The sequence below is a fragment of the Tachypleus tridentatus genome, chromosome 5 (genome assembly GCF_004210375.1).
Source record: "Tachypleus tridentatus isolate NWPU-2018 chromosome 5, ASM421037v1, whole genome shotgun sequence".
Classification (NCBI taxonomy): Eukaryota; Metazoa; Arthropoda; class Merostomata; order Xiphosura; family Limulidae; genus Tachypleus; species Tachypleus tridentatus.
This window is the reverse complement of record NC_134829.1, coordinates 11909837-11981925: the sequence shown is the minus strand read 5'-3', so window position 1 is coordinate 11981925 and position 72089 is coordinate 11909837. Positions and strand designations below refer to the sequence as shown.

Here is a 72089-nt window from a genome sequence, read left to right as displayed (position 1 = left end):
CAAGAAGTACATAGTTTGACATCATTATCAATGTATGATATATCCCAAGAAGCACACAATTTGACATCATTATCTGTGTATGATATATTCCAAGAAGCACACAGTTTGACATCATTATCTGTGTATGATATATCCCAAGAAGCACACAGTTTGACATCATTATCTGTGTATGATATGTCCCAAGAAGTACACAGCTTGACATCATTATCAGTGTATGATATATCCCAAGAAGCACACAGTTTGATATTATTACCTGTGTATGATATATTCCAAGAAGCACACAGAATAACATCATTATCTGAGTATGATATATCCCAAGAAACACACAGTTTGACATCATTATCAGTGTATGATATATCCCAAGAAGCACACAGTTTGATATTATTACCTGTGTATGATATATTCCAAGAAGCACACAGAATGACATCATTATCTGTGTATGATATATTCCAAGAAGCACACAGTTTGATATTATTATCCTGTGTATGATATATTCCAAAAAGCACACAGTTTGATATTATTACCTGTGTATGATATATTCCAAGAAGCACACAGTTTGACATCATTATCTGTGTATGATATATCCCAAGAAGTACACAGTTTAACATCATTATCAGTGTATGATATATTCCAAGAAGCACACAGTTTGATATTATTACCTGTGTATGATATATTCCAAGAAGTACACAGTTTGACATCATTATCAGTGTATGATATATCCCAAGAAGCACACAGTTTGATATTATTACCTGTGTATGATATATTCCAAGAAGCACACAGTTTGACATCATTATCAATGTATGATATATCCCAAGAAGCACACAATTTGACATCATTATCTGTGTATGATATATTCCAAGAAGCACACAGTTTGACATCATTATCTGTGTATGATATATTCCAAGAAGCACACAGATTGACATCATTATCTATGTATGATATATTCCAAGAAGCACACAGATTGACATCATTACCTGTGTATGATATATTCCAAGAAGCACACAATTTGACATCATTATCTGTGTATGATATATCCCAAGAAGCACACAGTTTAACATCATTATCTGTGTATGATATATCCCAAGAAGTACACAGTTTGATATTATTACCTGTGTATGATATATTCCAAGAAGCACATAGATTGACATCATTATCTGTGTATGATATATTCCAAGAAGCACACAATTTGACATCATTATCTGTGTATGATATATCCCAAGAAGCACACAGTTTGACATCATTATCTGTGTATGATATATCCCAAGAAGTACACAGTTTGATATTATTACCTGTGTATGATATATTCCAAGAAGCACACAGTTTGACATCATTATCTGTGTATGATATATCCCAAGAAGCACACAATTTGACATCATTATCTGTGTATGATATATTCCAAGAAGCACACAGTTTGACATCATTATTTGTGTATGATATATTCCAAGAAGCACACAGATTGACATCATTATCTGTGTATGATATATTCCAAGAAGCACACAGATTGACATCATTATCTGTGTATGATATATTCCAAGAAGCACACAATTTGACATCATTATCTGTGTATGATATATCCCAAGAAGCACATAGTTTGACATCGTTATCTGTGTATAATATATCCCAAGAAGTACACAGTTTGACATCATTAGCAGTGTATGATATATCCCAAGAAGCACACAGTTTGATATTATTACCTGTGTATGATATATTCCAAGAAGCACACAGTTTGACATCATTATCTGTGTATGATATATCCCAAGAAACACACAGTTTGACATCATTATCAGTGTATGATATATTCCAAGAAGCACACAGTTTGATATTATTACCTGTGTATGATGTATTCCAAGAAGCACACAGTTTGATATTATTACCTGTGTATGATATATTCCAAGAAGCACACAGTTTGACATCATTATCTGTGTATGATATATCCCAAGAAGTGCACAGTTTGACATCATTATCAGTGTATGATATATTCCAAGAAGCACACAGTTTGATATTATTACCTGTGTATGATATATCCCAAGAAGCACACAGTTTGATATTATTACCTGTGTATGATATATTCCAAGAAGCACACAGAATGACATCATTATCTGTGTATGATATATCCCAAGAAACACACAGTTTGACATCATTATCAGTGTATGATATATCCCAAGAAGCACACAGTTTGATATTATTACCTGTGTATGATATATTCCAAGAAGCACACAGTTTGATATATTACCTGTGTATGATATATTCCAAGAAGCACACAGTTTGACATCATTATCTGTGTATGATATATCCCAAGAAGTGCACAGTTTGACATCATTATCAGTGTATGATATATTCCAAGAAGTACACAGTTTGACATCATTATCAGTGTATGATATATCCCAAGAAGCACACAGTTTGATATTATTACCTGTGTATGATATATTCCAAGAAGCACACAGTTTGATATTATTACCTGTGTATGATATATTCCAAGAAGCACACAGTTTGACATCATTATCTGTGTATGATATATCCCAAGAAGTGCACAGTTTGACATCATTATCAGTGTATGATATATTCCAAGAAGTACACAGTTTGACATCATTATCAGTGTATGATATATCCCAAGAAGCACACAGTTTGATATTATTACCTGTGTATGATATATTCCAAGAAGCACACAGATTGACATCATTATCTGTATGTAGTGACGATGATGAGACCAAATATGTAGGATAATAGGTTTTTTTAATCTACTAGTGACAAAGTATTATTTTCAGTTGTAATCAAGGTGCCTTGTTTGGAAATCAATATGAGTGAATGTCACTTAATAAAAGGAATAGCGTTACTCAGGAGAGTTTTTTGTTTTGTTTGTTTTTGAATTTCGCGCAAAGCTACTCGAGGGCTGTCTGCGCTAGCCGTCCCTAATTTAGCAGTGCAAGACTAGAGGAATTCCAACTTGTCCTCACCACCCACCGCCAAGTCTTTAGCTACTCTTTTACCAACGAATAGTGAAATTGACCGTAACTTTATAACGTCCCCACGGCTGAAAGGGCGAGCATGTTTGGCGCGATGGGGATGCGAACCCGCGACTCTCAGATTACGAGTCGAACGCCTTAACACACCTGGCCATGCCGGGCCCCACTACTCAGGAGAGAAACAAAGTCAAAAAGTAATGTGAAATTATTCCGATATACCAAAGATATCATCCGTGAAACGATACCAAAATGTGGCTATATCGTAGGTTCCAAATTTCCTTTAAGAGCGTATTCTCCTATACTCTACCAAGTGCATGAAAAATATCAGTTAAAACATGCGGCTACGTTATTGCTTTAGCAAGTTCAGAATTTTTACACAGAGTTCCACAAGGGCTAGCTGTGCTTAGCCGTGCCTAATTTTGAACTGATAGACTGGAAAGAAAACAGCTGGTAAAAAACACCCACCGTCAATAATGATCTAATTGGATAGCCCGATCTGGCAATCAATCTACAACGCATACGACCCAAAACTACAGAGCTTGTTTTTGCCCCTGTCCGATTCAACGTCTGAACCCACTACATCCTAAGTCACACGTAACCTTGTCCATATAAACATCGGGAGCTATTTTAGTTCTCCTTCGAGCTGCAATCGGTTGTCAAGGGTAATACAAAGTTTTTTCAATGGAAGAAAGATATACATTGAGAGACGAAAACATCGAATATTTTTTATTTCTCTAATACGTTCCTTATAACTTGTCTACTCTTATTGAAAAGAATGGAAAGATGTATACAAACTACATCCATGGTCAAACAAGGGAGCGTTGGAGTACTTAATGAGCGTTTTTTTTCAAATCTTCAAATAAGTTCATTAATGCTATGAGGATGTACTAAAACTTCATTAAAAACTAGAAGGTGTATCACTATCTTTTTTTTCCAATTAATCAGGATAAAGAAGTTAGAAAAAAGTTTCTTTTTCAAACAGTTTAGTTTTTTCTTTAGGTATTCACCTAATTTAGAAACTTTTGAGAGTGACGGTTTTAAGTAGCTACGGGATGGTTTTAATATATTATTCTTTAATTTTTTGTGTGTGTTGAACTCAGGTTTTCTAGAAAGGGTCGCTGTTATGACTTTCACAAGAAATATTGTGGAGCACTAGCTGAAGTACCCGTGCCATAGAGAAAAGTTATGAAAATTCATCATTAATGAAAGGTTATCTTAGGACATGAAAAGTTGTTTCCTTTATATATACAAGTTAAAAAATGCTCATAAAAACAGCAAAACAAAATGTGAAACCATAAATATACGTGTATCTCCTTATGTACCCAACAAACCTTCACGGCAAATTTGGTGAAGATCCAACAACAGGGGCAAAATAGTGGTAAAAGGAAAACACGAAAAAAAAACACTTATAAAAACCGCAAAATACAAAATTAAAAATTTGTGTGTATGGACCAAATGAACCTCCATACCAATTTTGGTGAAGATCCATCCACACACTGCGAAGTATTTACATGGACATACAAAAGATAGTACTATTATATTTATATAGATAGCGCTAGTAAATTAGATCCGCTGTGATGTATTCATGATGTCATATCTACACCTTGAGAAAGGAGAAAAATAAAGTTTTTCGTGACGGCAAACGGAGGCGAAACGGGAAAATAATGACATTTATTGCAAATCTCCTTGCACACTGGATAACAAAATAACGAAGTTAAAGGTTGCACATTGCGTAATAAAGAGGTTTTTGCAGTATCATATATGGAAGACTTCCATTATAGTATGATGGTATCACTTCTTTATATATATGTCAGAATTGTCATTACAACAAAATCTTTACTTTTTGTGGCTTTTAAAATATCACTACCTTAGAGGTCTTTTATAATAAACCACTAACTTTTTATTGTACGGCTTTAACATAGTAATCCATAGTTATAAATTTCTTTTTAAATTTCTCTTCCGTGGGTTCTACGAATTTATTTATTTGTTTTTGCTGAATTTTGCGCAAAGCTATCTGCGCTAGCCGTCTCTAATTTTAAAGTGTTAGACTAAAAGGAAAGCACTTAATCAACACCACCAGCCGCCAACATTTGAGCTACTCTAATCGAATAGTGAGACTGGTTTAATCATTATAATAGCCCGACAGGTGAAATGGTATGTTTGTGACAGGTTTCGATTCCATGAATCTCATATTGTGAGTCCAGCTTTTCATCAGGTGACTCAAATAATACAGAGTAGGATCAAATACACAGTTGGAGTACATTATGTTCAAACTATTGTGGAGACTCACTTCAATGTTATAGTCCCTGAATGATATCCACATTTCATCTGGTTTTCCAACGTCCATTTCAACAGTCCAATCGCACAGCAGTACATAAGCTTGCATCCGGCAATTTCGATTTAACAGGAACGGAATGCCTTTCTATAGAATCGCTTCTTTCATTCATTACCTGCTTGAATCATACGACAGTTAATGTGGAAGCAACTTTTATACATGACTTGTATAGCTATTCCACACCAAGCTGTTTTTATTTTAATGTGTTCCGTTGAATAGGAAACATAGACGACTTTTGCTGCAAAGCTTTGTGTTTGTGGTTTCTAATCCACCACAAGATGACACACATTTTTAACAATGTCTGAGGCACTACTTGTTGCAGTTATCTTTCTGATTGATCATCATGTCTCACGCTAGCCCATTGTTTCAATATCAAGGGACATCCCTATCTCGAAAATTCTAAATCACCGAACTAAATACACCTTTATGATTTGAGTGTGCAAACAGTTATCGTCGGAAAAGGGGCTTCTCTACCTACCAAATCCCAAACAATGTGAAAATTAATTTAAACAAATGCCTTTTTGCTGCGACTTTATAACGGATGTAGTTGTCACGTGACTTACTGCTTACATATTCAAAATCGTTTTACCATAACTAATTCAACCCTCAATAACTAGGGTTATCTTCAGTATTTACAGCAATAGTATTAATATTCTCATGCTCTTTATATTTCGATAAGTCTTGGAAAAATATGTTTCTGATGAAGATAACTTTATGAGCATGAAGCACCCACAGTGATGAGTTAACACATCTAACACTACCATTTTTGAAAATTAGTACTTATAATAGCAAAATTCTTACCCCTAATTAATTACATTTGTAGAGCCATATGGCAAAGTAACACTTTGGTAGAAGTTCCCAAGTTTTCTCAGAACAAGACCCCTCCAGAACATTCCAATCACAACCTCAGACCCCACCCAATGGATCGATAGATATTATATTAAACTTTCTTGTAATTTCCAATTTTGGTTGCTTAATTTCGACCACTTATATGTTCTTAGCATGCTTATTGTAGTGCAGGTATCTGCTATTTTTTTATTTTTCATTTCAACTAATTTATTAATAATGAGGCTAGTGTGTTAATATGAATTTTATTTATTCCACATGTTATTTAGTATGAACAATTCGTTTTAACTTTATCTCACCGATTTATTTCTCATTATAGTTTATACGTAGAGTCTTTCATTTTAATTTTTGTAACGCTTTTTCCCTCCTGGTATGTTGTATGATATTACGTCATACCACACAACTATATGTTACAGTTGTTTTGTTTCCATGTGGGTGTTTTTGTTGTTGCTGCCTAATATTTGAGTAAAACAATTCGAGGGTTATCTGTATTAGCTGTCCCTAGAAGGAAGGCAGCTAGTAACCACCAACAACTCTTTATCTACGAACACCGGGAATAAGAGTACTTTCTAATGCCTTAACGGCTAAAAAGCGAAGATGTTTGGTTATGGATTTCAATCCTGTGACCCGAAGACTAAGTTGAGCACCCTCATCACCAGGTTATCTCTGATATTGATATATCTTATTGTAGGTTCTCTTCTCATGTAGATATAGTTTTGTTCTAGAATGCAAGTTTATATCATGCCATTCGAATTGTATATACTCCATTTATATACATTGAACCATACAGTTTAGTTTGTTTTGAATTTCACCCAAAGGTACACGAGGTCTATGTGCGATATCTGTCTCCAATTTAAAAATGTAAGACTAGGTGGAAGGCTGCTAAACATCACCACCCATAGCAACTCTTCTGCGAACGGTTTTTATGATAATTTTGAATTACCAGTTTGCAATAAAACATCTGGCGTCTGAATCATGATAAACAGATACATCGTATAATACAGGGTGTTCGTAAGTCACTGTGCACTTACATATATATTAACAGACAAAACTGCAGTGACTTTCCGAACACCCTGTATCACTACGAAATGACTGCTGACATTGTTACGCAAAGAAAAAAAATTCCAATACTCTATGTAACAGTCAAATTCATATGTTTTGGACGTATTTAACTGAAAGTGGTGATGTATGAATACTGAAAAGAAACTTTGATTTGAATTTCGCGCAAAGCTACACTAGGGATATCTGCGCTAATCACACCTAATTTATCAGTAAAATACAAGAGGGAATGCAGTTTGTCATCACCGTCCACCGCTAACTCTTGAGCTACTCTTTACCCAAAGAATAGTGGGATCCACCGCACTTATGACGTCCCGACAGCAGAAAAGGCAAGCATATTTGATGGGCAGGGGATTCGAACCTGCAACTCTCAGATTGCAACTCAATCGCCCTGAACAAACTGACTATGTCCGGGCCCGGTGGAAAGTGGAATCGCGGTGAGAAAATTGTGCGCTCTGAATACACAAGCTTTAACAACAAACCCAAAATATTTTATTATACAATAACATTACTGAAGTAAACTGTACTAAACCATTTAGTGTTATCTTTCCTTACTTCCCAAAGTTGTGTCTTATCATTAAGCGTTTCAAATGTTACGCTGAGAAAGACAATCTACTTGTCATTTTCTTTATTAAAATTAAGATTATGCAATGGGAATATTTATTATAGGACTTCTAGAGGTACACACTAAATGTTACTTACTAATCAGTTTCACTTTGACTACTACCAATATTTACAGAGGCACATTCTGATAGTTTCTTCTTAAAATGAAGTGAAAATTAAGTCTAAAATTATGAATAGATTTAACTAGTACATTTAATTTGTTATGTCTTATCTTAAAATATAAAATAAATAGTTCATACCAACTTTTATATTTCACTGGTTATAATTTTACATATTACAGATTTATACAAAGTTATTGTTTGTTAATATAGTTTTTAAAATATACGTCACATTTTAGTTTACCTATAATTTATAAAACGTATTATACCGGAAATAAAATGACTTTAAACGCTTCTATACGAGATATCGTCAGGGGCCTACAACTAGTTTTCCATTTCACGAGTTAGACAGACAAGGCCTTGAATAACTGAGGGAGTCATTAATGCCAAAAACAGTGATTTTCAAATTAAGCATATCAGGTAAAACTATCTGAGACACGTGTCCTCGTTATTTTTGGCTAAAACATATTCTCTTTAACTGAAATATATAACTATTTTAGCCAAAAAAAAAAACAACTAAAGCTTTTTTAGTTTACTTCCAAATTGAAACACTGAAATGTTTGTTGGTATACCACATCAAACTAAGCCAAACATAATATACGCGGAAATCATGGTCTGTGACGTAACGTTATATCCATGTCCATATGTTGTTAATTGTCAATCTACAAGGTTGAATTTTGTATTTCTAAACAACTCCAATTTACGACTTAATACAGAAACTTAGTCGAGACCTTTTTATAGTGTACGTTTTTAAACGGAATTTATATATGTAAGAGTAATGGAAACCTTAAATTTATCGTAACAAAAAACGAGTAACTCATTAATTTTATCATACGGCGCATATTTTAGTTCATTCAAATTACTACCCAGTTTATACGATGTGTGCAGATAAAAAGGAAATCCAAATTCGTAAAATATATTCGGATTTATTTAGTTAGATTACAACGTGGTGACGTGAATAGTCGTAGTTCTGAGTTACTTCCAATTTCTTTAGTGAGTGGAATCTAAAATGTTTTAATAAAGATGTAAATTAGTCAGTTTTGTTGTTGCTACAAGTTATTTTTGAAATACAAAAACTGAATTCAAATTTTAATTCCTGTATAAATGAAAGAGTAAGCACCCTAACTGTTACTCTACTTCAAGCAAATTTTTATGAAACGCAACACAGTATTAAAATAAAAAGTAGAATTACACTACAACATATTACAAACTGTCACTTTAACTAAAAATCTATATTTGCTGCAAAATCTTCTTGAGAAGCGAAAGGTTTGTCAAACAACAAAGAAATTAATTACACGAATAATCATTAAGTTTATAATTTGTAGTTTCTAACCACATTTATGACGTCTTCCACTCAGGGTTCATTGTATTTGTTATTTTTGGCACATCGCAAAAATTTTAATATGAAACACAGCTGGATCAGTAAGACTTATGCAAAATGAGAAGTTAAAAGCCTCAATTTGTAGTTTTGTTAGGCGAATTCTATGAACATTATCAACTGTTTAAAGATTAAATGGAGCGTATAACCTCATTACGCACAACTATGGTTATGTTCCTTTCTTCACCGCCAGTTAGGAACCCTATGGTAACATACGATATACTGACAAGTTAGCCAGTTTTGCTGTAAATGTTATATATCTTTTGCTAACCTGTTTTTGAGTTAAAGTCGAGTAAGTATGGTTAAAAAACTAATTATGCATTACAAAGGATAGTTTTTAGTTTCATTCGTACGTGCCTTCTTTAATGTTTAAAAGAAGCAAAACAGAATCTTTATTCCATACTTAAACACATTGGACCTTGACGTTTCCGAGTATAAATAACAATAAATAGAAGTTTACGGATGCTTGTAAGTTAATGAACCAAAAATAGAAAGCTTCTGTATTTGTAATATCAGCCTATATGTTCCGTTACAGTTATGTATATTTACACACGCTCTATGAACGTGACTTTTCAGGGTTTTAACATCCATTATTCAATTTCAGTAACTAATTATACACGACTCATCCTGAAAACTGTGCGCTGAACAAATCTTGTTTATACCAATACAGAAAAGAAACAAATATTAGTGGAAAAACAAAATATACTGATTCAATACAAAGCGCCATCTCGTGAGCATATTTGTAAAGTAATGACATTAAGATAACTGATTGTTTTAATTTTTGTGTACACTTCCTTAAAAGAAATGCAATTACAAAAATACTGTAATACTTATTAAATAAAACCAAAACACTCTTTATGAAAAAAATCTTAAGCTACACTGATACAAGAGTTTTTGTCGTTTAAAATTTATCAATGTTGTCTAGTTGAACTACACCCGTCTTACCGATAGGTGCCGTAGTGATCAGTGTTAAGTGTTTTGTTTTTTTTATTTACTTCACAGTTATCGATTGGAACACAATACATAATTGTGTAAAGGTTATCGATAACACAAAACATTTCCACTTGTATTAAGAACAGTGGTATAATAGAATAACTGGATCAACCAGCAGTTTGACAAATTCCATTAATCATAATAACTACATTTTAATGCTGTGGGTTCTCATGAGGTAAATCTCAAATATCTAATATACGTGGGACCCACTCAAAAGCGTGGCTGAGGAAAAGGATATTCACATAGTATTTGATAAATGACTTGATAAATTATAATAAAGCTCAGAATTATAAGGTGTATCTATGAGCACTGTCAAAAGATGTGTTTATCTACAAACAAACCAATAGTTAAAAGCCTTAGGTGTAGTCTTGGTATCCTTATTCTAACGTATTGATTTATAACAAAAATTTGATAGGATACTACCATGAAAAACATACATTATATAGAAGGTTAAGATTTTTTATTTAGTTGAAAAAATAGGGGTATGAGGTGAATCTACTGACCAAATTATCTGAGCTGTAACTAAAAGGCAATGGTACACGATGACCCAAGATTAAAATTTGGAAAAGACAAGCTAGGTTACAGGCAGGGTATTTTTTTTTTTTTTAATAACCGATAAGTGGCTTATAGAATGAGATGTCTGTGGCAGTTTAGGTTGATGTTCTATATCGAAATTATGAGAACCAGCGACTTCCTAAATACATAAAGAATGGCAATTAATATTATTGCTATTGTTTGGGCTAACAAAATACTGGAATTAAATTATGCACGATTTCATTACATGTTGAGATTGAAACTTTCAATATGATTGACACCTTATACATACATTTGAACTAAACTGCCAAATAAGAACCCTCTAGGAAAAAGGGAAAGATCCAGTCCTAATTTTAGACAACTGACAAAAGAGAAAGCAGCTAGCAACATACACTGCTACACCAGGGGTTTAACTCTGAACAGAATAACGTAGCTGTCATTTTCATAACTCATGCAGAGTTGAAAGCCAGAAGCAATTTCAATAGCATTATTTCTTAAAACATCAATCTAACATGCTGACAACTAGAAGTCTAACAAGCACTAGGCATTCTAGAAGTTAACAAAGTTCCTTGATTTATACACAATTCACATTTTAATGGAGTTATCTATATTCCTTAGCCCATACTTAATTCACATTGTAATGGTGTTAGCTTTATTCCTTACAATAGTACACACATTCACTTTGTACTATCCACTGTGTGTGTTAATTGTATGAATTTAGTTTTCTTTTGGATGACAGACCCCCTATCAGAGTCTAACTTTTTTGTGCATTTCTAAACAAGTTTTTAAGCTTAGGATGTCAGGATTTTTAAATTAAACCTTCTAAAACTTATTAACTTTTATCAAAAATACAAACATTCAAAAAGTAAAGAAAAATTTTTCATTCTACAAACTAATTCAATAAAATTTTAAAACACAATACTTCTTTTTCAGCTAACTCTTAGCAAAGAAATCTTTTGTTATTAAGCCATATGATTTGTTTATCACCAATGTAAGTGTAATACTTGTTATGGCATGTAGTAGAAAATATACTTCCCACAGAACAAAAAATATCTTCTACATTAAAATCCTCAAAATAATTATAAATTGGACCTAATAGATTTTACTGAATTTCAATTAAGTTTTTATGGGAAGTTTAATTCATATCACACACAATTTCAGAATTTTTCAAATTTATTTATAAAACATTTCCCGCTACAGATTATTTACTCTTGCACAACTCATAAGAAACCACCATTTTATCAAATTCTATTAAACCATCAGACTGAAACAGTTACAAAACAGAAGTGGAATAAAGCAAATACACTATCCGAGCCTAACTTTAGCAAGGATAATACATAGCTGGGAAAATAAGTTTTGAATGAGTTATTTTTTATTTCACACAGTGCAAGTTGAAAGTTGGCTAAAGTGAGACAAAAATGCTATATGAAATTACAAATAGAATAAGATACCTTAATGAGTGAATAATGAAACAATATAATAAAATTTATTAACTAATTCACTGATATTGTTGACTACCAAATGGTCCTGATTGTGAAAGTTGTGAAGGATCCTCCATCTGAGGGTTAACTGAAAAATAAAATTAGAAATTAAGAAATTCTGATCTATTCTTCTATGAGATTAGACAAACTGAAATTTAATTCATCTGTTTGAAAAATATCTAAATTATCTAATTTTCATTTCATAGTTAACTGTATTCTCAGAATTTTGATCACTTCTATCTCATAGGGTTCTGAACATTACAAGCAAGAAAAGTTTTAAAAACTATTCTCAGCACATTATTTATTTGATGAATTTTATGCAAAGTTATCCAAGAGAAATCTTTCCTAGAGGTAATAGACTGATAGGAAAGCAGTTGGTCATTAGCCTACACTGCTAACTATTAAGCTACTTTAATTGAATAGACTGAAAATCACATTATAAGGCCTCCAACAGTTAAAAAAGTGAGTATGTAAGTGATAAGATTTGAACCCAAAACCCAGAAGACTGCAAGTCTAGCACCCTAACTACTAAGCCCTCAGAACATTGATTAAAGACTGAAAAATGTTACACCACATGAATAATTAATTTTCAGATATACTGTTTCTTGAATGTACAAGACTTTCATGAATTATTGGTCATTTGGAGATTCTTTTTCAACTACACTAAGTATCTTAAAATACTCAAGACTAAAATTGTCCTTCTACATTAATCCTGTAAAAATTCCAACAAAAACCATGATCCTTGGTTTTAAACAATATTAAATTGCAAATTAAATTTTCATTCTGATCACATTAGAATTTTATATACACACACACCTTTTCTCTTACACAATCAAATACTACACAAGTTCTGATGCAGACAGGTCTTCAACATATTTTGTCATTGAAAAAACTGCAAATGTAACTATAGAATGATGGAGCAGCCTGCACATTCTACACACAGTTTTCTTTATAGTAAACTGTTGGATGTTTTAATAACTCTTGTTGTGACATTTATGTGATAAGACTAAGGATGTACCTAAAGTACTCAACACTATTACAGAATGAAGACAGATAAAACATCAAAAATAAAATGAATCCAATTATGATAAAAAACAGATATAACAAACAAAACACATGTCTAAAACATCTCACTGTAACTTGTTAGAATACAAATATGTAACAAGATAACCATGTCTAAAGCATTCTGTTGTAACTCTCACAATAATGTCATAACAAAATATACTTCCATCCATACAAGTTCATTTGCTTGTTTCTTCTGTGTAAAGTTACACAAGAGCAATACTCACTAGCCATCCCTAGTTAGTGAAAGAATGGAGGAAAGGCAGATAGGTATCCCTACCCACAAGCAAATCTTGGGTTACTACTTTATCAATAAATAATGGAATTGACCATTGCACTATATTACTAAAACAATCATTCTTTATCAATAATGTTAATTGTTAAAATTTGTAAAGCTGATCAAGTATATACATCATACAAAAACAAGGTTTATAGATCTTAATATGATGACAGATACATTTTATAGCAATACTCACTAGGTTTAAACTGCTCAGCAGAATATCTGGTAAACAGAATTCCAACACCTTCAATCAAAGCCAATAAAACACCACCTACATATACAGAAAACAGACCACCTTCCAAACAAATTACAAACACAAACATAAATATTTCAAAGTTCATATACAAAACTTTTACTACAAGTTTTATCAAGATTTCCAATGCATGTACTTGAATACATAAAATGAAATCATGAATGTATAAGTGTATAAAATACAATTACACAAGTTTACAATTTTAGAGACCTAAATTTATTCAACACGAGATTATTTTAAAGCCAAAAATTTAGGAAAAGCAATGAAAATATTTTTGACCACATTTGAATTATAAAGTAGCACACAAATACTAGATAAGTATTTAGACATATGTGTACAACACAAGTATACTACTGGAAAAGGCAGTTTCAACTTTTTTTTAATGATTTGCTATAAAATGTTGCTCTACACCAATATTCTCTTAGAGGTTACAGTTTTCCAGCAGCTGTTGAAATTTTCTGATAAAGAATCGCACTTCCTATTCAATAGAATTATTTACAATCAACCAACTGTGCTGCAATGGACTCAACACTAACATCTCTTTCCAACCTATTTTCATGTTTCATAAAGAACAATTGTTGAATGATTGTGCTGACAGCTTTAGACAGATATATTAATAACAAGTACGTGGAAGACACTTTTTATCCTCAATGACCTGAACACATTAACCACTGTCCAGAATATTTCAACAGTCAACATCATAGTATCAACTGTACTGCTGAACATCAAAAGGATCATATGTTTGCATTTCTGGACACATTCAAAAGATACATAAAAATGAAGGTAAATTTAAATGTGTAATCATATATAAAAAAAATCTTACAGGTTTATACATTGACTTTACCACTTTCAATCCATTGTTTGAAAAATAAAAATTAGTTAAGGTCTTAGTTCATCATACATACAAAGTCACTAACACAAATATTTACATTACACTATGTAACACAAATTCTGTTCCTGGATGGTATGTGTTATTTCTTAATTGCTTATGTTGTAAAAGTACAGAAAATAGCCATTACTCCCTTCAAACTTTGCTTTTGTGACCAGGATAATGAAATTTAGAAATTAACCTATTTTCTATGTAAAAACAGGCAAATTTGCCCATTTACATAAGGTTTGAATAAAACAACATATGATTCAAGATTTACATGCATTTATACTAATGTTATACAAAAATGAACAAAAATGTTTAGATTTCCAACTGTAATGTAAGTCACTTTCATGTATCAGCCACCAAATATAGTCTACCATCATATTTTTGTTGTACACTCAAGTCACAAAAGTAAAGTATGAAGAGAAAAATAGGTCTTTTCCATTTACTTTAAGCATAAGCAATTGGGAAATAATACTTTCTGCCCAGGAACAAGGAAGTAAAAATTTTGTTACATAATGTAATGGGCTAGATAATATGTGATGTTCGTAAATAAGCATCTATGCACAAGTTTTTCAATAAAACCTACCCACAAATAAATCTACAAATGATTTTTTTTAATCAGAATGTTGATTTAAGTACAGAATATCTTTGTTCTATCATATAATGTTTTCTACAAATTTAAATATTCTAGATGGTATTGTAGACATATTAGACCTACAATGAGATGGATGAAAATGCATGCAAGAGAACATGTAAATTTAAGCACAAACAAGTTTAGTATTAAAGGTCACATTATCCAATATAGTAGGTAATAAACAAATCAATATTCAAGATTATAGCAAAATGAATTGATGAGAAAAATTCATATTAAAGATATACTAGTAATTCATATATTAAGACCTGAACTGAATAAACCTAATTCATCAATTGATTTACTGATGAAAATTTAATTGCGTCTTCTTTTTGAATTAATAAAACAATTATTAGTTTATTAAATGGATTTAGGACTAATGTAAATATTGTCAGCTTGTCAAATTTTAAGATACCATTGAATTTATGATGAAAACTATTGTTAACTGAGGAAAAAATGTAGCTAATTAAACTTATTACTTGATTGGTCTTTAGTATTAATCCAAGTAATAACTTTCTTTGATCAAAAGTTAACTCTTTCAACCCAAGTATCCTTTACTATACATGGCAGAAAGATTTAATGTCTTACTTTTAAAATGTTAAACTTTTTGTTTACATTATATCAATTAGTACAACATAAAATCTTAGGTAACAATCTATATTTTCATAAAATATAGCTCTTTAGTTCATAATTCTACAAGTAAATATTTAAAATAACCTAAATTTTCCCTATAATGACATGACATTTTCTTTAAGCATCTTCTTGGCTTTTTCTACCACCCCTCGAAAGAGTAAGAAATTAAATGTAAATTACTCATCACAGCATATTTATTACTCAAACAAATGATAATTTTTATAGCCTTTACTTCTGTTTGGTTACAAAGCTATCAATAGAAAATAAAACCTTTCCCGCCACATCCTCTCAGGATATATTCATAGTTCTCTCTTATGTTTAATTACACATTGACTATAACAAATAAAAAATAAATATTTTCATCTATCAAAAGATACAACACTGAACATACAAGTCACTTTCACTCAGAGTAACACAACACTGTTCTGAACATACAAGTCACTTTCACTCAGAGTACAATCAATGTTCCACTGAGACTCTTAATGACTACCTTGGATAAATTTGTAATGACTCTTGCTGCATAGTTAGAAAGACAGAAGAACTGTGAGAGATAGAGGAAATTGTCTACTCTTTGCATGTTATTAGTCTCTGTTCTTTGTTGCATTATTTAATTAAAGTTATGCATTACTGCCATTAGTATAAAAAAGTAAGCTTATACATCCTCAAAAATTGACTGAAAGAAAAAAGATTAAGTTAACTACTTTATTTCTTGTTTTTTTTCATGTTTATTCTTTACTCATTATCATAAACTTATCTAAAATGTATAAATAGGGATCTTTTTTAGTTAGGTAAAATAAATAAAAAATGTTTCATCATGCAAGTACTAGAGCAACACCTTGGTAATATAATTCAACAACTTAATTATAAATAGATGCATACTGTAATGAGCTTAAAGTTATTTATAATAAACAAATAGTTTCATGTCACAATATGAAGTCATTCTAGAATGAATAAAGGGTAATTTAGATATATTTTGATTTCTTTTTTGGTGGTTATGAAGTTGGTTAAACTGACTGATCCAGTTTTGAGTCAGGATAAAGAAGAAAAAAATTCACTGAAAAAAAAGTTTGAAACGTATTTAGAAGGTTTTAGGTATTACACAAAAGAAATCAGATTTTTCAGATGAGAAAAAGTACTCTTAATCTTATATTAAAATTACTTTGCACACATACTATTCAAAACACTCAATACATTAAGGGACAAATCTATTTTAGTTTATTAAAAATACTTCACTAAAAATACATTTTTTTCAATGTGAAAGACTTATGTTAACTGAAAGACTGCCAAGTTTTGTGAATGTATACACATCATAATAAAACTTAAGTATTAAATCTCTAAAGACTTTAAACAAGTACAAAGTGGTCATGTGATCTGTAAAGTGACTGAACCTGTGTTGAAAGAATTAAAAAAAAACCTACCAATGACAGCTGATCCAACCATTGCCCCAGCTCCATCTGGAAAAAAAAAGGAAAACTACCTTTTCAAAATAAAAGTAATACACACAGCATTACTGAAGAAATCTGTGTATAATAAAAAACATCTTCAGCATGAATCATAGATACAATGGTGAAATATTTTATTACAAATAAAACGACAGGACACATTCATGAAAAACTCGTTGAAAACTGTGCAAAGAATAAAACCTATACCATCAATGCTAATTTAACAGCATCTTCCTTTTGTATTCATAATTTACATTACTATGGAAGTAAAATGTATATTATTTCCGTATATTTTACTTAAAATTGATTTTACACTTTAGGCCTAACTTTTGTAATAAGATAACAATGAACTAAACACCAACAACATAAACATTGACCTATTGCCCACACTTATTTTTAAAAACACATTGGTACTTTAGTCATTAAGAAGCAAATATCATAAAAACTTAGTAAATGAAGAAGATATAATCAATGTTTTAGTACCATTACAGACAAAATAAATAGAAGATTTGAAGTTCTGATCAAATTACATGTTATAACCATATAGTTGTATAATAATTCAATATCAATGTATTTTAGAAACCTTGGTTTACTTTTTTAAATTTATAACATGTACAAGACTAGATGGTTACTACAAAGAAACAAACTTCGAACAGCAAGGATAGCTCCTGTCAGTGCCCCACTGGTTATAGAATTCCATGGGTCTTCTTTCTTCCTTATATGAACCAATGAACAATCAATAGTAGAGAACAGACCACCCCAAACAGCAAAGTTTCCTATGCATTAAAATACATTAAGTCTGATGTTTCTAAGTTATTATGTAGCAAAAACACCTTGATATTTGATATCAAATGCAAACAAGATATAATTAAACTTCCACATTAACAGAGATTAATCTGAATACACATTAGATGTTTTTAAAATACATTTAGAACTTCCCAGTATATAACACTTGAATATCTGTAGCATTAACATGAAATGTATTAATGCAATTTATCATATAAGGCATAAATATGATGGTATAAAATGATTTGTGTTAAAAATATAAGAGCTTCAATTCTACTGCACTTAAACCAGACATATGGAGTAAGAAGGTATAGTATTTATGCAAAATATATATTACAGGGAAGTAAGCATACCATGATACTATCTAATCTATAATTCCCAACAGTGCTCAAAATTTCACCTTTGTTCTCTAAACACACAACCTTGATATTTTTAAAGTACTAAAAAGTCCAAAAACTGAAAAAGGTACAAAACTTTTCAGTTGAATGCAGAACCAATAGTTATTGATTTAATTACATCAATATATCTGCAAAACTTCTTCAATACATGTATTACCAGTATTTGATGTAATTTGATTAGATCAATAAAGTTTCAAAATCTTCTAGTTACATATTTTATCAATATTTAGTGTGATCTGATTAGATTAATACAGCTGTAAGACCTATTTGTATATGTTTTATAAATCTTCAGTGAGGTTGCTTGATTTTATTATACACCATCTTTAATCTTCATTCACTGACAAAAATCTACCTACTACACTTCATATATTTTCCTGTAGCTTTAAATTTATCAATACCTATTAACACATTTCAAACATTTAGAAACAGATTAAATTTAAAAACAAATCTAAATTTAGGGAACTCTAACATAAAACTTACCACCAATAATGGGGGCTCTCTCCTTTACAGCTGCAAGACTGCCTAGTACTCTTCTGTTGATACCCTAGAAACAGATCAGCATTATTTCACACTTTAGTTAGGACATGGAACATACATATGAATCTTCTGTTAGCTCCTATAAACAGATCAACATTCCTCGAAAACTCACATCTCCTGCAGACCTTTAGAAACTTGCATATCATAAATCATAAATAGACAGGTGAAACAACTAGGCTATTTTAATAACATTAAAGCAATATAATTTTAACATTTTACGTAAATTTTAATATAAATCAGTAAATGTAGTTCATCCTCCAGTTCTAATATTAAACTTGTGATCCACACTATAGCAAAAATGCCTAAACTTGTACATATTATAATTAGGTTATTTTTCAGTTACTCATTTTGTTAACTAGCTCATATGTCAATCTGCAGAAACTCATTTAGAGCCAACTGATTCAATCAATCACTTGTTTACATCAGTCTTGCATCACTGATTAATCAAAATTATAATTAAATGTCACAAAGTAGTTGGTTGGTTGATTTAGTGTTTTATGGCACAAAGCAGCTAGGCTATCTGCACCAAAGGCCAAAATGAAGAATGGCAGACAGTCTGGTCTGAAAAAGCATGGCCATTCAAGGAAGGAAAACACAACCCCAGGTGGGATGCTTTGGTAATGAACAAAGTTTTGAAGCATTTAGTAAAGACAGTTACAAATGGCAGAGGTGCAAAGAAGGTTCATGAGACTCTATGTATAAGCTCTGAACTGGTGAAGTGCAGAAAGCCCCAGTGCAGAGTTGAAGTCCTTGATGATGAATAGGGTCCAGCATCTTTAAGGCTGAGGGTCTGGTAGAGCCACAACAAGTGATCCATAGTTAAGTTTCAATCGAATAAGAGCACGATATAGCTATAGCATAGAATGTCGATCCGCTTCTCAAGTGGTGAAAGAGAGGACACGGAGAACGTTTAGTGCTCTTGTACATTTGACCCGTAGCTGCTTGACGTGTGGTATAAAGGTTAGCTTACGGTCAAAGATAAGCCCCAAGAATTTAGTCTCATGGACCACAGGCAGCACAACTTCACCAATACAGAGTTCAGGATCAGGTTGAATATCCCGTTGACAACAAAAGAGCATGCAAATGGTTTTAGAGAGAGAGGGTAAAACTGTTTGCAGTGATACACTTCAGTGAACAATTGAGGGCAGTCTGTAAATGCCACTCAAGGAACCTCATGTTCGACAACTGACAGGAAATGTCAGAGGGGATGATGTCTATTAAAGTCCCCCAGGATGAAAAAGGGAGACGACAACAGTTCAAGGTCTAATTGATCATATGTCTCTTCAGGTGACAGGCAGGTAAAGACAACAAACAGTGATGGTATGACCCAAGGAAACATGGATGGCTACAGCCTCCAAGGGTGTGTAAGTGGCAAAGACAGGGTGGGCACATGCTGATCAACCAACAGTGCCAACCCTCCATCACACAGCCTGTCATTTCCGTATATAAAAAAAAACTGCTGAAAGGTGACTGTATTGGCAGGTTCCAGAAATGTTTCCTGCAAAGAAAGACAAACAGGATGGTAGAAAGAAATCAGTGTTTTGATGTCATCCAGATTAGAATGTAAACCTTGACAGTTCCATTGTATCAGAGTGGCTATTTTTATTTACATGTAGGCAAATTGGGTGGAGAACCCTTCTGTTTACAACCACATCTTTTTTCCTTACTTTCCTTATATGAGGGAGGTCTATCTACCTCCATGGATCTTGCCCTGAGTCGAATGAGTAAGTGTTTGCTGTTGGAAGGGAATTCTAGAGATTGAGGACATGAGCAAATTATTGTTTGCATCTTGGGGTGAGAGAGAAAGATGGATCCAAGAAAATGGCTGTACCTGGAACCAAAGGATGTGGATCTTGAAATTTGGTGAAATGTATATAAGGGACATAGAGGTGTTGAAGTTGATTCATCAACTTTTTTAACCATGGAGGTCAAAAAGACTTTTCATTTGTTTTGAAAACAATTCTCTTGGAGGCACAGAAAGATCTGTCTGCACTCCCAAAGTAGCTGTAGAACAAAGTGCAGCAGCATACATCCGAGATGAGGTGGTGGACAGCAATTTTCGAGCCTCAGGATAGGTAATGTTATGAATCGTTTTCAAATGCTGCACCTTTTTTTCTTCCAACCATTTAGGGCAAGAACAAAAGTAGGACGATTGAGAACCGTTGCACTTGATGCAATGAAGGTCCGTTTCACACTCATAGACATCATGGTCCTTGCCACTGCAACAAGCACACATCAAGGAACCACGACATCACACCTTCAAATGACCGAACCACTGACACTGGAAACATCAGAGAGGGTTTGGAATGTATGGTCATACTCTGCAGTTAAGATAACCTGCCTTGTTGGTGGCAGACAGACGTGGGGATGTAAATGTCAGAATGAAGACATTGGTCAGCATCATAATTCCATCAGTGCAAGTGGAGATACGCCTCACTGCAGAAACTCTGAGTGGAGAAACCAGCGAGAATCTCTGACTCTGGGATGTTCTTCAAATCCCTCTCAAAAATAACTCCTCATGATGAATTCAAAGTAGCATGATGTGTAGCCTCAATAGGTATATCCCAGATTGCCTTTGAATGCAACAGGAGTTCACTGTGTTTAGATGTGAATGATACCACCGATATGTCACCAGATCGAACCTTTTTTCACTGACTTTGGAGAGCCAGCAAATCCTTCTAGTCCCTTCTGAATGAAAAAGTGAGACAATTGCCCTAAAGGTTTGTCTGAAAGTGAGTGCAATATAAGAAAATGAGGTACAATAGGTAGTACGGATGGTGAGGATTGCTGCTAAGAATTTTCAAGACATGGTCGTTTACCTATAAACTGTTTTTTCACTATTTTAAGATTTTTAATTGCAGTACCCATAATAAAAAAAGGGAATTTTTGGTGCCCACTGACCCCACCCACCATGGAGCCCTATGAGGGGATGCACTACAATGTCAAACAAGGACACAGCAGCAACACCAGGGTTTCATGAGCATTATACCAGCATAAGATATAATGTCCACAACACCTGTTAAGAACATCCAACACTGGTACTTGGTTGACCCTACCCTGAGTAAACCAGTCGACTGACCCAAGGCGGGCCACCCCAATGCTGACCGTCTACAGGAATTCAAAGCCAAAGTGGTGTGTTAGGGTTGGACCCCTCAACCACCAGGATCCTCTCCTCCCCTTCAGCAAACATGTGGGTGGATGTTTAGATCCCAGAGGAGGTAAACTGAAAGAACAGAACCTTCCATGGGAGATCCCCTCACCACATACAGGAATCCACACCAAAGGGGCCACAAAGTAATTAACTGATCAAAACTAGTGCTTCTGATTATTCCAACACCTGAATAACTGAAATTAAAATTTAACTGACTGTCACAAACAAAATCAATGAATCAAAAGTAGGGTTTCTAACTAGCACTATTTTTATATTATTCCAACTATCCAGCAACTGAACTATTTCCATTATGATTTTTTTTTTTATTAATTCACATTTGGCTAGCTTTTTTAGTTAAGTGTCACGACTTTAAAATAATCAACTACTCAAAATTAGAGGTTGCTATTACTACCACTTTCATTTATTCCAACCATCCAAGTAATCAAAATATTGGCTTTATGTTTGTTATTAAGAACAAAATAACATAATTAGTTAACTGTGCTCTATCTACTACAGTCATTGAAGCCCAATTTTTAGCAATGTAGAGTTTTTTTACTTCAATTTTGTTCACCTTTGGGTCAACACAGCCTCATGATACATAGAACTTACATTTTAGAATGCTGCCACTAAATTTGCTAACCCTGTTTTTCCTTTTTATTTTTTGTTATAAGAAAGCTACAAAAGTTATCATCCACTACATTCATTTTAGACTGTTTACTAGAGGAAAGGCAACTAGTTGGCACAACCAAAAACAACTCTTGGATACTTTAGTATTAAGTAAAGTGCACAAGTATATATTGTTCATCACATTGTATTATTGTTTATTATTTTCCTTTTAAGAATATTTAAAAATTGTTTTACATTACATTATATTTTAATTTATAATTTGTGTAACTTCACTGTTTTCTGTTATATAAACTATAAATTTAAGTTTCTTATTGTGTATGCAATAGATTTGTAACACTTAACCACTTACTTTCCTGAATTTGTGTTCTGATGTAAGCTATCAGAAGGAGTAGAAACCAAAAAAAAAATCACAACTAGAGTGTATTTAATGATTTAAAGATATTTTGACAATCCATAATGCTAGTTCATTAGGAGGGCTGCATTGTTCAGTTGAGATGCCTTTTATGACTTTACATATTTGTTGAAATTTGGTTCTTTCTTCAAAATTAGTGTTTTTACTAGAAACACCAATTTGTTTTTAACAAAATGACTAAACATTTACTACTATTTTCACCAAATCAAACTGTATCAGCTTAGTTTAGTGAATTTGATATACAACAGCAAATGTTTCTGATGACTCAAATCCCTACTTATGGAATATTATTTTTATGCTCGCCCTATTTATATGTACATAAATATATTAGCTTACTAGTTATAATTCTAAACATTTTAAATAAAAACATTACTGTTATCGGTGATGATAAACCATTTTTACTGTTGATCAGTTTATGTGATTTACACGTGTTGAAGTACTGCACAAATGAAACAAAAATCAAAGCAAAATGTTGGTCATTAGCAACTTTCAAAGCAGAAAAATACTCAGCTTTGAAAAACATTTGTGACAAAAGTTTTTGCCAAACTGTTTTTAACAAAATATGTCAATAGCAACTATTAGATGTATCATTTGACAAGAAGAATAATTTAAAAATTACTTTCATAAAAGCCAAACTAATTGGAAGTAGGAAGATTAATATGTTAGAATAATGTGGAAGTTCCATATCTTTTGAAGGTGGTGTAATTTTTAAAAATTTGTACAAATATATATATATATATATATATATATACACACACCCTATAGCTCTCATACTGAAAATAATACACAAAACATTCATTTCTTTTTGTTTCTGCAATTTTATTTGTTAATGACCTGATTGATTTACCAATTAAAACTTCCATTAACTGCCCAGCTTTAGCCTTATTATTCCAAAAGATTAACACAGTTTGCAAACTTTACTAAATATACCCTATCAACAAAATCAGTGCTTTGAGGTTTTGCCTTTTTGTTTTTTACATTTTAGCAAGGGCCCAGTAAGACAAATTCATTATTAACATCACTTAATTTTATAAGTCATCTCGCCTTGAGTTTTCTCAGCTAACCAACTTAAAAACCATGTTATCTGACAGATAACTGGTGTCCTGAAAAGAGACCCTTACTCAAAACAGCATTGCAGTCCACACTTAACGTTGACTCCGATCATCGAAGAAAAATGTTGATATAATCCATCATGATGGGTCAAAAACCTGCTTTTATGAGTAGTTAATAATGCCATTTTAGACACTATACAATCTATTGTGGACAAGCTATACCTCTGTGCTGCTTTATGCACACATTTTGTATGGGGTTCAACAATACAGTGTATACAGCTCAGTTACATTACCACACATTGTATTTCAGTGTAGCCAGGAAATTACAACAAAAAATGAATGCCAAGAGCAAAAATGGCTATATTTGAAATTACATCCATGCAACCTACCAAATCACTTTACTCCTATTTTCAGTATATCACTATATACTTATTACTTGAAACTTTAAAATGTTTGCACTTTGTAGTCATAAATTGAAATTAATGTATACAAAAAAATAAAAGTACTTACAATAGGAGCATTTCTAAACCCTTTTATGCTCTGAAAAACAGCACCACCTATGGCTCCCATTGTGAAAGCTCCACCACAGTCATCAACAATTCTCCATGGACTAAAACAAAAATTTTTTTACCACTTTCTTTTAAATATAACATCGTCAAAACAATTAACTATCTCAATATGTTTTTCTGTAACATCAGCCAACAGATTTCTCACTTTCAAATTCATAATTCTAGATTAAGGAGAAAACAGAACTACCTTTCAACTTTTCTTTATTTAATGCTTTTTTAAATTATTCTCATAATGTAAAATCTACGAGAGAATGGAACATTAGAACAAGAAATTTAGGAAAATACTTAGTGTGAAACCATGCTTGAACGTATTTTATTAAAGTAGTACTTACGTAATACAATGTAATAGATTCAAATCCAACCATAAGCATTTCTATCAGTAAAGATTTGTCTTTTAAGCATCCTTGTTTTGCCCAGCAGTTTAGAATAGTATGAAATGAATCATACACATTTACACATCTATAAACCAGCCTCTAATAGTGAAGCTTTAAGTATTATTTTTGATAGTGTATGTAGCATAAAGTCCTATTACATTCAGGTTTGCACATAAAATATGTGCAAAAGTCGTTTCTTAATCCACACTGTTTGAATAGTTGTTTTTTTGTATGGTGTATAGTTAATGTAACAGTTCTGTAATGCTGATTACGAAAAGTAATATATACAGTATACAAATCACACTTGATACTAGGTTTCAACTTAGATGCTAGGCATAAAAATTCATTATCATTACCTAATAATGCTTCTCACATATTTGCACTTGAATATGTAATGATAAACCTAACTTTCCTACAAAAACTGAATTTCTAATTTTAAAAAAAGATTAGTTCCATAAATATTTCTAAATAAAATAACCTTATTAGTGCTTTAATCAGTGTACATATAATATTACAACTCCTGTTGGTATTTCTATCAGTGTGCATAGAATATTACACATCTTGTGAAGCTTTAAATTTTCTCCAAATTTCATTGTTTCATGACTTAAACTATGTAATAACATAATTAAATTAGTTCCCACAACAATTTCAAATACATCTTTTTAATTAAGAGTTTGTTAGAAGGTACTTAAGAGTTCAGGTCTGGTAACCACCATTTTACCTCTAAGGTTGATAGTAATGGTCAACGTTTTATGATAATATTAACTACACATAAGCTTAATTCAATATTTTGTAATAATTTTTGTTGTAAAACTACATATAAAACTAATTATATTCTTAAAATTTTATAAATTTTCTGCAGAGTTTAACATTGTGAACATATGTCAAACCAAATGTCATAAAAATGTTTCATTCTCATATCAGTTCTATTCTGCATGTTATTAAATGGACAATACTAGAGTAAACTAAGCAAATCAGTTACACTTGTTTGGGTGCTCATAATACTCGTAAGATCCACAGATATGATAAAACTAAGAACATTAACTGACTGTAATACTTGATTAATAAACAGTTAATAACAAACAATCAAAATGTAATCAACATTTTCTGTAACTGCAAAAGCTAAGTCTGTTTTTCAGTATGGAAAAAAATTTAAAAAGTGCATATTCTCTTTAGACCAAGTAAAACAATGTTAAACACATGGAATTTTGGAAAAAAGGTAGGAATTTTCTTTCTAATGATTTTTTTGAAAAATAAAATTAAGCTCTTTTTTTCATTGACTGTCATTTGTTTTCAAAGGGTCCATGTAAAACAAATTTTGTTTCATCAAAGCAATACAGACTTTATGACAAAGAGAAAAAGACAAAATGAATCAACTGTGTTCACCAATTTTTTTTTTTATTATTATTATTATTATTATTATTATTCAGAAGTCTTCTTTTTATCTTCATTTGGATGATCAAAAAATAATTCAAAAAGAAAAAGAAGAAATGCAGGAGGCAGCTGCAAAAAGCAGGGATATTTAACATGTATTTTTTAACCTTGTCTTATTCTTGGAATGTATCAGTTAAAGAAATTCTGCCATAATTAACGTAAAACAAAGTTCTCTAAACTAAAAGCAGAAAATAAGCAAAACTGTATAATCTTGAATTTTTATTTTCAGAAATATTCAAAACAAATTTCAAAAATAATTTTAAAAGCTATAGTTTAACAGTAACATTATGTTATTATGCACTTGAAAAAGGACCATGACTGTATGTTTCAAATGAGGTTATTATGCTTATTTAAAGTTAGAACTTAGACAAGTCTACAAATCTGATAGCATATCTATGAATGTTCAACACTAAAACTTTTCAATGAAAGAATAAAAAAGTCTCTATTGTGTTCTGCAAGCATATATATACCTTCTTTGCAATTTCAAATGTTATTATGAGACTTAACATTGATAAATACTAAAATTTTAGAATTAAAGGAAATTTTTATGTGTTTTAAAAGCAGTGTCTGACAAGTTTTGAACATTTCACAAAATACATAACATACTAAAACTATATGAAGTTTCTTTATACAAAAACTAGAAATTATTTAATGTATTTTTAAGCATATCATAAGTTGGTTCTAATTTTCACGTAATGTAGCCAAGTATTTTCAATATAAGAATGATAAAGTATAGGAATACAAGTGAAATTTCCTCAGTCTCAAAAAGGTCAATATGAATATTAGCTTATATTTTAACATTGCATCCTGTGAATATAGAACGAGTTTTTCTGTCCAGTTGAGTTTAATTTCAGAACAAGTATCTGTGGTATTGCAACCACTGTTATATTTATTGTACTATGGGTATTGTCACCAGTAACACAAAACAGCTTATTCAGTAATACTAAAATGCAGCGTTATATTTATTGCAACTTAAGTAATATCACAAAAACGAGAGTTTATTCAGTAAACAAGCAACTTATTTTAACTTGAATCTTGTGATAAGTAAACAAAAACGTGTTAAAATTATGGCATTGATGAAATACTACATTAACTTTTGGTGTTACTACTTTATAACAGCTCAAACCATAACACCAAAATTAAAAAGCTCGTTATGTCGACTAGATAAACGTGCATTCTAAAATCTAATTTCGATTAGAATTTCTATCTAATGAACATGACGAGAAAAGAACCGATAAAAACTGCTTACAACAATCTTCTTTACAGAAAAAGGTTCCTATATTACATAATATATATCTCGGGCATTTACTGATTTAAAAACCTGAAATAAATCTTACAGCTTTGCAGTTACGAAACGTTTTAAGATAGTTAAGAAGTTAAGAACAAGACTTACAGAGACTGGTTCCAGATATAAAATATATTTTGTGATTCGACAATCAAAAACCTGATCAGTTAAAAATACAATGAACAACATAACAAAGAAATGCATTAATATTAACACATCATATATAATTAATAATACGTTAAAAAATACGCAACATATATACAATTTTAACTCTGAATCTCACCAGGGTTCACGTGCATACTCCTCCATTTTCACGAAGAGAGTGTAAGATCAATTTCACGTTGCATCATTTATTGATACTCTCAGTACCGATGTTTTTTCTGGAATCATATGATGGTATCATGCAAGTAAATTAAATAATTAAAAATATATATATAATCTATATTGAGAAGACAGAGGAAAAAAGGAAATATGAAGGAAAATTAATGAACTAAGCCAGGTAATAAATTTGTCTGTTTCATTAAATTAGTCACAAAGCACAAAACTTATGAAATACTTTACCTTAACGTTTCATCTATTTGTATTAATGATACAATTTAATCCTTTCAACCTGGTTGAGAAATACGAGTTGCGTCAGCGCTTCCAAAACAAATATTAAAAAAGATCATGTTGTAGCCAAAGAAGTACTATCTAAAGTGAAAAAGCTATGAGACATTGATTCCAGGTGGATTGGAAGAAATGGAAAGAAGTGGTCACAGTCATCTTTTATATATAAAAGGGGGGGGGGGGTTTCAAGTCCACTGAAAGCCATAGTGTTGTATAAGACCTAGATAAACCCCGAAAGAAGAAGGCTTTTTGATAAAAGCTGAAATAAGAATGCTGAGACGGATGTTCAGAGTGTCGCCAAAAAATACGAGAACGGATAATGAAACTTAGGAATTGCAGGAGTTTTTAAAATAAAAAAAAAAGAGAAAAGTAGCGATGCTAAGATAACCACCTCTTGGTTGCGTAAAGAGAAAGGAAGAACAAGCAGTGAAGAGAGAATTAGACCTATCAATAGCCGAAGGAGGACAGATGAAAGGCGAATTATGCGTTAGAATAATGGAATTTAAAAGACATGAACGAGAAAGAAATTTAAGAAGACCTAATGATAAAAAGACATCATTGGACGAGGGAAACCTGTGAAGGGCGGTGATCAATGCTAAAGGGAAGATACTAAGGAGAAAAAGATATTTGTTTGTTTGTTTTTGAATTTCGCACAAAGCTACTCGAGGGTTATCTGTGCTACCCGTCCCTAATTTAGCAGTGTAAGACTAGAGGGAAGGCAGCTAGTCATCACCACCCACCGCCAACTCTTGGGCTACTCTTTTACCAACGAATAGTGGGATTGACCGTAACATTATAACGCCCCCATGGCTGAGAGGGCAAGCATGAATGGTGCGATGGGGATGCGAACCCGCGACCCTCAGATTACGAGTCGCACGCCTTAACACGCTTGGCCATGCCGGGCCAAGAAGAGATGAAAGTTAAATCTGTATGCTACAAGAAGGATTCTTCACACCGTGAATCAGCAGCAATCTGGGTTTAATTTAAACAGTCACCATGTGAATGGAAATTAGTTGAAATAACTCATCAAAGTAGTGTAATGAAATACACAATATTTGATTTAAAAACTGAGTAGATGACACACGTCAACATCGTGGTAAAACTTTAATACAACATAACCTTTAAGATACAAGTTGACTGTTGGTGCATCGAAGCTGTCGCATTCACTTAAAAACAACGCTTCAAATTGACCGTTTATCATTAAAATATTTATCAAACATTTCTCAAATCTACATTTAGAGGCAATTTACTCCAAAGTTAACCATTCTTTAATATCAGATAAACTGTCTAAGCTGAAGATGACTCCTATCATGCCAAAACTTCCAACTGTGTCCAATTTTTCTTACAATCTCTTACGAAAAAAGGTGATACATTGATGCTTGTTTGTTTGTTTTGTTTTTGAATTTCGCACAAAGCTACTCGAGGGTTATCTGTGATAGCAGTGTAAGACTAGAGGGAAGGCAACTAGTCCTCACCACCCACCGCCAACTCTTGGGCTACTCTTTTACCAACGAATAGTAGGATTAATCGTAACATTATAACTGCCTCACGGCTGAAAGGGCGAGCATATTTGGTGCGACGGGGATGCGAACCCGCGACCATCAGATTACGAGTCGCACGCCTTAACACGCTTGGCCATGCCGGGCCGCATTAATGCAATGAATTCTCTTAATAATAATTTCAATCAGATTCCCTCTAACTCTTCTTTTTTGAAGCGAAAATAATTTGAGAAATCGTAACTTGTCCTAGTATGATCCTAGAAGTCTTCTTACAGCCATATTCAACACTTGGATGACCTTTGGCAAGGATCCCTAAAATGTAAGTTCAATGATACTGAATACAATGTGAACTACAAAACGTATATACTTTATTGAAATACAAACACGATGTGTGTGTGTGTGTGTGTGTGTATTTAGTTTATAGAATGATATACTTTCACTTTTATTGGGCTATATTTTAAATATTTTAATTTAGATATTTGCTCTAAAGTGCCAACTTTTCAAAGTGGGCTATATCTGCTCTGCCCACTACAGGTTTAAAACCTAGTTTCTACCGTTGTAAGTTTGAAGATATACCATTATGAGGGGGTAAGAGAGATTAGAATCAGAAAAGTTATTCATTATTAGAAGTGATTTTTATTGCAACTTTTCTGCTATTAAGTTACTCAGTGAGTAAATTGCTTTGTTCATCAACCATGTTTGCAAAGTAAGTTTGAAAGTAATTCAGAAATATATACAATTATAATTGCAGTTTATCAGAAATAAATTTTAGCAGCATATATAGTAGTGTAAATATATGGGTGTATTAGCTAAGGATTCTTTCTTAGCTGTGGCACTTACTTCGTGTGGTGAGTCTGATGCGTTGTTGTTGTTTTTTTTCACTTTCTTCTGGAAGCAGCATCCATAGTCACAGTCGCTAATTTCTTGTTTTTTACTAGCTTTGTGTTTGTAAATAGCTCCAGCTGCTTCATGTCAAGATTTCTACTGTTGTTTGATGGTGATAAATTTGCACTCCTTTACAATATGTCCCATTTTATAATAAAAATAGCATCTATTTTCCATTCTGTCTATTACCCTCTTGTTCCCTTTGTTAGACTATTGCTTCTGGTCAGCCATCACTGTTTTCCTTTTAACTTGATATTTTTGGATTTGTCAGTTATACTTCCTCCATCATCTTCTATATATTGTTCTGCGAGCTTGAGCATCCCGTCCACATCGTTTTATGTTCTCATTTAATGAGCACGTGATCATGAACTGTTCCTGTATTAGTAGAGCTGCCAGTCCATCAAAACTATTTTCATACTTGGCCATGTCTGTTCATCTGGTGAAGAATTGCCATAGACCTGCCACAAACTGAAGTACAGTTTCTCCTGTGTTAGGTTTGATTTCTCTAAACTTCCAGTAAAAACCTTCCTGCACAAGTTTATATTGTTTCAATAATGCCACTTTTAATTTGTCATAGTCCATGGCATCTTCTGATATCATGCCTGCATATACTTGTAGGTCTTTTCCTGTGAGAAATGGGCTGATATAATCTGCCCACTTGTCTTTTTCTCATCTCTGACTTTGAGGAACCTTTCATCCAGGAAAGCATTTATGTCATCTTTCTGTTCGTCAAGTGTGAGCAGTTTGTGTTGACTGGCCCTGACTCCATTGTCATTCTTTTTCCTTTGGTTGAATGAGCTTTGCAATCTCAGTTTGTACTTTTATCTTCTCTATTTATAGACTATCTCTCTTTTTCTTCTTTCTTATACTGTGCTCTTATTTTTTCTCTCTCTATTTCCAGTCTTCTCTTTCTCTCATATTTGTTATTCTCCTTTTCTCTTTCAGGATTTTTTCACTCTTCTCTGTTTTTTCTCCTCTCTCTTCTATTGCCACTTTTTTTCTCTCTAATTCTCGTTGTTGTTTAAAAACTCTCGTAGTTCACTGTCTTTTAATCAAAGATGCTTTCCTCTTTCTATTCATTTATGAATATGTAACATGGTTATATAGCATGAATGTAATCACCACACTATTTGCACAACTACTATAGTTGTGTGTATATAAGCTTATTTATTTAAATGATCGTTCACGTTTTCTGCCATTCACAACTGTATAATATTGCCAATGGCTCACTAAATTTCAAAAACTAATTTTTAGTAGTATATATAGTAATATAAATGCATGTGTGTAGGTTAAGGATTCCTCTTCAGTAGGTGTCTGTGACTTGTTAGTGATAAATTGGAAAATAAACAAAGAGTACACACTTGACTTGTTTTTAAAATAATTTTTAGATATTTGGGACAAGTTAATTCTATGTACAAAACGTCTTTACAGTATGGAGATCATAGTTCTTTCTTAAACACTAATAGTGTGTCCTAAAGAACTTTCACTTACTTGCCATTATAACTTCTTTAAACTCTGAAGATCAGGTTTGTATCTTAAACACTATACACTTCTCTTCTTTTTGTAAAAAATCCATTTAGATCAATTCAGTTGGTTTAGAATTAAGTTAACAAACAGAAATATTTTTCTTTAATTTTGTTACAATAGTATCTGTAATAAACTTGAAATAAAAATGCATCCCAAAACAGCCGTTTTGGGTATTAACACTTTTATCTTCAGGTTAACCAGTCGTTCTGAGATTCTTTTTATATGGTAAACAGTTATATGTATGCCTGTTGAAGGTGAAGTCAATTAGCTTAGAACACACTTTATGAGAACACATTTTTCTCTTTATGTTTTTCAAACTGTTAATCTTACTGTATCATATGAATTGTCAGGCCATTCACTTTCACGATGTTTAACTTTATATTTTCTAACTTTTATCTGCCTGAAGTTCCCTTTCATGTGATTTCACTTTTACTCCATTTCTGCTCATCTGGTTGCAGAAATTTATATATCTATTACTTAGGTTTTGTAGAAATTTTCATAGCCTTGACATCAATAAAATACAAACACAAAATGAATGAATTAATAATACTAGCTACACCAAACAGTCTTTTATACCTGAAATAGTTCTCATTAAACTATTGTTTATGAACTTAGGCTTACAGTTTTGTCAAAGTACCATGCTGCAAACATTATCATCATAACATGGAGTCTATTTTCCATTCTTTGTAATCAGTAATTCAAAATTACACTCTCAACAACAAAACATGTACAACCTTTGGTTAACATGAAATGTCATATTTACCTATTCACAAATAGGTCATGCCATCACATTTAAACATCAACTGAACAACCACTGAAGGATACTTTTGTCAAATTTTTCAATTACTCTCTGCTAAAACAATCTCCAGAAGTTAAGTATTAAATGACTACATTAGTTAAGGGAATTCTATGTTAATTCTGTAATAACCAATGTAAAATGTGTCCCTAGAACTCATGAAACTTCTGACTCACATGGCTCACTGGAAATCCACTTGAACATTATTTTCTTAGGCATATTGCCTCCTATTGCCACTTCTGTGACAATGACCAGTATGTTTATCCTTTGACCCAAATTCATTCTTGTCATTACCATCTTGCTGTTGTATAAAAAGAAAAGAATGGAATTGAATTGTGAAACTGGAGTTTTTACATGCCAACTCAGGTTTGGAAACATCAAGCATTAATTTTGACCATCAGACTATCATTTTCATTGTCTCTTCCTAGGGACCTCCATCCAGTTAAAAGTTAGAAATAGTTTTATGCAATTTACTGATGTTCATCATGCAGATGTTATTTCCTGCCTCCCTCCCAGGTACATTTACAGTCTACATTTTAATGTATCTTATGCTGGACCTAACACTAGCAAAAATAGTAAAAATATCTAGAAAATCTGTGTACTTTAAAAACATTTTAATTTGCACGACTGTAAATATTTTATCACAATAAGATTAATTACTGGCTACACAAAGTTTATCTTTGTTATGATATTTAAATACAATGTGTGGACTCCATATCCTACTCATACTTTTAATTATTCATAAACATTTCAATTTGACCTAATTGAAATATCAAGAACTACCTTAACAGAAAGTAACAGATAAAACTGTGCTTTCTCTCAAATATAGCATGAGTTTCTCCATTACTCTTATCATTTTACATTCTGGTATTTATTAAATATCAAAATGGAAAACTCTCTGAAAAATATTAATAAAAATAATATGCTCACCCCATCTTCTAATAACACCTTATAGGTCAGTAATCACTGTTAATCTCATGTCAGAAAGTCTTAGCATCCTTATAAAATACTCTGTTTCCTGTCATATTTGGCTTAATGATTATGTTCATTATGTAATTGGCCTGGTAGTGTTATACAAAATTCATAGATGATTTCATGTAATATTCCTACGAGTACTTGAAACCATACATGTATTTATTTATACACACACATACACATCATCACATACGCTAACAGCTTTCAGGACATTGCCATTGGCTACTGCTCAAAGTACTTCATAACCATCTTGGATTACTTTATGAAGTTACTGAATAGTAGCTGTGATCTAATAAAGCACTTCCACTTGTGAATCCTAACACTTGCTCAGTTTCCTTTTCAGGCATCACAAAATAAATAACCACTAACAGAACTCAGCAACAATAAGACTTTTTACTTGATATACATAAGTCAGGATTAGTATTAGTGCTGTTACTATACTATATATCAACACATACTCAGATGATACACAGCTCCCTCACTGAACGTGGAGAGGTTATATGCTATTCAGGTGTATTGGAAAGATCTAATGACTATTATATTATATTCCCTGTAAAGCTCTTGCCTGTAACCTTCCTAAAGGTTATCAATTTTTGGTAGCATCATAGTATCTGAAAGCTTAACAACTTCAAAATTCAATCCTGATACATGCTACTCCAAAGCTACTGTATAATGACTGTTTATTATATGATTTGCATACAAAAACCTTTTCAATATAAAGCACTCGATCCATTCTCTTGCATTTTAAATATGATAAAATATAAGTTCACATTATCGAACCTACCACTAAATTTCTTAATAATTTAATAGAGTTTCTTGTGCAATGGCTTAAAAGGATTGAAAATTGAATAGTTAATGTAGGCAATTGTCTTGGAGGCAAAATAGAGGGTATGAAAAAGAAAGCTAATATTACCAATACATTCATCTGCTAAGGTTACTGTATTTTTATAATAACACTTCTTTTTATGTTTTGAACCAATGGGAAAGGGAAGAAGAGCATTCAATTTCCTTCATGATATATTTAACCTTTTGGTTTTTTTTCAAGAAGTTCACAGCTTTTAAAGATAAATAAAATAAATAACAATTAAGAAATGATTACTCAAAAAGAGGTCTAAAAGAGAATTTATCGTGGAACTATTTGTGTTTAATAATGGCAATGATATTCTTCAATACTGACCTCATCATCTCCAATGACAAGTGTCCGTGAAAGTAAAATTTGCAGCTAGGGCCTTTTTGGGCAACAGCTGTAATGCTTATGTGTAGATTTTTGGCCATTAAGCTAAAACATAAATTAGATGCATACTTGTTTCATTTTTCTGCCTGCTTCTTCTTTCAGAATTGTCTTTCCCTTGATAAATTATGTTGTTCTTTTTTCAATATCTGAGAAGGCATAAGAGGAAGTTGTTCACTTAAATTCTCATTAGTTTTAGCATCAGTAATTTATCAACTTGTTTTAATGGTAGTGTTTATTTACACCATTTTAGTGTGTCATGTTTTAAAATTTAAAAAAAGAGTTCAATTTTAATTTTAAATCTGCATGTTTACCTTCTTTTTTTTCCATATATTAGATACCAGAAAGACAACTGTGTGTGTGAGAGAGATTGTCATATTAAAACAAAGCATTATCTAGTTACAATAACATTTTGTATTTCAGTAGTTACACGAGGAGATAACATCAATACTTGTCTTCTTATACCTGGTGAGAATTACGATAAGACAACTTGAGATTGTCAAACATGTATAATCTACGAACGTGTATGTTTAAAATCGCCTGTATAGTCAAAACCCAATATCTATGTTTTAAATGCTAATCCTAAGTGAACTCTTTACTGTTGCGATTTTTAGCTGACTGATGTAAAATACAATTGTTAACACTTTTCAAACCTTCTTCCCTCTTCATGGTAATTTAGATATGTAGTTTATTAAAAAATAAATATGTTACAGATAATAGATTTTAATTTTTTTAGAAAAACATTTCTGCTAGTGATGTTATCTTAGTACACAGAAGTTTAAATGTAAGTAATTTAGTAAAACTGTAAAATGGCAAATTAAAAATTCCTGATTCATAAAAGGTAAAAACCATCATTCAACAAAAGTGGAATTAACCAAGATGTTGCTGCCATTAGAGTACATGTAGAAATAGTAATAGACATCAGACAAAAGAGACAATGCTGAAGAGTACAATACCTATTATTCTGTGTGAATCAGATAACCAGGAACATCCTAAAAATTTAGATAAAATTTTCCTGAGTATGTTGTGCCTTATCCAATGGTTGACCCATTTCAATAGATATAATTTCCTCTAAAGACATGTCTTACTTTCCAACCCTTTAAATTATATATTTGAGTAATTTCAAAAATTCTAAGCCAAGTGATGTGGTGTTATTTACAAAGGTATTATACTGTATTTAAATATTATCTTTTTCAATATTTTCAATGATCAACAGAAATTTCTATGACCTAAGCATATTTTACAATGACAATTATATTAGAATATTTAGATAATATTATTTTTCTTATTAATGCACAATTGTAAGTTGTGATAATATTATTATTATTATTATGTATTATGCATTGCATATATTCTGTAGGGCCTGGCACTGCCAAGTGGTTAAGGCCCTCGACTCTTAATCTGAGGGTCACTTGTTCGAATCCCCATCACACCAAACATATTCACCCTTTCAGCAGTGGAGGCATGATAATGTGACAGTCTTTCCAACTGTTCATTAGTAAAAGAGTAGCCCAACAGTTGGCAGTGGATGGTGATGGTTAGCTGCCTTACCTCTAGTCTTACACTGCAAAACTAAAGATGGCTAGTGTAGATAGCCCTCGTGCAGCTCTGCATAAAATTCAAAAGAAACCAAATCAATATATTTTGTAATTTCTTTGCAGTACTCACATAACAACATTTTCAGATTTAAACAGTTTTATTTTTAATGTTTAATTACAATAATGAATAAATGGTTAATAATATGACTTTCTTTCACTTGTAAGGATTTTGATAAATATTTGTACAATGACAGCATTTAACAGTTTATTACAAAGGATCGCATAAAACACTGATAAGATAAACATACTCACAAGCCTCCTGTTTTGTAGGTCATAAAGAAATACAGCAATGGTGTTCTGTAGTAATAAATATTAAAGAATATAATAAAACATTAGTTTCATTAAAACATTTGTATAGATTGTTTGTTTTTGAATTTTGAGCAAATTTACACAAGGGCTATCTGCACTAACCAGCCCTAAATTGGCAGAGCAAAACTAAAATGAAGGCAGCTTGTCATACAACCCACTGCCAACTCTCAAGCTACTCTTTTGTCAACAAATACTGGGATTGACCACCTCATTATAATGCTCCCACAGCTGAACAAAAAAGGGTAAGCATGTTTGATATGATAGGGGTTTGATCCCACTACCCTCAGATTAGGAGTCGAGCACCTTAACTACCTGGTTACACTAAGCTTATTTGTATAGAATACCAATGGACTACTATTTATTATTTTCCATGTACTGCATTGAGGCACATTATTAGCACTCTCAATATTACAAATACTACATCTCTTCACAATTATAATCTTCATAAAAGAAAATAATACAGAGAATAATTTAATAAGGTGTATTAATTGATACAATAAAGTGTGTCATTTTCTATAGATTGCATACATTAACATCAGAGGTACATGAACTGTAAACAATACAGTTATGAAATTTAAAACTCCATAATTACAGTCCTTAATGAAATTAGTACAGTAGCATCACTGAAATAATAATAAAGACAGATTTTTTCGTTTGTTTAACTTGTACATTGTTAATGTAAATATAAAAATGGCTAAAAACATAGGAAAATTAAATAAATAAAAAGTTTAGTTTAAAACTGAAGTAACCGAAAATAAGTCTATGTAAATTTTAGAAAATTACTGTACATAATATTATACATGTTGGAAGCATTTTAACAAAAACAAGTGTTCACAATATTACACCTTGCCATTTATAGACATCACTTGCTACTGACTTGCTGTTTAACTTTTGGTTTTCACATTTTTCTTTGTTTATGACTTTTTTCAGTCTATATATTTCTCTGATTTAGAAGTTTTCTCACTTTTACACATGACTTCTAGAACCTTACCCTTTTATAAATGTTGGAAGTGCACAATAGTACACAATCATTGTCAAAACTGTCTGCCTCACCACAGTATCACTCAAAACCTTTAGTTGTGGAAGGTGGTTTTTGATAACTTGTACTTTTTGAGGCTCATGACACAGTGAACCATTTGCCAAGCAACTCTGGTGTGATACCTCTCTTTATGAAGCTTAAATGTTTGCATAGGTTTTGTTAAAAGCCTCTGCATCTAATAGAATTTGCTGAATGAAACAGCCTTCCCGATTCCAAATAACAAAATCACAATATTTAGCACCTGCCAGATGTATCTGGGCCTGCAATTGATACTGATATACACAAGCTAGTCTTAATGGCATGCTCTCTCCATTTGTCAGCCAGAGACTTTGTTGTCAAGCAATAGGTGTACTTTATTTCCATTACTCCTTTCCCATGACGGTCACAATGAATCACGCCATCTAGCACTGTTTCGATTCATGGAGACCAAGGGGTTGATAATGAGACCAATATTCCAGCTGGAAGTTTCCATGCTACTGTCTGGTTATACCATAATAAACAATCCCTATAGTATCTTTCATAATCACAGCCCAATCTAAACAGAAACATGTCCTATTGAGTTAAAAAGTGGAATTATTTAAGGCAGTGGCAGCTTCAGGGTGACATAGCCCCTTCCCTAACACTTGAGTTTTTTTAGTAGTCTGAGACAATTATGTTATTTTATTTAATGTGTAACAAAATTGTGAGAGTTCAGCATTTACCTATTTTATGAAAAACAATTGCATTTGCAATAATTGTTTATAGATTTTGAAATTGAAAAACTATGTTAATAGAGAAATAATAGAAAGATCTATTTTGATGAATAAATTACCCAAAAAATCATGCAAATTAGAGAGTTAAATAACATGTTACCATTAAAAATAACAAAATTAATGCATGCATTGTCATTAGTTACCTGTTTGTTTCACTTGAGAATTTATATGAATGGGGATATCAGATCCTTTCGATGAGAGACATAAATGGTTTGCTTGGGTTTGTTTTTGCTGTTACTCTTCCAAATCTGACTGAACCAGACCTTTCTCTTTGCTTTCTTTCAAGTCTATTTTTCAGTGACATGGCACTGTAATATACAATATCTTATATATTATTTAATAATCAAACATATGTACATAAATCAACATTAGTACACTAAAATTATGATAACACAATATTTCACAAGAACTAAACATTCTTTCAGGCATATACATGAAGTTTCAAATCAAGTATGTAAACAAACCAATTAATTTCTCAAACAACTTTTTACTCTTTGAAAGTAATTGTTGACTGTTCTATTCCAACATATCATTTGAGTAGACAATGGTTAAGATCTGTAGTGATTACAATGAAGTATTCATGTTCAGGAACTACAGAAAGAATTGCACTTCTCTTTTTCTCTAGTTCTTGAGCTTCACTTTGGTGTAAAGATCTTGAAATACTTCAACTATATGTGAAGGAGCAGCTGTCTCCAATACTTCTTATGCTTATTTCTGGTGAAAATGATTCTAGTACACTCAGTATATTTCACCTTCCTGACAGACACTCAGTTTAACTCATTCCATGAACAAGGCAATTCAGTACAAGATTGTTCAGTTGCGTTGGAGGTTCAGTGAGCAGTTTCACTGTAATATTTGCAGGTGTTATGAATGATTGATATTTTACTTATTGTTGCTAGACAAGGCTTGCACATAAAGAGGATTGCAGTGGCCTTATGCATGCACTTGTTTATAGTGTACAATAAGAAAATATTTGTGAATATAATTAAATGTCATTAAATTTTAAACTACATATATAACATATCACAATAAAATGTGTATTTATTTTGGTTTACAGTACACAATCTACATAATTCTAAATGACTTTCATTAAAGTAAAAATCATATACTCTGGCCAACACAAACACATTGAAATATGAGCATAACAATGAGCAAATGGCTGTCACTGTCATGTGTCACTTTGGCAGTGAAAGGATACACCTTATTGGTGTTTCAATGTCTCACCATTGAATCGTTTAGAAGCCAGCTCGGAAATACTTTAAACTGTCTGTGCTTTTAATTTTATTAGCCCTCATGAAGTGTCCTATATTGAGTTACTAGTGTTTCTACGAGGTAAACATAAATGTCTCCAATTCCAGAGTCAGCAGCTTCTCTGATTGCCTAGATGATATAAATAATACTTGAAGTTGAGACGCTTATAGGGATCACATGTGCCAGGAACGACCACTTTGTGTATGTGCATCTCAAATTCTTGTTTTGTGAGATGTCTGGTATGATTAGTTTAAAATGTACGACCTTCGAAAGTGTTTATCTTTAGAACCCGATGTATCACAACTGCCGACTACAGATTTAGTAAAGCTAGCGAAAGAGAGGTTTAGGTAACAAAATGGTAGATCCGATTGCATACGTTACACAATTGAAAACGTCCACCAGAATTATTACACGAGTTATTGCACCGTGTTCGTAATATCGAGTGCTTCATCATCACGTGACTGCAAACGTCTATCAGAATTGTTAAACGAACTATTGCATCGCATTCGTGATATCAAATGCTTCATCATCAATGGAAATACCCACACTTCATAAATGTTTACAGGCATACTTTCTGCATCTAACATCTATGGTGTCACTTAAGTATGGAAAGGTTCAAATTACGTCATTGAAAAAGATTATAAAAATCCTATGTCATATATGAAAGAACTATTTTTATTCTATAACACCTATTTTTTCGATACATTTCATTAGTTTTAAGAGTCTATGTGGATCAAAACTGTCGGACAAAAAAGAAATAAATCATTTTTAACTGTATAAATAATAAGGACAATAACGTAGTTAGAACGAACACATGATATAAAGTAAATCAGAGTAAACAGTAAAAAAGTGAATTTTACTAAGAAATGAACTAAGCAATACTTAAGACACTAAAAATGGAAATAAAATAATAATAGTAATCAGATGTCTGTAAAATATTTAGATTGATATTTGACCATGAGAAAACTATTTTAATCAGTAATTCAAGATCTCTAGACGGAGTTGCAAAAATGATAAAGCTGTTAAAAATGGCATGTCATGTCATACCTGTGTCTTCCTCATGTGGTCGAAGTCCTGACTGTTTTTAGTAGATATTTTTTTGTTTTCATGAGTCTTCTCATAAAGGGTGTTTTAGTTTTGCCAATGAATACAAACTTTCAGTCACTATACTCTCTAATTATATATAAGCCCTAATTAAGGAAGTGTCGATAGTTGTTCTTGTACTTTAATTTTAGGAAATTAATTCTAGAGACAAGTCTGAGTTGTATCTGAAAGCAGAAGTTTTCTTATCACTTTAAAATTTTATTTTTGAATCTATAAACTTTGGGAATATATCGTGTTTGAAGTTAAATCTCTTAAATTGATATAATATACTTTAGTCTTCGTAAGTTTTGTCATAAGTAAAGACGTTGAAAACTGCAAGAAATATCATATGAAATATATAAATTGAAACATTAGAACATAAAAGCTCATTTCATTAACTTTCCTGTACTTGAATTAACGAGCAATCGGATGAGGAGATCGATAGATGGATAGATAAAAGTTTATAGGATAAATTTATATAGAGTATGTATTTGTTGTCCAAAGCATATGTAAACATACAGTTTAGTGTAAATGACCACAGTTCGAAGCTTTATTGTTCAAATACTTCAAACATAAATCACGAGCTAAGCGGTAAGCCTAAGGACACTAGATATTCGAGGCTCAATTTCCCGTGGTGAACACAACTCAGATAGTCAATTAGTAACTTTATTCTTTACAGACAAACAGGAAAGAAGAAAGCAGGATATTTAGTATGCCACTCGATTCCACCAAGGAACATAGCGCCGCAATCGCTTGCTGATTCATTAACAGGCTGGTTTTTTAAGTGAGCAGATTGTTAGCCTACCGCAGAACCCCTAACCAGGAGGAGAAACCTGAGCCGTCCCTAATTTTGTAGTGTAAGACTAGAGGGAAGGCAGCTAGTCATCACCACCCACCGCCGACTCTTGGGCTACTCTTGTACCAACGAATAGTGGGATTGACCGTAACATTATAACGCCCCCACGGCTGAAAGGGCGAGCATGTTTAGCGCGACTGGGATGCGAACCCGCGACCCTCGGATTACGAGTCGCACGCCTAACGCGCTCGGCCATGCCGGGCACAGGCAGGATATTGATGTAATGTATTTTTAAAGGTTTTTAGGTACTAAAACTAATCGTCTAGACCCTGTTTAAAGATTAATGAGCTGGATTGAACTGTAAAGAAATGAGAAAGAAATTCCATATCTACATATGTTACATGCTTAATAAGTTTTACAAGTGTAATTGTGGTACGTAAGCACGGCCCGGCATGGCCAAGCGTGGTAAGGCGTTCGACTTGTAATCCGAGGATCGCGGGTTCGAAGCCCGGTCGCACCCAACATGCTCGCCCTTTCAGCCGTGGGGGCGTTACAATGTGACGGTCAATCCCACTATTCGTTGATAAAAGAGTAGCCAAAGAGTTGGCGGTGAGTGGTGATGACTAGCTGTCTTCCCTATAGTCTTACACTCCTAAATTAGGGACGGCTAGCGTAGATAGCCCTTGAGTAGCTTTGCGCGAAATTCAAAACAAACAAACGTAAGCATATTAATTGTTTTCTCCTTCCTTGTATTAATATAAGAAATTATTCAATATATTTTATATGTGCAGGTATGTCTCGTTTCTACGTAACATTTTGATCAAGTTAATGTTTCTTCACTACCTATTGTTCTTTGCCATTCATCAATGCAAGGCTCAATAGTTCGCATGCAGGATTATGGATCTGAGGTTTTGTTTTATTATACTTATAAGTATGCTAATCGATTCTGAAAACTACACCTTCTTCATATTCACAACAACAAGAAAAGTTAGGAAGGAATAAAATCTGGCGATGCGAAGGAAAAAAGTTAAAATAGGTTTAAAGTAAAATAACATAAATATGTGTGGTCTTTCGTATATTTTTACTTGTTTATTATTTGAAATTTATCATTCTCAACACACAGAAAGGGTTGAGGTGTTGGTTTTTTCAAGTATAAACTTTTAAGTCATAGTTCCTTTATCTCTTTACCGATTTGAGATATAATTATAATTTTGGATCCAAGGTGTCAAATCTTTTCGACTCATAGGTTAATTCACTCTAATTCTGCCTAAAGTTCCATGGCTACTGAGGACTTTTTATTCTTTATTACAACTTTACAATTCGTTCTGAAGTTATTAAATATTATTTAATATTCCAGTCAGCTGAATCCTTCCGAAACACACGTGTATTTGTTTCACAACCTGATTCTCTCAATATAACATGTCCACCAGTGATTCAGCGGTAATTATGTAGGCACACAATACTACAACCTAGGTTTCGATACCTGAGATGGACAGAGCATAAAAAGCCCATTGTGTAGCTTTGTTTTTATCAATCAAACAAATCAACATAACATCTATGTTACTCGTTCTGTTTAACAGTTTTGTGTTGATATGAAATATGTACTTCCAAGTATTGAGAGACGTACCTATAAATAAATTGTTATAAACTTATGTCTATACCTTTCTCTTCTGTATAAATATATGTTTATAATTCCATTCATTGAGTAGTGCTCTATTATTACACGAATATTCATTTCCAACACATTATAGATTTATTTCTTTTTTGTCGATACTCAAGTGCAGAAAAAGCCTGTTTTCAGTATTCTTTTCCCACAAGTTGCAATTCCAATCCTTCAATGTTTAGAAATGACGCCAAATATCCTGTTTGTTGTGCAACATTCACTCTGTGTGACGTTGCACTGGTAGCCAATCAAGGTGCTTTCCTGTTCGACTTTAGTATTTATGTGCTACAACGATGAGCTTTGTTTCACTTTCACGGGGAACTTTTTTGGACGAATTGTAAATACTCGTGGTATCTACTTATAAGTAAGAGATGAACTTACCAGCCATACTGTTTATATTCTTAACAGCTGCCTTAGTCTCAGGTAAGATATATGTATATTATATTATTCAGTGTAAGTGTACGTTATGTCGTATGTACTCTATAATGGAAAATTCTCCCACTCGTAAACGTTTCACGTGTAGGTTCTTAGGATTAATGAGTGTCAAGACTTTGGATATATACAACTTATACAGGAAAATTTTTACGTTAATGGATTGCCTCTAGTTGTTTCTAAAATGGGACAAGTTTAAGGTTTTATAAAAAGTCGTTTTTCGAATTGAAAAAAAATATAGGTCTTGATAAAGAAGCGGAAACATTGCCCCACTGCAGGAACAGTCGTTTAACATTAAAACTGCTCTGTTTATACTCCTTTAAGTACCCTTGAAACATATTAAATATAGTTTTATTACGCCAATTCCAATATTATTACATAATATGGCATAAGTAAAGTATATGGTATAATTTTTTTCAGTTATCATCCGAAGAAATGTGGAGGCGAGGCCAGTCACAATTCATGGCTATCAACTCGTAATTCCGGGGACGTGAATTATAACGTGACGGTCAATCCCACTATTCGCTGGTAAAAGAGTAGCCCAAGAGTTGGCGGTGGTTGATGATGACTAACTACCTTCCCCCTCGTCTTACACTGCTAAATTATAGACGGCTAGCGTAGATAACCCTCGTGTAGCTTTGCGCGAAATTCAAACCAAACCAATCCTCCCTGGTTCGATGTTTAAACAAGTTGTTAAGCTATACGAGCGGAGTAATACCTCACTTGATTATGATAGAATTTGCCATAACTCAGAAAGTCAATTTGAAAAACTCAGAATATTTTAATACATATCTATATGTGTTTGCTTGTCTTATTGAGTTTATCTCTCTGTGGTAACAGCAGTAAGATTTCACACTTACTATGGTAAAGTTTGGATTTCAATTCCCCACAGTAAATAGCCGAATGTAGTTTTGCTCTAAAATAAATAAATAAACTTCGTAAATTTTATCCGACCTCCTTTTTTACTGTTTCAAGTTAGTTTATAGTAATTTTAAAGTATTTTCGTTAATAACAGAACATATTACAGATATTTTTACGTTGAAAAAAAAAAATAATTTTATTATTTTCTTATCAGAGAGTCTTCCTACCAACAACTTGGAAGAACTCTATGGAAAATGTACCACTCAAGATTTACTTGCGATGAACAGAATGATGCAGCGATGTTACATGCGTGACAATGGTCCAACAAATTTACAGGTACAACTAGTGTCTAATGTGACCAATAAGGACTACGCTTCAGTATGCAAGTACGTTTTAATACAAAGATAATTTTCAATTTCAGTTCTAGATTTAAATTTCGTTTGTTACTAGCCAACCTTTAATCATCTATGTATTCGCTTATCAAAAGCAAAACTGATTAAATAAATGCCTTAAAATACATTGAGGGCATTATTAAAAGTAATATACTAACTAAACTACAATTGAATATTACTGCATAAACAAATATTTTTCTATATGTTTCGGCCATCATCAGGAAGAATGTAAATAAGCGTAAAAACACTATATATATATATATATCTAAAAAGTTCGCTCCAGTAACGTGGTGCATGCCAGTTTAAAATTAATGTTCTATTTAAATGAAACAACATCAATATATACATGTCTACAAATACACACACATATTTATATGCTATGTATAAGGTAAATTTCCATGTGGGATAGAGGTACATTTTCGGATTTACACCGCTAAGATCATGGATTCGATTCCTCTCAGTGGACCCAACAGATAGCTGGATGTGTTCTTGTTATAAGAAATCACACAAACACATGAGGCAAATATTCATCAAAAATATAAAACAACATACAAAAGATATTATTAATGAATATATACTTCTTTATACAATATAAGTACAAGTAGAGGAATCAAATCCCTGAACATTCATCTTTATTTTTAAAGAAATTTTAATCAATAGTTGTGATTAACTTATCTGCAACGTTAAGAACATGTTTTTTTCAGTCGCGTCATAACGGTTCTTAAAAAGGTTCTGAGTTTTCCAAGTACAAATCTTTAGCTCATATCTTCGTTATCTCTTGACCGATTTAAGATCTAATTGCAGTCTTGGACTCGGAAAGTCAAACCCTTTGAAATGGTCTATTTAACCGCGCCTAAGGTCTTGTAGATTTACTTTAAACCTGCCTAAAATAATTTCAATTTTAAGGTAAGCTGGTTGATATCCTGATGAGTAATATTAAATCGGATATAAGCGTTCACTTCTCTTGGTATTGCTGTAACACAAAAATATAGCTAATGAAAATGATAAAAGAAAAAAAAGTCTCATTGATTAATTTGCTCTCATCCTGCCTAGAATAATTTCAAGTGCCACGGCTATTCAGGATTCCCTCTTGTTTTATTTTTTAAAATTTCTTTACTTCATAACTTTAACTGGTCATCACTTATTTGACGATCGTATGAACATCTTGGAAGTGGAACTGTGAGATTATTATCTTTACTTAAATAAGGTAAATTTATTTCGTAGTTTTTATGTTAAAGTCACTAAAAACCCAGCTTTTGTTTTCTAAATAAGGGCCTAACACATATTCTTCCTCCACTGAAAGATAACCTTGAACAAATACTGAATTTATGAAGTGTGAATGCAGAAGTGTCTATATAGGTGATGCAATTGGTCAACCAAAATGTTACTTAATAACAATTAATGTATAGTACAAAACAAGAATTGCACTTTACCATTTATAACAGAACATGCTATCATCTCTAACCATCGTATCCTATGGGATGAGACCGAATTAATTATTTCCCTGGCTAATTACACCGAATCAAATGTAAAAGTCGTTGGAAATAAGTACATATTTTTGTTTAGCCACGAAGGTTCAGAAATTTCAGTCCTTTGGTCGTACTTAGAATAATATTTTTTAAAAGTGGGTGTATGCAGTATCAGCTCTATCATTAGTTATCTTCGGAACTTGCTGTGCAGGATAGGCAAAAATTTCCGGTTACGAAGGCGTTTCCTTTAGAATATGTTACAGGAAATGTTTTGACATGTTGTCGTTGTTCTAACAATGTCAGTTGTGAACAAAATTGAATATTGCAAATAAAAACAGAAACACGTATGAAAACATTTATAAGTACACTATCTAAATATTAATCATATTACAGGCGTCAAGAAAAACGGAAACTTTTCAGTGGAAAATAACGTAAACAAAGCTACAGCAGCGCCACTAAGCTACAATGAGCATCTATATTTAAAAGCTATCCGGATACGAAGACGATGGATAACAACGATTTTACTGTATATTTTGTATGTAGTTAGTCACAGACATTATTGTGTATAAACAGAATGTTAATTGGAAATTGACATACACCACATTATATTCGAACGACTTGGTTCTCTTTATAATTCAGGATACACAGTTACTTCATTTATTCTCGTTCTGTCTGTTGTTTCTACATATACAGTAAAATGTCTGTCTTTGAAAAATTAAAAATAATATTTTTTGTTCAGATGATGCATTACTTTCATTAATTAAATACTACAAAATGTATGAGTAAGCCACTTAATATGAGAACAACTCGCTACGGTCTGTGGAATCACATTAACATTCACTAATAAAATATCAGTACGAAATGAAGATACCTCACTGCCGACAGTCATTAATGTAAAAGCTTGTATAATGTAAAGAAAATGAACACTTCCATTATTGTAATTTCGAAATCCCACTGAAAAAATAAGTTCGTTGTTTTCTGACACGTCAGCTGTGATAACTTGAGATTACCTTCAAGACTTCATCCAATTAACATTGCTCTTTCGCCTTTTATGTTAAGCCTTTTCTCAGTACCATCGAAACGTAACGTAATTCAACCGGTTATCTATAAAGAAACTGTAGAAAACAAGAAACGTGATTTTGTATGTAATACCATTGGTGATAAGTTGTTAAATGTTAACTTTTTCTGATGGGGAACCTACTAACGTGATTTTTTTGGAGCTGATAGCATTCTCAAAAGTTGATCAATGTGATAGTTTGATTACGTGTACTTTTTGTTCTATGTATGATAGCAGAGGCATAGAATTTTTACACCCGATGGGGGTAGGGTATGATTTTTGCAACCACTTATGTGGACTGTTCAATTTGCAAATTGGTAATCTCTGATTACGTGAACCTGAAAACTGTAAACATGCAGTTACAGAGTAATCTTGTTGCCACGATACTTGCATGTATACTTAGGCCTACTGACTGATAATTACGAACTATCGTTTAGATCGAAAAGCTTAGAAGCACGCCTATATTAAAGATGTACATTTCAGCTACTGAAAAAGCCTACATCTAGGCCTAATTATGTAATTCGATTGGTAAGAACACGAGAATCACAAGAACAAACACACAATTTGTAGGCCTGTGATGCAATAAAACAATTTAACAGACCGAACAAAAACCGAAGAAAATACAAAATCATGTTTCTTGTTTTCTACAGTTTCTTTATAGATACCAGGGAGGGATGATTGTGTGCACCAAGTGCACGATTATGCATACACATGTCGAAGCTGGAAAGACATATCTAATCCAACTTTCCTCTCTACAGATTTCTAAATGAAGCCACTGAGTGTGGCGTCTCAGTCTACGAAACCTTCGACTGCTTAACAGAGAATACTAAGAACTTCCAACGAGTGGGTTATAAAGCTACAAAGGCATCACTTAACTTTATGTGTAGAAACAACCAAGCCAACTTAGCAAGTGAGTATATCCTTGATCCTCGAATTAGTTTTTCCTGCTAGTGTTAAGACTTCATAATTTCAAATCTCACATTGTCTTAAATGATTTGTCAGAAGAACCAGTGATAGTAACTATTAACTGTAATAATGAACAAGTGTGGGCGATAGTGATAGAATCATACCATACATGTGCAAACTATCTCAGAAAGCAAGTAAAATGATGACTCACTTATTTTCACACAGAGTTTTTTGAAGGCAGAGGGATGGACTGTGTAGGTAAGATTTCTACCATTGAAAATAGTACCTGTTCAGAAGAAATAGCGTCGCTGGTAAAAAGTCATGGAATTGGAAATGTATTTAAATCATGGAAATTTATTTGTGGGTAAGTAATCGCTTAATGCAGTTTTCTTTCATTTTCATATCTGTTTTTGGTCATAGAGGATTCCTATTTATTACTTAATAATGTTCTATCAGTATTTATTTTATGAAGCTTTTCACAGTATTATCAGAAATTTATAACGTCATTAGCAGAGAAAAGTGTTTGTTTTTTTAAATATTGCTATATTGCTTTCGGTACCTCTGGTTTCATGTAATATCATTCGTTTATTTATTATATATATAATTATTCATATGTTATGGATTAGGCGTGGAGAAAGATGATTTAAGAAAATTCTCCAGTGATTGTATTTAAAGAGATAAGTAACTAACAAAATATTCATATGCACACTGCATCTCAAAGAAGGTTTTAACTTCATCCTCTTAAGCTACATATCAGTATTTAAGCATAAACTTGAATATTATTGTAAAACAATTCTCGATTCTTAGAACACCAAACCCTAAATTAATAGGCTTTATAATAAATTAATTTTGGTTTAATGAACGTTTTTATTTTATTTAAACAGGATAATGGAGAAAGCTGTTGATTGCTTAAGCTCCATGTTGTCCAACTGTACTCAGGACGTTTCAGATGTGTTTAATGGCGTTGTGCAAGCTTACATAAAAGAAACTCCTTGTTCTTCTACAGACCTTTCTTTACAGTATTTCAAATACCAACACGAGGACAGCACAGAAGTGGAACAACAAATTTATTTTGTTGGTTTAAATAATTTACATTGAAATATCTTATGAAGCAGTTGGTAATATTACAAGGATATGATGAGTTCGTATATCTACTTTGAACGAGTTTTCTTCGTTTAGTTATATTAAGTGTGTTGTGCATTTGTAGTTGTTTTTAAAGATTTTAGTTTCTTAGACAGAATTTCTTTTTTCTTTTGGTAATATTAGCGATTTCGTAGTAGTTATCAACTTTTCGCTTTTGAATTTTTTTATAAACATTTGCAACTCATAATCTAACAAAACGTTTAAAATGATTTAATTCAACAAATGTTATGATCAAATCAAATATGAAACAGATGCAAAAAGTATTTTATAAACAAATAAAGTTAGTTTCGTAGAAATATATATAAAATGACAAGGAGTTCCTAGAATCATAAATCAATATACGAAAAATGAATCATCAGACCAGTACTCTCCAATATGATAATAATATATCACTAGGTTTAATCAGCTTACGAGTATAGGTTATGTCTATCCCCATATGCTAATGCGATATTCCTAAATATACCATTTATTTTATTTGTTTGTGTTAGAGCAAAGCCATATTGCTGATGTCAACCACGTTGAATCAAACTCCTGATTTCAGCGTTATAAGTCCATAGACTTACCACTATCTCAGCAGTGCAATTAATAACAATGACATAAAAATATTTTAACCACTATAAATATGTTCTTTGTTCCATCCAGCTACCCACTTAACCATGTAGTTAGTAACTTCATCGTAGCCTGTTTGATATTTAATAAAAACATAAATCAACCATGTATTAAGACTGAAAACCGCAAAAAACAAAAATGTCTAACAAACTTCTTATTTCTTCAAGTAAGACTGTATTGGATCTGATGCATAAAAGTAATAAGTATGAACATGGCTGTCATAGCAGAATTAGGCTTTGCATTATTAAAAAAAAGTTAAAATTCTGAAAACTGCAAAAGTGTAAAAATTAATAAGTGAACTTTCATAAGTACTCATCTGGTGGGACAGTGGTAAGTAGTCTGTAGAATTACAACGTAAAAAACACGGTTCAATTCACCTCAGTGGAGACAGCAGATAGCATGACGTGGCTTTAATATATATATATAGAGAGAGAGAGAGAGAGTATTTAACAAATAACTCGCTTTTTACAATTACACCCAAGAGTGACAAAAATTGCCTCTTTTGTGTTTAAGATAGAATATTTTATTACTCGGTCTACGTAAACTCGATAGATAGAAATACGTATGAGGAGTGTTCGATAATAAATTCCAACTCTAACTACGGTATATAAAGCTATATAATTACAATACCGCAGAAGTTGGATAATAACTTGTAGCATTAAAACAAACGTGAAAGCACTTAAAACTAGGACTTCTTACCGTTAAAACAAAATATAAAAAACATGCGCATTGTATGTTAAATACCTTAAAGTATTAGTTAGATATCAACTCCCAAAAAAGTTTCAGGTTTCGGACATATACTGCTGCACAACATTACACTGCTTCAGTGGGATGCAGACATCTTTCTGCGGGTCCACCAGAGACGTTCTTAAACTACGTCAATAGTCTTTTGCTCTTTATGAATAAATGAGTTGATAAAACCATATCTACTCCTATCTCTGTTCCTACAATTTATTTCAGTGACTGCTTGATACATTGAAAATGTCGAGGTTTCCTTTCTAATCTGGGTGACATTAAATCCTTGTTAGATTCCTTTCATTTAGTGTGTCTTACAGGAATCATTCCTAAAGCCTGCCTATACTGAAATGACAGGTTGTGTGATGAACGAATGCATAGAGGGTGGCTCTGCTGGTCGACCAGCACGTGGCTATCTTGTTTGTGCCACTCAATACACCCTTGGAGACCATATCTGTTGGCTATGCAGCACACATGAAAGAAACCTACGAGAACATGGAAATGTTTCTGAAGCACAGCCAGTACAGCAAGTAAAACTGGAATATCTGTGGAGATCTAAAAGTCGTTGCTCTGTTACTGGGACTGCAGCTCGGCTATACAAAGTACTGTTGTTTCATCTGTGAATGGGACAGTCGTGCCAAAGAGTCACATTATTCTAGACAGAGCTGACCACTCCATAAAAAGTTAGTTCGAGGACAGAAAAATGTGGCGCATGAACCGCTTGTCTACCCGGCAAAGATTTTTTTGCCTCCTCTTCACATAAAATTGGGACTTATGAAGAATTTCGTGAAAGCAATGAACAAAGAAGGCGAAAGTTTTTGTTATTTAAGACAGATGTTCCCAAAAATAACCGAGGCCAAGATCAAAGAGGGCTTTTTTGTTGGCCCTCAGATCAGACATGTTATGAGTGACAAGCGGTTCGAAGATCTGTTAGTTGGGCCGGAAAAGATTGCTTGGAAAGCCTTCAAAAACGTTGTTGACAATTTTTTTGCCAATTACAGAGCTCCACATTACATTCAGCTGGTAGACAAATTTCTCAAAGCATACAAAACAATGAAGTGCAGCATGTCACTCAAGATTCATTTCCTCCACTCACACTTGGACTTCTTCCCCGCAAATCTCGGTGCTGTCAGTGACGAACACGATGAAAGGTTTCACCAGGACATTGCTACAATGGAAAAACGTCATCACGGCAACTGGAATCCGTCAATGCTTGCTGACTACTGTTGGACACTGCAACGTGATGCACCGGCCATTGAATACAAACGAAAATCGGGACCAAAACGCTTTTAATTATGTTGAACTTAATAACGTATTAGAAACATAAACGCAATTAAATACGTTATTGTCGGTAAACAGTTAACTATCTATTTCTCAGAGTTCCTACGTGATGAAGCCAAACCAAAACTATATTTGTGCATACCCACCAGGTACCTGTCACAATCAGCAAAAACTTTTCAGGAAGCAAAACTTTAAAAAAAAATTGTTGTGCAGTGTATGGGATTGACGACATGGAAAAGCTCTTTTGTCAGTTTTATGGCTGTTTCGACAGAAGACATGATTCAGAAAAGGTTTAACGTTGTTCCCACCAACACAGTCGTACTGGAACTTCATTTTATTCGAGTACATTTTCAGTCAAAGATACGGGTATTGCTGTCGAGAAAGGGAATCTTGCCCAAAGGGACTGGCCTGGCATGGCCAAGCGCGTAAGGCGTGCGACTCGTAATCCGAGGGTCGCGGGTTCGCGCCCGCGTCGCGCTAAACATGCTCGCCCTCCCAGCCGTGGGGGTGTATAATGTGACGGTCAATCCCACTATTCGTTGGTAAAAGAGTAGCCCAAGAGTTGGCGGTGGGTGGTGATGACTAGCTGCCTTCCCTCTAGTCTTACACTGCTAAATTAGGGACGGCTAGCACAGATAGCCCTCGAGTAGCTTTGTGCGAAATTCCAAAACAAACCAAAGGGACTAAAGCCATTATGGGCGGCATTGCCTGCTATATCTAATACGTGTATAGTGGTGACACCTTACAGCTGCAAGACAAAATGCAACAAAGCAAGATAAAAATTCTGTAAATTGGGATAGGTTTGCATATATGATTGTGCACATGTTGTCAGTGATTATGCAACTTCAACTGGACTATAAGAAATTGTTTGAATCGTGAGAAAAATATTTATCCTTAGTGAAAGAAGTAGTTCATAAATTCTCACAGAACAGTAATTTGTTTACTGTATACTTGTTAAAAGAATATTCTGCTAACTTCATGGTGTTTAGAATGGATTTTTACAGTATTCGCATCTGCCTCTGAATACGCATAACGTGTAATATAATTTTCGTCTCTTTGTTAGTACTAATTGTAGTTATTTACAAATAATTCAATTGTCAAATGATTAATAATTCGCTGGAAGTAATATCCATATGGACACCCACTTATGTAGTGATATACCTGCAATTTTCTTTGTTATTGAATTTCGCACACAGTTGCTCCAGGACTATCTACAGTACACGTCCCTAATTTTAGAGAGATAGACTAAATGGAAATTAGTTACTCAACATTATCTAACATTAGTTTTTGGTTTTATTTTATCATACCAAAGAATGGTGGGAATGACCACGGATAAAAGAGCTAGTACATGTTGTGAAGGGATTCGAACCCGCGCAAAACAGAGTACGACGCGAATGCCCTAACAACAGGTCACGCTTGGCTCTGAAAGATATACTAACTGAGGCTCTAATCATTATGATTGTATACTTCAATAACGTCTTTTGTCACAGATATGAGTATTATCAGTTCTTTTCTTGCATTAAAATGTGGCTGTAGTAAAACAACAAATATATTTATATTTATTTCCTTCATTTGAAAAAAAATATGTAAGTTGTTCACGCATGCGTCAAAGATGTCTACAATTTACATCAGCTACACGTATAACTAGTAAACTGTCATTTAAGTCGGTGTTTTAAGTACTTTGACAAAACATCTTACCAACTTTAATTTGTAAATTAAAATTTTTATAAACCATTTTCCTCATCCAGAATCCAATTATACATTTCTTATCGAAACATTCAACTTCAGAAATATACTTTAGAAGGTATATTTTCAATATTATCATATTATTGATATTTTCACTAGAAAATATACTCGTTTGATCTTCAGAGTAACCTTAACACAAAACTCCACGCTTGGCATCTACCATAGTGATGTTCGTTTACACCAAGGAACATTTTTAGTATGGATGTCAAACATTAATAAAAGAGTGACATCAAAAGTGTACTTCATCATCTGAGCTTGTAGACTAATAGATAAGACGTTTAACAAGAAATCAAACCGACATAAATAAAATTCAGAAGCATTTGCTTATTTCTTTGTTGTTAAGCACAAAACTATGGGCTATCTGTGCTGTGCTCACCATAGGTAACGAGACACGATTTTTAGCGTTATAAGTCCACATACTACTGGGATAGGAGGGCAGTTAGAAACGTAAATCACATTTGTTTAACAATATTTCCTTGTTTGGTCTGTGTCCTGATGATAAATAAAATCTTTCTTTTCACTCTCCTTGACAAAGGACTTATAACTCATTTGTTTTTCCTTGACAATACCACATCTGACATGAGATATTAACAAGTGTACCCAGTTCCATTATGAGATCTGTACATTCACCGAGACTACTTTTATGATCTGATCAAGATGTCTTTATGCAACTGTGTCTCAGTTCGATGAGACTGAGTCATAAGTGTGTTGAGTTAATTGTTAATATGAAATCATAAACACATTATAGCAAAAACTTCTTGATGACGAGAAAACCACTTGAAATAAAAATGCATCCCAAAACGGCTGGTTTGGGTATTAACACTTTTATTGATAAGCAGAGAAAAACTTTTTGTCTTTCCTAGGTCATCTTCAGGTTAACCAGTCGTTCTGAGATTCTTTTTATATAGTAAACAGTTATATGTATGCCTGTTGAATATGGATGTGTCATGCGTTTTTATCGTTCTATTTTAATAGATTATTATTCTGAATATATCATAATACGTGGTCGAGAAAGTTGTTAAAGTGGTGTCATTCTAGCTTCGTTTATTCCTTGTCATTTTATTTTAATCACACTTGTTGTATCCATGGGAAAAATGCTGCACATTATGAAGGAATGTCCAAAATACTGATTGTTTAAGTGATATTTCGTGGTTACAGCTTTTCCCATACTTGAATACGAACGACCAATCAGGATAAAACTAGTTGTTATGGATAAATTCGACATCATCTGTGAGGTAAGAAACATAGAATTTAAACAGTTTGGTGGATTATTTCGACCTCATCATTTGAAAGTACAACATTAAAAATTGTTTATTAACAGCAATTGCACGTACTTTGTGATTGAATAAAGACTTTATATATGAATTACTTTTAGTGTAATCCCTTTATATCTGAAACTTAGTTATAGTACTACATATCTTGTTGAAGTTCCAAATAAATCCATCGACAAAGACTTGGTAATTTCGGCATGTCTTGCAATCACATGTCACTACCAGGTAACCATGAAAGTATTTATACTACAACTTTAAATGTAGTAAGTGTATCTTCAAAAACTTGGCAACCATTTAGTGAGCATTACACGTCTTATATATATATAAAGGTTAAATTCACTCAAAGCTTATTTAGAAACTGACTGACTTACCTGACATGGCGTTCCACACTTTATTAATTAACATACTTTTTCAGAGCGACTAACATTACTTACGTGACTAGTCATTCTCATACAGAACTGGAAATTCGAGAACTCATCTTCATTCTAATTGAGAACACTGTTGTCAACTTTCATACAAAAGGTTAAACTTTCCGTTATACAGTTCCTACCTTACCTAATATAAAATGAATCCAGTTAAAACTGAACAATGTGCAAAAAACAGATATAAGCCTCATATAGAATTAAAGAGACAATGGCTCCTAAAAATGTAAAATACTATCAAGTTGAACAGTCGACACACAGACTTAGCTATGACATCAGCGAACTCATTCCTATTAATACCAATATGGCCAGGTAGCCAGAAAAAGTGGAGATTAATGGAAAAGGAAGAAAAATGTAGAAGTTGTTGTTGAATATCAACAATAACAGGATGAAAACTAATGGCAAGCCATTTCAGGACCAGTGGAGAGCTAAGAGAGCAGTATGCACTGCATGGTTTCTACGTGATCCAGGGGAAGAGAAATGGCAAACAATTTGGCAGTGAGCACAAATACTGTAGGGGGGGATCTTGTGAGCAACCACTAAACCACAACAAACCATGGCAAAGTCACCCGATTTCTAACCATCCATATAAGCAGGAAAAGAAGAATGGTTCAAACCATCTTCAGCAAAGAGAAAATGGTACTTCCAATCAGGAGTATCCACCTTCATCAGATTACTCAAGGAAAGGCCACATTCAGGGATAGATTGTAATAAGCCATGGAGGAATGGTTTGATCATTGGAGACAGTAAAGTTATCCAATGTCAGGCCCAAATGATAAAGGTAAGAATTGCAGACCATTTGTTCTGACAAAACACAGCCCACTGAAGACGGAAAGCACAATCCCAGGTGGGATGCTGTAGTAAAGATCTAGGATTGGTAGCACACTCCAAAGAACGTTGCAAACGACAGAGTTGAAGAGGAGGTTTGTGGATTTAATGTACAACCTCTGGACTGGAGAAGTGCAGAGTCAAAGCTCCAGATTGTGAATGGTGTCCAGCATCGTCAACGCCGAGGGCTTTACAAAAACCATATGACATGGAAGATGCTCAGTGCTCTTGTACACTTGACTCATCGCTACTTTATGTGAAGAATGAAAGTAAGCTTACATTCAAAGATAAGCCCCAAGAATATACATACCTTAAAAGAATACAGAAAGAGAAACATCTCTGAGATGGAGTTCGAGATCTGGGTGTAGACCCTAGTGGTGTCAAAAATGTATGCAAACAGTTTTGGAAAACGAAAAGTTAAAGCCATTTGCTGCATTCACTTCAACAAGTGACTGAGTGCAGTCTGAAGCTGACACTTAATAAATCTCATGTTTGATGGCTGACACAAGATATAGAAATCATTGACATGGAATCAGTTTACAACTATAGGAAGTTGTGTAATGATAGAATTGATCTTTATACTCATGGAAAAAGGAAGAAAAATGGGCAAAACAAAATTTGTGTTTTTTACAGTCTTAGTTACTTGAATCATTTAAGTTATGTTTCAAAGAAAACATGAAATGTTATATTAATGATACTTTACATACTTTAACATACCATTTTCTATGCATTACGTCATAAATAATAGACTCTGGAATACAACTGTGTACTTTATTTATACCATATACAAATTAGATTTTAACGTATGTTAGGAACATGAATTGGTATTACCAAATCTTTCAACTACAAAATACACCTATTTAACCTTTGATTTCTTGGTAACCTTAAATTAAAAATTCACACGTGACACCTAGCCTGGTAATGTTAGTCATATCAAAAGGCAGAAAGAAAAACAAACATTATCGTAAATTTGTCAGAATATTATAGTAGATTGTTTGGTTCATTTCAAGCTCACTTTTGTTTGTTTGTTTAGAATTAAGCACAAAGCTATAGAATGGGCTGTTTTTGCTCTGCTCACTAGAAGTATTGAAACCCTTTTTATAGCGGTGTGAGTCAGCAGATCGCTTTGCCACTGAGAGACAAGCTCACTTTATTTTTTTATTTCAAAAACTATAGCATATTTATATTAATTTTTGTCATCATGGATAAAATTGATATTTATTGTGCCAGTTCAAGCTTGGTCACAATGCAGCGACAGCAGCTCGTGATATCAATCATGCATTTAGTGATGGCACATTTAATTAGCACACAGCACAGAGCTGGTTTAGAAGATTTCACTCTGGTGACCCAAGCCTCGAAAATGAGGCTCGGGGCGGACCTCAGACAGCCGGTATTGAGGAAGAATTGAAAGCCCAATTTGAATCAGATACCTAACAAACTGTGAGAGGACTTGTCGACAAATGTATTGTTCATTATTCAACTGGTATTCAATCTTGAAGCAACTGGTAAGATGAAAAACCTTGATAAATGGGTACTTCACGAATTGGCTGAAATCATCAAACAAGACGAGTTGAAATTTATTCCTCACTTCTTATGCGTAACAAAACACGACCCGTTTCTTCACTGAATTGTCACGTGTGATACAAAATGGATTTTTTACGAAAATCGACGACAATCCGGACAGTGGCTTGACTATGAAGAAGTATCAAAACCAACTCTTCACACTAAGAAGCTTATGGTCAGTGTTTGGTGGTCGTCAACAGGTGTGATCCATTATTCATTCTGAAACCTAAGAAAATCAATCACAGCTGAGAAATATTGTTGTGAACTTGAAATTATGCATCAGAATTTGTCACAAAAACATTCAGCAATAGTCAGTTGCAGTGGACCTACACCTCTTGATGACAATACTGGACCTCACATTTCACGCACTACTGTCCAAAATCTATAGAACTTCAGTATGAAACTTTACCTCATCCACCAGATCTTTTCCTTACAGATTATCACTTTTCTAAACATTTGGACATTTTTAAAGGAAAAAATCGTTTGAAACCAAAAGTTAATTAAAAGTGTCTTCCAAGACTTCATTGCATCAAAGGATGTCCAGTTCTTTAAAAAATGGTATTTTAAACTTACAACCCGTTGGCAGAAGTATATTCAGCTTAAAGGAGCTTGTTTTTATTAAATAAAGTAAACAACATGGAGATGTACTTGTTTCACATTTTCCTTTAAAATCTGATATTTCATATGCAACAGCGTGATACTATACATTGGGGAGATTTGCTTACATCACAGTAGCAACAGATAAGAGTTTGGAATCGGGTAGGCCCACTCCTTACTATTTTTAGCTAATACGCCGAACACTAATAGGAGCTTGTGTATAAGGTACATTTTAGCAGTTTCGCTGATGACATTTTAAGGTCAACTCCAAGGTAACATATGCTTTATTACCTGTATCTTATAAATGGTGACATTTAGACACAGTTAATTTAGAACACTGATGGGATATGAGTTACATTTTGGTTCTATCAATTCCAAGGCTGGATGACCTTTAAAGGTCAAACCCAAGGCCACATATATTTGATAAACTGTATTTTGGTACTATGACCTCTAACCTCAAACGACCTTGAAAGATGAAATCACAGGTCATGACAGTTTGATCAGTTTTACTTTTTAAATAGTGGTTGATATTTACATGACCCACAAAGGTCGATTTCAAAGTTGTGTATTCAATCCAGTTTAATAAAATCTTAGTAGTTGCCTTCGATTGACTTAGCTGGTTGTAGCAAATAAGCTACGGGGCCCTTGATCTCATTTTTGAATAATTTTAAGGAATCGTTTGGATGAAGCCAAACCATAAACAGTTTAACTAAACTATCAATGCTCTATTTCAAACTAGTCAGGTGCCACTGTCACTCACCTCTGTGGCCAATTCAATGAGACTGAGGGCTCTTAAAGCAGTTATGCTCAGAGTGTGGTAAGGCCACGAGTTCGTTCCCCGTCCAGCTTCAAGTAAATCTAAATTTCATCCTGAATCCAAAATTTTAAAAATTATATGTCACAAAATGTAGTTGGATAATAGGTTGAAATTAAGAAACAAATAACATTGGGCTGTACACAATCTCAAACCTGAAGCCGATTTAGTGTGAAGGTAGAAAGTTTCATGAAAAATGTTGATGAAGTTAATGACCGTGGACAGAGGAGGATTGGGGCATAAAAGTTGATAAATGGAGGGAAGAGGAGGGAATTTTTCCTGCTCTAGAGCAAGTAAATGATGGAATTGATGTGGCCCTTAAATAATTTATCATTATAATGGTATGATTAGATTCAAGTTTACGCTTCGAAATAAAACGAAGCTCGTTGATTCAATACAATTCGTTCGACTGAAGAAAACCCAAATTACAGTAACAAAATATTAGTGATATAATTTAATACATATATGTTGATAACACTGTCCAGGAAACAAATAACAGCTGGAAGTCTAACTGGTGACAACCTGTTGCTTACACTGCTGACCTTAGCCCGGCATGGCCAGGTGGGTTAAGGCGTTCGACTCGTAATCCGAGGGTCGCGGGGTTGAATCCCGGGCGCACCTAACATGCTCGCCCTTTTAGCCGTGGGGGCGTTATAATGTGACGGTCAATCCCACTATTCGTTGGTAAAAGAGTAGCCCAAGAGTTTGCGGTGGGTGGTGATGACTAGCTGCCTTCCCTCTAGTCTTATACTGCTAAATTATGGATGGCTAGCGCAGATAGCCCTCGAGTAGCTTTGCGCGAAATTCAAAAACAAAACAAACAAACAAACACAGCTGACCTAAAAACGTTTACCTCCGTAAGATGGCGGCCGTATTGGGACCCTGGCGATTGGTTATGCAAATGACGTTCTCCACTCTAGTTTATTTTTATCTCAACGACAACACTGTAGTGGTTTAACCTGATAAACAAAAACAAAACTTTCGACATTAAAGTTAAAAAACAAAAAAGACAACAAAAACTAACTTAATTTTCCAAATAGTAAAATAAAAGTATTTATTTCAGTCAACATTTCATTTTCGTTAAGGCGAGTAACACAAGAAATCACCAGAATTACCACGCTGGAATTTCATCATCTGTGTATGTGTGTGTTTTTCTTATACCAAACCCACATCGGGCTATTTTGATGAGTCCACCGAGGGGAATCGAATCGCTGATTTTAGCGTTGTAAATCCATAGACTTACCGCTGTACTAGCGGGATGTTTCATCATTCTCTATAATACTATACAAGAACTTCTTCGAGAGTACAACAATACACAGTAAATATTACGTAAGTAAAATAATACACAGAAAACAATTATTGTGTCATTATTCCTGCTGAGGCTGCAATGGTTAAACTTTGGTTGAAATAAAAAAAAATACATATTATAATCTGGATAGTTAAAATAGTTTAATTTCTAACTTTACCGCTAAAATGTGTAAATACCGCTCCCCAGTGGCTCAGCGATAACTCTACAGGCTTATGGCGTTAAAAATAAGGGTTCGATACCCGTGGTAAGCAGAGCACAGGTAACCCATTGTGTAGATTTGCGCTTAGTAACAGCTTACAACCCAAATGTCTAAATACTTCCAATACGCACTACAAATTCTAAAAAAAACACAACTTTCGGCTCGGTGCCACGTCTGAGAAGTAACTGATTATAACTTTAAGATTTCCTGCTTCTGAGCAGCATTTATTTAATGGTTGTGGGTAAAACTGTTTTTACAAGAAAGGCGAAAATATTAGCCTATTGAGATCATGGCTTATGCTGCTAAGTTTTTGAAAGTCTGATGGCGGATTATAACAATAGAGGGAGACCCTCGTGCCACTACAACCAAAATACTTTTCACTTACTGGTCAACAACGATTAAAGTACAAACAACATTATTAGAACACGCGATGTATTTCACGTACTAGACAGACCGCGCTGATAAAAAGGCAGCACTATTGATTTTTGTGAAGCACAAAACTACGCAGTAAACCAGGGGTCACCAAACTACGGCCCTCGAGGTCATTTTGTTCGGCCCGCCAGCAGCTAACCGCTTGGAAATAAAAAGTGAGATTTCATCAAATGTCCGACTGTCATAACAAAATAAATCACACCGATGGTCGCTTTAAGCTGGGAAACACAATACGTTATTATAAAAATAAACAAGGCTGTCACGCGCATTTTTAACCAATAGGAAAATTCTTCTTTCGTCCTTGCTGCCCGTTTATCATATCGAGGCACGTATCTATGAAAGCATTAGGATTTCGAAACAAGTACAGACTTAACCCTCGTCCTATCGACTCGTCTTGTAAATTCAGCGGCCTAGGGTTACCGCTTCAACAAGCTCATTTCTCTTAGTCGTCGGGTTATGCGCTTTTCGTAACTCATTCTTAGGTAAGTGTCGTGGCAAACGTACGTTTCAATATATTTTGTTTGTGCGTTCTTGGACCAGTACAATACTTTTCTCACAGCGTTCTGTGTTTTTCATTTTCAGATCCTGTTTTTTTATCACCCATCGTTATGGCTGCTTTTAAAAGAAGTGGACTCTGAGTGTGTGATATGCACCGAAAGTGTTGCCGTTTTGAAAGAGTACAATCTTCGACGTCACTATGAAACAAAACATCTATCAACATATTTGAAATTTTCAGGAAAGTTCCGTTCTGAGAAATTTGAATCCATGAAACGTGTTTTTGAATCTCAAAAGAATCTCTTCACGAGAAAGTTTGCTGAAAATGAATGTCACTTGTACAAGTTACAAAATAGTGCATAGGATGGCAGAGCGAGGAAAACCTTTTACTGACGGCAACTTCATCAAAGAGTGTATGATGGAAGCAGCAAATGAGCTGTGTCCTGAAAAAGCCAATTTCTTTGAAAGTATCAGCCTTTCAGCAACTTCAGTTGTACGGAGAGCAGAAGAACTTGGAGAGAACATCGCATTACAGATACGCCAAAAAGCTAGAAATTTCCCATGGTATTCTCTGGCACTGGGTGAGTCTACTGATCTCTCGAGTACATCACTACTTCTCTTGTTCATTCGTGGAGTTAATGTGGACTTTCAGATAATGGAAGAGTTGGCATCAGTTTGTAGCATGCACGGAAGAACAACTGGAGAAGATATTTTCATGGAAGTGCATAAAACTTTGCAAAACTATAACCTTCAGTGGAATCAGTTTAGAGGTGTAACAGTTGATGGAGGTAAAAACATGGCTGGAGTAAAGAAGGGTCTGGTGGGGCTGATCAAGAAACAGTTGGAAGATCTTCAACTCCCAAGCGCTCTGTTCATACACTGCATCATACATCAGCAAGCACGCTGTGGAAAAGACTTAGATATTTCTTGCATACTGAAACAAGTCATTTCTGCAGTGAACTTCATTCGGGGTCATGCACTTAATAATCGCCAGTTCAAGGCGTTTTTTAAAGAAATTGATTCGGATTTCTGTGACTTGCCTTATCACACGGCGGTGAGGTGGCTCAGCTGCGGTAAAGTCTTGTCTCGTTTTTATAAGCTGAAAAGAGAAATAGATATATTTCTTATCGAGAAATATAGAGCCGATCCACTTCTGTCGGATCCAACCTGGTTGTTAAAGTTGTCATTTTTGGTTGACATCACATCCCACATGAAATAATTGAACTTGAAACTTCAGGGAAAGAATAACATTGTCTGTGATCTCTATAGAATCATTAAAGGTTTTCGGAGAAAGCTGTCATTGTTTGAAGCACATTTGGAAGGAGGAAACTTCTCTCATTTTCAATGTTTCAATGAGTTTAATGCTGTAATCACAGAAGATGTCAACCTGGAGTTTCAGAAAAAGATTGTTGGTGATTTAAATAAGCATTTTTAGAGAGATTTTCGGATCTCAACAGAATCGAAAGTGACATTCTCCTTTTTCAGAATCCTCTTGATTGTGTCATTGATGACGTGCCAGTGGAACTTCAGCTGGAGGTCATCGATTTGCAAGGAAATGACTTGTTGAAAGCATAACACAGAGAGGGGCAACTTATTGAATTTTACAGCTGGATACCTGAAGATGATTTTCCAAGGCTTAAGCAGTTCGCATCTGGTATGGCATAAGTGTTCGGAACAACTTATGTTTGTGAACAAGCATTTTCAAAAATGTGAAGTCGGTACATCGATCAAGGTCGACTGATGAACATTTGAAAGCAATTCTAATGATTGGATGCAGTAATTCAAAACCGAACATTGAAGATATTTTGAAAGCCAAACGCCAATTTCATAAATCTCACTAACTTTCTTGCGGCTTAGTAAAATTCAGATATGTACTCACTATGTGCGATGTGACAATTGTTTTTGCTAATGTCACCTTCTTTGATAACCTTTTGGTAAATAAAAATGTTGGTTGTATTTCTGTTTGTTTTTTGTTATATGTGTGTATTGCTTGCTACTCCCACATGGCTAATGTAGCATCCAAAACTTAGTGTTAAGTCTTTTACAGAGAGATTTCGTTCTAGCTTATGAGTATTGAACATAATGATCATGCGGCCTGCGCTTCTCATTCCCCAAGTAATCTGGCCCCCTGTGAAAAAAGTTTGGTGACCCCTGCAATAGACTATCTGTACGCACCCACCACGTGTATCGCAAATGTTGCGTATTGTGTTCTGAAATAACAAAATATCTGTAATTGTTTAAAGCATATTATAATATTCTATGCCTTTGAGTGAGAACATAAAATGCATACATCATGGCGTGATAACTATAATTGATTTAATAGGAAAGATAACTGCTTTCATCTAGATAAGAAAGTCACGAGATGATCCAAATTTCATATTCATGGTTAAAAGTCTACGCAATAACACAGTATATGTATACCTACATAAACAACGCAAATAAAGTATTGTAAATACGTGTATAATCCCACAGTAATTGATTCAAATTATATTTTAATAGCAGAAAGTTCAAGAACCTTGTTACAAAGGTTTGCTCGTTTGTACTTATCCACAAAGTTTTACCATGGGCTATCTGTGCTCTGCTCACCACAGGTGTCGAAACCCGGTTACTATCTTTGTCACTAATGGGAGAGGACATAAAAATACAAAGCTAGTTTATCATGTTACAACAAGATCACAACTACACAATACTTATTTGCACTAATTTCTAAGTCCTAGACTGTTTTCCTATCTGAAATGACCTACTTTGTATCTCCTAAACGGACTGAGTCTAACTGTTGGTCAATACACAGTATTTTTCGCCCAGATAAATAATGTTGTTTTAATTCCTTGTTTTCGTTATTGTGTTTCGTTTCTTAATAATAACGTCATAAGTGCACTCTTATACAAATCCACAAGATTCTTGTGATTTATTACACTTACGAAAAAGTTCCTGTGTTCATTGTATTCATGAGAAATTTCTGTCTTACTGTTGTATTCACGTGAAACTTCACGTGTATTATTGTTCTCACGAAAAACTTTGTATTATTATACCCAAGAAAAAGCTCATGTGTATTGTTCTGGTTACGAAGTACTTCCGTGTATTACTGTATTTACGGGTGAGTTCACGAAGGAGTTTTGTGTATTTTATATTCACAAAGAACTTCCTGTTTGTTATTGAGCTCAAGAGAAAGTTTCTATGTATTATTTAATCGACAATTAACTGAGCTAAAAGAACAAATTCTCTATAATGATAAACTGAGTTATCATTGCGTTACAAATAATAACAGTATTTTCCATTAACCTGGATTAGTCTGCCCCATTATTTATCTGAAGTCCCATGGTTTGTGTTCCATCATCGCAAGTATACATATATGTGTGTGTGTGTGTGTGTGTGTATTTAAATCGGATTCTTCATGTTGGGTCGTGGATGCATTATAAGTGTGACGGCATAATTCCACAATTCGCTCTTACAAGAGTAGCCCAGAAGGTTGTGGTGATTAGCTGCCTTCCCTATAACCCACCATTTCAAAATTAAGGATGGCTTGAAAAGATAACGCTCGGATGGCTTTCTGTCTGATCCGAAACAAACAATATTATTTAAATTCTGCAATGCATATTTCGTGATATTAAAGTAAAATCAAATCATAATTTCAGAAATAACAATTATACAACACCACGATGGCTTACATATTATCTATGAAATATAATACGATATAAATAACATACTATCATGTTGTGTATTAAGAGTTGCTGGGATATTACGTATTAAGGTAAACACGTTATAATATTATATACAAGATAATTAAAATGGTTTATTTTAAAAGAGAAGTAGGGATCATTAAATATACAAAAACAAGTTGAATCAAACTGCAAAGATATATTTTCAAGGATACAACTAGGGGCTCTAAAAATGTAAACAAACTAATAATATCAAGCTACAAATAACTATTTTAACCCCTTATCTAAAGTACTCATCAGCTTTAGTGGAATAGAATTTTGTAGTTTGAGAAAATAAATAATGTAGACACTATTTTCAGCTTACTTTATTTACTTGGCATAAAAACAAAACTAATAAAATATATCCTTCTCTTTCAAGAATCAACATCAAAATAGTCCTATGACCTGCGTATGAGTTTTTCGTTCAGGTTCGAATAAGATATTCATAGTCATTTTTTTCTACAGGCTGGTGAAACAAGAATAATAATACTAATAATATGAAAAAAATGAAATATTTTTTCTAACAATATTTTAAATATCTTAGCAGCCTTAGCTATTGATAAAGACGATCTTAAGTGTTGTTTTTACTATAAGTCTCATTTTTAGGGTGATCTTTTCTCGTATATTCTATTATAAGTTTGTGAAATTCCTGAACGATCTCTATTACACATGAACCACGGTGGTTGTATTATGTACTAAGATAAATTGCCCAGCATGGCCAGGTAATTAAGGCACTCGACCCATAATCTGAGGGTTGTGGGTTCGAATCCCTGTCACACCAAACGAGCTCGACCTTACAGCCATGGGAGGGTTGTAAGTGACGATCAATCCCACTATTTATTGATAAAAGAGTAGTCCAAGAGTTGGCAGTGGGTGATGATGACTAGCTGCCTTTCCTCTAGTCTTACACTACTAAATTAGACAGCTAACAGATATCTTTCGTGCAGCTTTGCGCGAAATTCAAAAACAAATAAGCAAACTAAGGTAAAACTTCTAGAGTATTAGGTGTTAAGATGAAGATTCTATGCTATTATACACTAATATAAAACTTCTAAAGTATTACGTATCAAGATAGAGATTCTAGGTTATTACGTATTAAGATAGAAGATTTTACGATGTCATGTATTAAGACAGAGATTCCAAGATATTATGTAACAAGATAGAATAGCTAGGACATTATGTATTAAGATGGAGATTCTAGAATGTTATGTGTTAAGATAGAGCTATTTTGCTGTTATGTACATAAATTAATCGACATGCAGACTTGCGTATACGATTTTTCTTTTATTTACATACTGTTATTGTGCTTAAACGGTCATGAGTCATCAATCATTTTTTCACACAAATACACAGATCTAAGGAAGGCTTGTTTGAATTTCGCGCAAAGCTACACGAGGGCTATCTGCGCTAGCCGTACCTAATTTAGTCGTGTAAGACAAGAGGGAAGTATTACTAGTCATTACCACCCACGCCAACTCTTGGAATGTTCTTTTACCCACGAACAGTTGGATTGACTGTAACATCATAACACTATGACGACTGAAAGGGCGAGCATGTTTATTGTGACGGGGGACTCGAATACACCACACTCAGATTACGAGTCGAGCGCTTTAATCACGTGGCCATGCCGGGTCATTTAAGGGAGGAGGAAGTGTAAATCAATATTACTATTTGAACTACGATCGAGAACCATATAATTCTTCATGAAATATCGTTTATTAATATCCGATAGTAGTTACAAAATGATGGTGCTAGAGTGACGTTCTTTGATAGAAATAAAGTATGGTTATGATGCCAATTTTCTATTTCTGTTTTTATGATTTCGAATGGTTGAGTTTTGGTGATGATATTATCTAATTAAAACCAAGAATATTTAATTATATCAGATTTTTATCATTATTCGTTTTCGGGGTTAACTATTATACCCACAAATAGCTTGATATAATGAATGGTAGTGAATATTCAGAATGATGTTGGTTATACTACCCAGATATTGATCCATTATTGAATCTGTTGTCGCTTTTAGTTTTATATCTGCTGTTTTCGTTTTGTCTAATGTGAAAAATATCCCCAGTGTGTTTTGTTTTGTTTTTCAGTTGTTACGGCCGAGACATCTTCACCGTAAAATAATATCATTTATACTTTTATATGAAATAATTTCGTAACGTTTTATTACAATTTTGCTTGTTAGATCGCGTATTTGTTGGCACGTACGTCATGATAAATATATTGTATCTTTAACAATTATCTTGCCAGAGATGTTGAAACTTGAGCAGTCGCCTGTACGCCTTTGATTTAATACAGATAACACACACACAATAATTGCGTGTAGAAGCTCACGTATAACGATTCTGTTTACTGAGGCACGTGACTGAATGAAACCATCAACATGCCGCTTGTCACTAAGGCACTTTCTGCATTACGCCACAAATTGTTTATATACTTTACATTTTACACTGTTACCTTAGACCGTCGTGAGTAAAGCCGAGTTAAGGCGCCCGATGCAAGACGCCCATGAGTCTTCGATGTCGGCTCTTCCTATCATTGCGAAGCAGAATTCGCCAAGCGTTGGATTGTTCAACGTAAAGCCATAAAAAACACAATCCCTAAAACAAGGAGAAAACACTCACATAATCAATGGACATTAACACCGGAAATTCATGCACTTATAATCATACGCAGCCAATTAAGACGAACACACTTTATAACACGTGATCCATCTATCAAAACACAGATTAACAGAACAAATGCAAAAATTAAACAAGAAATTAAAATAGCAAAAGAAACTAATTGGCAAAACTTTTGTAAAAACTTGGAAAAAATAAAAAACAATCCAAAAGAATTTTGGAAAAAATGTAAGAGTATTTCTTCCGACAAAAACACAAATCACATGCTACAACATATCACACACAACAATATAATCGCAAGGACGGACGTAGAGAAAGCGGACCTATTAGCTGACTACTGCGAATCCTCCTTCAGCAACCTAAATTCAGTCGACTTTGACACACAACACCAACATCATGTCAACAACTTCATAAATACAAACCAAGCTTCATTCTCACCACAATTCCCTGGCGAGACACTGGAAACATACTCAAGTTCAATCAACAGGAAAATTACCATCACTGAACTAAAAATTAATATTAAAAACTTAAAAAACACTTCCCCCGGACAAGACCAAACATTATTCGGAAAGAAAGCTCTACTCTCCTATTACAACACCTCACAAACATCATGAGCATTTCCTTAACAACTGGATATTACCCCGACACTTGGAAAAAAGCCATCATAACCACGATTCTAAAAAACAAACTAACAGGACCAATCCAGATAATTTCCGTCCCATCAGTCTGTTAAGCTACCTTGGCAAACTGATGGAGAGGGTTATCTCTAACCGTCTTCTTCACTTTTGTGAAATAAATAATATCCTTCCAGAATCCTAAAATGCCTCCAGAAAAAACAGGCAAACAACAGATCACCTCACACGACTCACCGAATCAGTCTACAAAGCTTTTAATAACAACCAAGTAACCATTGGTGTATTTCTTGACGTTAAAAAAGCATTTGACAGCGTATGGCACAATGCCATCAAGTACAAACTAACTCATCTAAAAATAAACCCTACTATAGTTAAATGGATATCAAACTTCCTGGCAGATAGAACAGCACAAGTAAAAGTCAATAAAACTATATCTAAATCGTTCAATATAACTGCAGGAGTGTCCCAAGGATCAGTCCTTTCTCCACTATTGTATATTATTTTCCTCAACGACATACCTTTCTACAATTTAACATACACTCATAATTCACAATACGCAGACGACATTGCTATCTGGAGCACCTCCAGAAACCCAGTAATGGCCATGTCTCGCGTGCAAGAATCACTTAACAACATTTCGACCTGGAGTAACAAGTGGAGAGTAGTTTTAAATCCAACCAAAACACAAGCAATCACCTTCTACAGGAAACTAAAAAGACAAAGAAAAACTCTAGAAAAGGTAAAATTATCACTCGGAAATACGTCCATTAACATGAGGAAACACATTACATTCCTTGTTATCACACAAAACTAACATGGAAAAAGCATGTTAACAGCATACACTCATCAATTAGAAAACGCATTTCACACTTAATGACTCTAACCAGCAAACACTCAAAATGCTCACCAAACACCATTATCCAAATATACAAGGCTTACATCCGTTCACTAATAGAGTATGGATGTTAAGCCACATATAATATGTCAAATAACACACTCCAGAAAATCCAAGTTCAACAAAACAAAATACTAAGAGCAGCATACAGTCTACCATCATACACTCCAGTAAATTATATACATCAACTCAGCAACCTACCAACACTAATAAACAGACTAACAGAAATGTCACACAAATATTATCTAAAAGCAGAAAACAGAAACAAACTAACGGCATCACTATACAAATTAACTAGTGCACCAACCAAATTTATTTCACCATACAACATATTTCAGGAATCACAAATCACGCAACAAAGTACTTAAAGGGCAAAACTCACGTAACTATTATGTATTTTCTTTTTCAGGTCTCGGGCACAGGACAGGTAAATCTTTCGGCGCCTGTCCTGTAAAAGTGGATTTTTCTCGGGGCGCTCCCGTTTCTCCCTACAGCAAAAACTTAGGCATTGGATCTTTAGATCCCAGCCAAGGCAACTTTATTGCCATGCCCTGAATCGGGTCGTTTCGTTTCGCGTTTATGTTCACATTTACTATGCCATCTGCCTTTCGGGACGAGTTCCGGCTGTTTTCTCCGGTGCTACCTTGCCTCGTTCATGAATAATATTAATTATAACCAACTTCACTCCTTCACCCAAAAAGAGTAAAAAAAAAAACAGCTAAATTCAATAACCTTCCACGAAAGGGGACGAAGAGGAACCACAACGTTTTTGAACACCCCAATTGGAGAGAGAATTCTTCTGATTTCTCTCTCTCTAAACTAAACCCCTGCCACGTTAGTTTGCGGTTTGCTGTTACCTTCAATTTCTTTACCATATAAAAGCGCGTGATAATCGAAGTTTGTGCGTATATATATATGTGTGTGTGTATATATATGTTTTGTATATATATTTATAACATGGATCACATCCTTCCAATAAAGAAAAACGAAACTACAAACAACGTCATACACCATGATTAAGTTGTTTGGCGTGACCAGATATATTCAGTCTTACATTTTTTTTTAATGTTATAAATGCATTTGTTACACGGAGATTCTTACAAAATATCGCATGAAATATAACATATTATGACAGATATCTTTTGTTTGGGGGGAGGAGGGGTGCTTGCTTTATAACTAAAAGTAGTAATATTTTATGTAACCGTCTAGTTATGTCTAGCTAGTCTGATAATTTATATGCTTTTGATAAATACATTACAGTATTGTAAAAATGAAATAAATAATGTTCTTCTTTTCAATATATAACAGATGAATTTTAAAAATGTATACATGAAGTCTGTCTAATAGTAAATCTTACTTTATGTTTTCTGATTGTGATAACAAATTTGGTTCAGTTTCAAATCTTCATCATGGATCAAATGATGATTACTATTTGTATTATCCGTGTTTACTTTCTTCTTGTAAGTTGTAACATTATCCACTTATTCAGAAGATCAGGTTGTTTACAGGAGTTATAAAACTGCCTGTTTCTCCCATTGTTCTGTCCAGCGAT

At 33.4% G+C, this 72089-nt stretch overlaps 3 protein-coding genes and 1 long non-coding RNA gene across 8 annotated transcripts; 2 read left to right on the top strand and 2 right to left on the bottom strand.

Annotated features, from left to right (window-relative positions):
- Positions 1 to 11985: 11985 nt before the first annotated feature.
- Tim17b (Translocase of the inner mitochondrial membrane 17b) lies at positions 11986 to 28504 on the bottom strand. Of its 3 annotated transcripts, none has more exons than XM_076501197.1 (7): positions 28395 to 28503; positions 24960 to 25059; positions 19151 to 19214; positions 18134 to 18262; positions 17463 to 17498; positions 13850 to 13924; positions 11986 to 12399 (listed from the first exon to the last, which is right to left on the bottom strand). In XM_076501197.1, the coding sequence occupies exons 1-7, from the start codon at positions 28418 to 28420 to the stop codon at positions 12329 to 12331; spliced, it is 501 nt and encodes a 166-aa protein (XP_076357312.1). In that variant the 5' UTR covers positions 28421 to 28503; the 3' UTR covers positions 11986 to 12328. The 3 variants fall into 3 exon arrangements, with proteins under 3 accessions (XP_076357312.1, XP_076357314.1, XP_076357315.1); XM_076501199.1 differs by lacking the exon at positions 28395 to 28503 and adding an exon at positions 28076 to 28102; XM_076501200.1 differs by lacking the exon at positions 13850 to 13924 and having other exon boundaries at positions 28395 to 28504.
- Positions 28505 to 36294: 7790 nt separating this feature from the next.
- Positions 36295 to 61184, bottom strand: LOC143250525 (uncharacterized). 2 transcript variants are annotated; one of them, XR_013028227.1, is made up of 4 exons: positions 61101 to 61184; positions 39472 to 39636; positions 37481 to 37525; positions 36295 to 37238 (listed from the first exon to the last, which is right to left on the bottom strand). It is a non-coding gene; the product is annotated as an uncharacterized LOC143250525 (long non-coding RNA). The 2 variants fall into 2 exon arrangements; XR_013028226.1 differs by lacking the exon at positions 61101 to 61184 and adding an exon at positions 40553 to 41150.
- Positions 44355 to 50688, top strand: LOC143250522 (uncharacterized). The gene is made up of 5 exons (XM_076501195.1): positions 44355 to 44544; positions 45629 to 45800; positions 49091 to 49242; positions 49464 to 49602; positions 50123 to 50688. The coding sequence occupies exons 1-5, from the start codon at positions 44493 to 44495 to the stop codon at positions 50334 to 50336; spliced, it is 729 nt and encodes a 242-aa protein (XP_076357310.1). The 5' UTR covers positions 44355 to 44492; the 3' UTR covers positions 50337 to 50688.
- Positions 61185 to 62545: 1361 nt separating the features above from the next.
- LOC143250520 (general transcription factor II-I repeat domain-containing protein 2-like) lies at positions 62546 to 64638 on the top strand. 2 transcript variants are annotated; one of them, XM_076501193.1, is made up of 2 exons: positions 62546 to 62669; positions 62770 to 64638. In XM_076501193.1, the coding sequence occupies exon 2, from the start codon at positions 63008 to 63010 to the stop codon at positions 63899 to 63901; it is 894 nt and encodes a 297-aa protein (XP_076357308.1). In that variant the 5' UTR covers positions 62546 to 62669; positions 62770 to 63007; the 3' UTR covers positions 63902 to 64638. The 2 variants fall into 2 exon arrangements, with proteins under 2 accessions (XP_076357308.1, XP_076357306.1); XM_076501191.1 differs by having other exon boundaries at positions 62555 to 62669; positions 62747 to 64638.
- The last annotated feature ends 7451 nt before the right edge of the window (positions 64639 to 72089 follow it).

Bases quoted from the DNA above. Each gene is read 5' to 3' on its own strand.
- Tim17b (XM_076501197.1), bottom strand. From the start codon at position 28,420: ATGGAGGAGTATGCACGTGAACCCTG. The intron at 17,499-18,133 runs GTTTGTTTCTTT...TTTTTTTTCCAG, and splicing joins AGCTATCCTTGCTGTTCGAA to ATGGAGCTGGGGCAATGGTT. The intron at 12,400-13,849 runs GTGAGTATTGCT...TTTATTTTTCAG, and splicing joins TGCTGAGCAGTTTAAACCTA to TTAACCCTCAGATGGAGGAT.
- LOC143250522 (XM_076501195.1), top strand. From the start codon at position 44,493: ATGAACTTACCAGCCATACTGTTTATATTCTTAACAGCTGCCTTAGTC. The intron at 45,801-49,090 runs GTACGTTTTAAT...TCCTCTCTACAG, and splicing joins GACTACGCTTCAGTATGCAA to ATTTCTAAATGAAGCCACTG. The intron at 49,243-49,463 runs GTGAGTATATCC...ATTTTCACACAG, and splicing joins CAACCAAGCCAACTTAGCAA to AGTTTTTTGAAGGCAGAGGG.
- LOC143250520 (XM_076501193.1), top strand. From the start codon at position 63,008: ATGAATGTCACTTGTACAAGTTACAAAATAGTGCATAGGATGGCAGAG.